Source organism: Schistocerca serialis, chromosome 5 (assembly GCF_023864345.2).
Source record: "Schistocerca serialis cubense isolate TAMUIC-IGC-003099 chromosome 5, iqSchSeri2.2, whole genome shotgun sequence".
In the NCBI taxonomy this organism is placed as follows: Eukaryota; Metazoa; Arthropoda; class Insecta; order Orthoptera; family Acrididae; genus Schistocerca; species Schistocerca serialis.
Window position 1 is genome coordinate 426262145 of NC_064642.1, and position 72089 is coordinate 426334233.

A 72089-nucleotide genomic window follows, 5' to 3' on the forward strand; every position below is an offset into this window, starting at 1 on the left:
ACAACGAGTGTGTAACAGTGTGGTAGATTGAGCGCAGTATCTCATCGACTTCAGCGACGGCTATTTTCAGCATTTACGTGTTGTTCATTAACGAGTGTCGTTCCCTCTTCAGTTTCCTTGTAAATACTTTCCGGGCCTGTTTTATTTTACCCACTCCATACTAGCTGCAGTCGTTCAAAATTTCCTAACACTGCAGTTGTGGAGGACAGCAAAGGCGCGTTATTTATAGCTCATCCTCATCAGATCAGATCTTCAAGTTCATGTAGTTTGGGTGTGGGATTTATCGCCTCCCAGGATGTTGAGATCTTTAATTAAACGAATAACTGAAAATTGCCGTCTAAAATGGTTTCATAAACATTTTCGTTCATTATTATGGAAGGACACACTAACAATATTAAGAAACGACCGTCCACACCAAAATAGAATCTGCACCTTGTATCACAATTGCAAAACATCTTGGTCAGTACGTCTCATTCGGTTTCATTCACTAGGAAACGCGTATTGGGGTAAGGAGCAGCGTGGAAGCATATTCGTCGGAACACGTGAAATTTTTCCGTGGGGGCCATCCAATTCGTGCGCCAATAATGTCTCGCCTTGTCTTCAGCTGTTTTACAAGAGCTCTACGTTTGACGATCCCACCACGAATATTTTCATACATATTTTTGACACAGAAATACTGCAGTATTGTCAATATTTTGGCATATTTTTGAACATGTTGGTATGTTTCAGATCATTCAGATACTTTTCAACGTAGTGTCTTACTGGCTAGTAGCAGAAGTGAGATAGTTCCGCCATTTTGGAAGTTTTTTGTATACTGATCTTTTAAAATTATTTACAGTTCTTTTTTTCTAGCACAAATGTGTTTGTTGTGCCATCCTGCATTTTTAAATTTCCCACCTCTGCTATATGGATGATGTCATGAAGTCAATGTCGCAGGTCATCAGTGACATCATGCATTTGCCCCAGGGATCAATTTTGTATCTCGTTAAGACTGCAGCTATTAAAAACGTCGTCTGGGCATCTGGATTTAAGATTTTCCCTAAATAATTTAAGGAAAGTGCTGGTATGTTTCCTATGTAAGATCACAGACAATTCCCTTCCTCGTCTTTCCCCAATTGTAAGTAGTGCTCAATCTCTAATGACTTCATTGTCATCAGGATATATAACTCTTACCTTCTTTGTGTGGCTATAGTAGGCAAACCATCCTGCAAGATACTTTCATCATGAGTACTCATCGACGTGAAGACGAGAACACGTGATTTGGAGTCTTGATGGATAGATTGTGTGCCAATGTAATTGCGTTAAGTATCAAATCCGCCTACTGTGGTGTGTCACGCTGTTGACGGTGATTCGACCACCAGACAGGGACGTCTGCTTAGGTGGACCTTTCTTCCTTTCTTTAGAGCATCAGTCGAAGTGCCGGTATTGAGTTTCTCAATTTCACTTCTCTCTCCCATCATCTTCAACAACACTACACTCATCACAGTCACGCACTAATGCTTAACTGTTACAGTAGAGGCGGAAGAGCTGCAGTACACAGGGGAAAAGTGGACAACGAATACTCAGCAGGAAGCAGAATACCCAAAGAACTTCCTTGTCAACTGTGCCATTTCACTAACAGACAACTAAAGTGGCATTATGGACACAGAATGGTTAAATATGAACAGTTCAAGAGCACTATGGGACTTAAAATCTGAGGTCATCAGGCCCCTAGAACTTAGAACTACTTAAACCTAATTAACCTAAGGACATCACACACATCCATAGCCGAGGCAGGATTCGAACCTGCGACCGTAGCAGTCGCGCGGTTCCGGACTGAAGCGCCTAGAACCGCGCGGCCACCGCAGCCGGCTATGAACAGTTGAGAACAGCTCAAAATGTATAAACTGTTTTATTAATAACGTGAGAACAACTTAGTTATGTTATAAATGTTGTAGTGAAACACTGTGATTTGAGCAAACAATCCTTTACGTACTTTAAAGTTTGTGGTCTTCATTTTACCTAACGATCTATCTTTAACATGGGTAAAGGTCTGAATATGAACGAATTCGCCTGAAACTAGTCAACATTATTTCAAATGTGAATGTCATTAAGACAGAAAAATTAAAAAAATGTAAAAATCCAAAAGATCTGATTTCTCAGGTTTTATCGGCATGCTTGATAAGTTTTGGACTTTCTGGAATGCAGCTTAGTTCTTGATTCCTCATATTGGCCAAATCTCCGGTATGGGGAAGTAGACCTTTACGGAGAAATTGTGTCCAGTGTATTTCGTCCCGAGCAACAAGGATAAAAAGTCTTCTGTGTAATGTTGAAGTCTACCTATTCTCCGAAAGCCGGGTGCGTACCGCATTCCTTGCGAATGAGGTGTGTCTCAGATCAGATCTCGGAATCTAAAGAAGACGATCACTGACATGTTGCGCACAAAAGCTGAATCAATAACTCATCTGTACACTCGGAAGCACGCCATTAATGTCGTACGAAGTTAACACATTTTCTGTTAGCTACGTATGGCGTAAAATCTTGTTATTATGTCCTTAGGCTGATGCATTCTTTGCCCATCAGTGTAAGAGTTCTAAAAGCTAAAGCCAGAAATCTTAAATACTGGCTTTAAACAGGAACGATGATTTCTAACTCCATGAATACTGCAGTAGAATGTGTTTAATGGCTGGTAACGCAGTTACTCCTGTCTCTCTTTAACACTGCGTGCTGATTAGTCTCTCGAAAAGTCACTGTGAATACTATGTTTCTAGTGACTGTAAGTAGGAATAAAAGCACGGTTACTTATGAATGAGGTTGATGAAGTAGTGTTCCTGTTGAGCGACATTACCTAACCAAAAGATTAGAAGACTCAGAGAGCCAGTTTGCCACGAGTTCGACAACTCTGCATTTCACTTGCGTTGTGGTTGGTTGATTCGGGGGATGGGACCAAACAGAGAGACCATCGGATTAGGGAAGGAAGCTGGCCGTCCCCTTTAACAGGAACCATCCCGGCATTTACCTGACGCGGTTTAGGGAAATCATGGAAAACCTAAATCAGGATGGCCGAGCGTAGGTTTGAACCCTCGTCCTCCCGAATGCGAGTCCAGTGTGCTAACCACTGTGCCACCTCGCTCGGTCACTTGCACAGTGTTTTCCGTCCAAGAACAGATATCTTCGAATGAAAAAAGTAGTATCTAGCAGACAAGTTATCTTATATCCATATAGACGTAACTTTGGTTAAGTAATTAATGAGAGAACTGCCCACAGGTGTCCGTGCTGACGTTATCTGCCGCTATCACGTCGTCGGTTCTGGTGACGGTGAAGATCACTTGAAGTCAACCACGTGATTGTGTCAGCAAGTTCGCCAGAGTACGTCCCCAAAAGTCTACTTAAAAATTCTTCAGTTGTATATCCCGTCATCATTTGTGATAATTAAAGAAATTCTTGATGATGTGAATACCCTGTTATTTTCGATATTTGTCTTTTCTTTTCTTCGCGAAATGCACACCAAGACCTCACTTCGACACAGGAACGCAGAGACAATCTGTTGCGAAGATATTGTGACATGTGTGTACATGGAACATGTAGGTTAGCTGAGTCGGGATGGTGTTTCAAAACTGGGAAAGGTTCAGTATTTGTTTTCACAGTTTGTGCTTGGAGAGACATTTAAAAGAAACACAACAAACAAAAGAATGCCCCACAAGCAAGTCGTCTCGTATTTGGCTGGGCTCTGTAATGTGTCTAATGTCCAGCACTCCGCTCTACCCTTCTGACTAAAGAATGAAACGCCTATTTTTTTCATTAAAAAAGAAAGGAAATGAAATGAAAAAGCATAAACTCTTCTTGGTGTGATGGAAAGCTACTGACAGGAGATATATTTCTATCATATACTGATTTATTTGTGAATGGTGTTCTGAAATGAATGACGCTGTTGAATTTTCTGATATTGAGGACCATCTGTTCATAAAAAGAAGGTCTCTTCACACGCAAGGCGACTCAGCTATTTAATGCATCAAAAACAAATATTTGCGGAATGTCATAGCTGTATTAGATATAGAGATATCAACATGAAGTGGGCTTTTGTTTCAAAATAAATTCTGTTAATTTCTGCTTCCAGAACAGTCGGTCCGAAAGAAATAAAAACCGACGGTGAATACCTCTCCGAAATAAAAAAATTCAGACGAATTTCAATATATATCTGAGGGACTTCATGTTTTAAAATTTAGTCATTACAAAGGGATGAAGTCAGTGAACAACGTAATACAGTTTGAGACCATATCTTCACATCTTCCAAAGAAATAACGTTCATTATGAATACTGAATTTTTTAAGCATTATTCACACGTGTTATGTTGTATACACACCGCTGCCATAAAGTTAATTTCACGTTTTTGCTAAACGTAATATCAAGACAGCACTACACAAATCACAAGATATCTTTGCATCTGCTTTTCGGCCTTCGTCTGAGTATATGTACTGGAGACAGGTGGACAACCTGCGTGGACGTTTGGAATGTTTGTACACCAGCTCTGGAACAACAAATTCTACATGATACACAGGTCGCCCACAATAGCAGCTCTAGGCAGGTGGTCTACCAGCATGAAGTAAGTAAACATACGGTGTCATGTAACCATCCCTATTGCCAAAAATTAGCGCAAGCACTGTCTTCCGCGGATTTTTCTCCACGAGAGTTCATTACAACAGGCCATCAACATTATGGAATTTTTATCGTTTCTACGTTTCAATGATGGAGTGACTTTGGTGAACTTCAGAAATTTCTTCAGGGAACGATTTAATCATAGCATCAGGAACGATTAAGCAACAGTATTTGTGAAGGGATTATTGGTAACCCCGTATCTCGATTTCTGGGAATTCCTGTAGAACAATCTACCTCTTTTGTGGAGAATGTGCATTTATCAATAGACAGGTAATACAGGGTGCGGCCCTTAAATCCGGACAAATTTCTGTTTGAGATTCCCGCTATATGGTAGTCCCGCCGGAGGTCGCGATTGGAGTTCTTGAAAACCAAAGACATCTATTAAACACTCAGAATCTCAAAATGGCCGAGATGTTACGGACAAGTGCGGATTACAACCGAAGAACCGTGATTATCGAAAGTATTCGAGCTGGGCAACAGCCCACTGAAATAGTTCGATTCTTCGGGCACCCGATATCAACTATTTACGATGCTGTGGCCAAGTATAATGCTTCGGAGAAGTCTGGGGAAGGTTCTGCTAAGTCGGTGAGGAGACCTTATTCGAGGAAACGCATGTCACGAACTGCGGTAGTCACCGAAAAGGCTCATGTGCTGATTTCGGAGGACCCTGGGTGGGGAAATCTCTGAGGCAATTCTGGATCTACATCTACATACATACTCCGCAATCCACCATACGGTGCGTGGCGGAGGTACCTCGTACCACAACTAGCATCTTCTCTCCCTGTTCCATTCCCAAACAGAACTAGGGAAAAGTGACTGCCTATATGCGTCTGTACGAGCCCTAATCTCTCTTGTCTTATCTTTGTGGTCTTTCCGCGAAATATAAGTTGGCGGCAGTAAAATTGTACCGCATTCAGCCTCAAATGATGACTCTCTAAATTTCTTCAATAGCGATTCACGAAAAGAGCGCCTCCTTTTCTCCAGAGACTTCCACTCGAGTTCCTGAAGCTTTTCTGTATCACTGGAGTGATGATCAAACCTACCAGTAACAAATTTAGCAGCCCGCCTCTGAATTGCTTCTATGTCCTCCCTCAATCCGACCTGATAGGGATCCCAAACGCTCTAGCAGTACTCAAGAATAGATCGTATTAGTTTTTTATAAGCGGTCTCCTTTACAGATGACCCACATCTTCCCAAAATTCTACCAATGAACCGAAGACGACTACCAGCCTTCCCCACAACTGCCATTACATGCTTGTCCTACTTCATATCGCTCTGCAATGTTACGCCTAAATATTTAATCGACGTGACCGTGTCAAGCGCTACACTACTAATGGAGTATTCAAACATTACGGGATTCTTTTTCCTATTCATCTGCATTAATTTACATTTATCTATGTTTAGAGTTAGCTGCCATTATTTACACCAGTCACAAATCCTGTCCAAGTCATCTTGTATCCTCCTACAGTCACTCAGCGACGACACCTTCCCGTACACCACAGCATCATCAGCAAACAGCCGCACATTGCTATCCACCCTATCCAAAAGATAATTTATGTAGATAGAAAACAACAGCGAACCTACCACACTTCCCTGGAGCACTCCAGATGATACCCTCACCTCCGCTGAACACTCATCATCTAGGACAACGTACTGGGTTCTATTACTTAAGAAGTCTTCGAGCCACTCACATACTTAGGAACCAATCCCATATTCTCGTACCTTAGTTAGGAGTCTGCCGTGGGGCACCGAGTCAAACGCTTTCCGGAAGTCAAGGAATATGGCATCCGTCTGATATCCTTCATCCATGGTTCGCAAGATGTCATGTCGTCAGTATCGAATGTCAGCGAGCGAACAATGGGTCAGACGGCAGAGGAGGAGCCCATTTGAGCCGTTTAGTTGAGAACTGGCTCTCGGGTAACGTTGGCAAGTTCTGGTCAAAGGAGTTCTAGCCCCCGAATAGCTCGAATTTGAACCCCCTCGACTATTGTGTTTGGAGTGTAGTCGAGAGCGACCAATAAGACGAGGCACCCTAATGTCGCATTCCTGTGCACCGCTATCCAAGCTGCATTAGCGATTGTGGACAGCGTTGTTCAAAAGAGTCCGTGCGATCACTTCAGATCAAGATTGCAGGCGGTCATTGTGGGTGAAGGGGTTTATATCGAGTAATACTACTCTTGAAAGATACCACTACTTATATGTAAAAGAATTTTCATTTTCATTTGTATTTTGGTGTAATAAATTTTCTTTAAAAAAAGTTTCATTTGTCCGGATTCGAGCTCCGCCCCTGAAAGCAGATGTATGGTGGAGCATCAGCCCACTCCTGCAATATTGTTCATCAGCATCTCTGCAATCTCTGCGTCATCTTCTCAAGGAGATGGATAGCTCAAGGAGGTGCTTATGCCGGATGACCCCGATCACCGGACCTAAACCTGTTTAATTTGCCTTGTGCGGGCATCTGAAATCTGAAAAGTGTTATGTATACTGAACCAATTGCTGATGCGCCAGATCACTGAACAGGTTGTCCATGTAGCCTGTAACACCATTCGTCTAACGCCGGAACATTCATGTATGAACACATAGGAGCAATCGAAATCATGCCTCGAAAGCCCCAGTGCGATTTCTTATGTACCAGCTGAAAAATGTCGGTAATAAAATTTCTTCCCGTGCATATTTTCAGTAGAAAGTGGATTGTCAAAGAAATGTAACTTAACAACACTTTAACCACACATATGACAATTATCTTTGTCAATGCTATGAAACTAAGCTACCCAGTTAGGGCGGTCGGCAAAGTTTTGTGCAGTCTACTGGCGGTCACTGTCAGGGTCGGACGTGCGACGCTCTCGAGCCATCTGGATATAAACAACGCTCGGCCACAGTTTACCGCAGATCGCGTTCAGACTTATTCCATCTTCAGATGTAACCAACACCACATGCGAACAGACACCAGGAAATACAAGGTCAGATTCGCATTACGGTACGGGCAGGAGTCTCCCCCCCATCGATACCATTGACTGCTGGTGTGAGTACACGAGTAGTTGCTTGGATGGCGCTGCTGATTTTCGTGCTTCCACGGAAGAGACCTATAAAGGATGTGTGACATACACCGGTATGGGGCTGCACACCATAAAGATATACAGCTTGCCTTGTGGGACATCCTATGAGTCTACAAAACTGAATACCGTAACACCTACAACCATCAAAAAGAAACGCGAAGTATATCTATTTAAAAAAGCTGATAAAAATGCTCTTAACGCCTTTTTAAAAGACCGTCTTCACTCCTTCCGATCTGATCATGTAAGTGTAGGAAAGTTGTGGAATGTTTTCAAAGAGATAGTATCGACAGCAATTGAGAAATATATATAGCACATAAATTAATAATTGATGGTACTGATCCACCACGGTACACAAAACGGGTCACAAGGCTGTTTTAAGAGCAGCGAAAAAAGCATGCCACATTTGAAAGAACACAAGATCCCCCAATATTGGCAAAGTTTTACTGAAGTTCGAAATATGCCGCGTAATTCAATGCGAGATGCTCTTAATAATTTCCACAACGAAATTCTGTCTCGAAATCTGGCAGAAAACCCAAAGAGATTCTGGGCATACATAAAGCACACCAGTGGCAAGACGCAATCAATACCTTCACTGCGCGATAACAACGGTGAAGTCACTGATGACAGTGTCACTAAAGCAGAGTTATTAAACACGGTTTTCCAAAACTCCTTCACCAAAGAAGAAAAAGTAAATATTCCTGAATTCCAATCAAGAACAACTGTCAAGATGAGAAACATAGACGTAGATATCCTAGGTGTAACAAAGCAGCTTAAATCACATAATAAAGGCAAGGCCTCCGGTCCAGATTGTCTACCAGTCAGGTTCCTCTCAGAGTATGGTGATAAATAGCTTCATATTTAGCAATTATATTCAACCACTCGCTCACAGAAAGATCCGTACCTAAAGACTGGAAAATTGCTCAAGTCACACCAATACCCAAAAAGGGAAGTAGGAGTAATCCGCTGAATTACAGGCCTATATCACTAACGTCGATCTGCAGTAGGGTTTTGGAACATAAACTGTATTCGAACATTATGAAGTAACTCGAAGAAAACGATTTATTGGCACATAGTCAGCACGGTTTCAGGAAATATCGTTCTTGTGAAACACAACTAGCTCTTTATACTCATAAAGTAATAAGTTCTATCGACAGGGGATATCAAATTGATTCCATATTTTTAGATTTCCAGAAGGCTTTCGACACCGTTCCTCACAAGCATCTTCTAACCAAACTGCGTGCCTACGGAGTATCGCCTCAGTTGTGCGACTAGATTCGTGATTTCCTGTCAGAAATGTCACAGTTCGTAGTAATAGACGGAAATTCATCGAGTAAAACAGAAGTAATATGCGACGTTCCCCAAGTAAGTGTTATAGGACCTCTATTGTTCCTGATCTATATTAACGACATAGGGGACAATCTGAGTATCCGTCTTAGATTGTTTGCAGATGATGCTGTCATTTACCGTCTTGTAAAGTCATCAGATGATCAAGAAGACTTGCAAAATGATTTAGATAAGATATCTGTGTGGCGCGAAAAGTGGCAATTGGCCCTAAATAAGGAAAAGTGTGAAGTTATTCACGTGAGTACTAAAAGAAATCAGCTAAATTTCGATTACGCGATAAGTCACACAAATCTGAGGGCTGTAAATTCAACTAAATACTTAGGAATTACAATTACAGATAACCTAAAATGGAACGATCAAATACATAATGTTGTGGGTAGAGCAAATCAAAGACTGCGATTCATTGGCAGAACATTTAGAAGGTGCAACAGGTCTACTAAAGAGACTGCTTACACCACGCTAGTCCGCCCTATTCTGGAGTATTGCTGTGTGGTGTGGGATCCGCATCAGGTGGGACTGACGGATGACATCGGAAAGTACAAAGAAGGGCAGCTTGTTTTGTATTATCGCGAAATAGGGAAGATAGTGTCACAGACATGGTACGTGAATTGGAGTGACGAACATTAAAACAAAGGCGTTTTTCGTTGCGACGGGATCTTCTCATTAGATTTGAAGGAGCGTATTCCCTCTTATTTGATGGCACAAGATCGTAGCGCCCTGATTACACACGAGGATCACCCCTGCACCTTTGTGGTGTGCGGCAACCTACGAGCCTATTGCCCGGTTACTGCAGCAGCTATACAAGCAGCCAACTCTCGTGAGAGCCTACAAAATCAAACTTTGCAGAGAGACTACTCCTATGCAACGAACTTGATTAATAGCCGACTGTACCGTCAGAGACGGTTGCCTCACAGCAGTGAAATGCATCCATGACAATATGACCTGCCGCCGAGTCAACAGCCTCGCTGCCGCAGCAGCCAGTTCGCCCTCGAGTAGCTCGACGACCATCGCCACTTCTCCTCCACGTCCAGGCACCTTGCAGGAGAAAAGAGAGAGCCAAAATATACATTCCTCTAGATAATCGAACTTCTTCCGAGGGAAACTCCCCATCGCATCCCCCTCAGATTTAGAGGTAAAATGGCCCAATGGATAGCCCGTCAGAAACTGAACACAGATCAAGGATTAAAAATTGAAGAACGTGTACCAAACTACGAAAACAGAAGCAAAATAGAAACATTGAACTCTCCAATCTCAACACGTGCAACAACGACCGAGGTGGAATGGCGACGGCATTGTGATTATGTGGCTACAGTCCTGCGCTGCGAACGGGGAGATTCGTGTTCAAACCAACATCCTGCCCCACCTTTCTTTTTCCACAAATTTATGAACTGTGCGACCACCGATCATTGACGTGGCTGTTCACCGTATTCAAATTTGTGTCTGTGCCGTGGTGTAGTCCGTTTGCAACAGCGAGTTGCAACCAAGGAACTACCAAGTGTACGCGCCTCCTATTTGTTCTATACAAGTAGCATATGTTACGACTCTTTTGTTCCGTTTTGGAAGTTTTGACTCTTGAATTCCTTTGTTGTAGCACAGTTCACACTCGTTTATTTGTTGTTTTCATTTCTGTGACAGGTCTATACGGCATCTCTCCTGCTCTCACTGTTCATCACATTTACTATCGACTGTAATATATTCTTACCGCATGATTCATATTCTGTAACCAGTGTGCAGTATGACAGTTGCCAAGACTAAGAAGGAGAAGACACGGCAGTGACGAGACGGACAGTTCCTAATTTATGAAAAAGAAGAAATGGGGCACAAGGGAAGCTTGAACACGGATCTCCGCCTTGTCAGTCTAGTACTTTACCCACACAACCACGACGCCGTGATTCTTGTGATAAGCACAGTGTTGCACGTCTTATGTTTGGATCGTTCACTGTTTCTATTTTGTCTTCTTTTTAACAGTTCAGTACACCTTCTTCATGTTCTCATGCCCGATCTGGGTTCAGTTTTTTACGGGCTATCCACTGGGCCATTTTACCACTAAATCTGAGGGGGATGCGATGGGATGTTTCATTTGTTAGAACTTAATCCTGCGGAAATCAAACGTCCTCACAAACGCAGCCCTCTACATTACTCCCTTTCTGAAGTTCTCAAACGAAAAAATTGATCCCGAAACATCGGAGGAAAATCGGCCTAAACAGGCAAAGCGGGATGTGGATGTCACAGGTCACCGACACAGAAGAACTAAAGGAAATTCTAACAAAACAGTCACAATGATGAGGATTACGTCACTGTGTCCTCCACATCGATGCAACTGACACACCACTAGTAGAGCGACAAAAACGCCAGAGCGTTTTGGTAGTGCGGGTTGTCTACATCAAGGACACTTCCCTCCCCCTCGCTGCTACAGGTACACTTTCAAAAATGGTTCAAATGACTCTGAGCACTATGGGACTCAACTTCTGAGGTCATCAGTCCCCTAGAACTTAGAACTACTTAAACCTAACTAACCTAAGGACATCACATACATCTATGCCCGAGGCAGGATTCGAACCTGTGACCGTAGCGGTCGCGCGGTTCCCGACTGAAGTGCCTAGAACAGCTCGGCCACACTGGCCGGCAGTGGCTTTTCAACTAGCAAAAAACCTGTATAACAAGAAATGTACTTCCACAAATGCAGAACTTTGGCACGACAACACTGTCATCAAACAAGAATGCCTTTTTGCATCAGAATAACTTTCGTTAAAACACAGCCAAACAATCAGGTGAAACAGAAAAAATGAAAAGGAAAATAATGAGGAAAATCTTGGGACCAAACTATGAGAATGGGAAATGAAAATTAAGAAGTAATAAAAAATATACGAAATTAAACACAATGAGGCAGAGGAGAGTTACATTCTATGGACACCTAATAAGGCTAGATGAAAACAGGACAAAAAAAAAAATTTTTAACTTCATGAGAGGAACATGAAAACATCAGCCACATGTATAAAAGCAGTTAAAGCAGACCTGAGGGAAATGAAATTAATGGAGGAAAATAAGAAGAAAGAGGAAGGGCAGAGCAAAATCAAAGGCTTTCAAGGGCTTCCAGGAGAAAACAAAGAAAAAAAAGGAGCAATATGGATAGAAGAGAGAAGAGCATAACATAGAGAAAGAATGAAAAATTACTGGAAAGAAAGAAAGGAAAAAAGAAAGAACATATAAGTTAATTCATGTAGTCCTTAGTCGGTCAAACTAGACAAAAAAATATTAGAAAAAAATATATCATTGTCAAGGATGTTTAAGATTTTTTTTCATTTGAAGAAAAATTAGGCATTCACGAAAATGATTATAAAGAATAAAAAGAAGTAAAAATAATTTATTAAGAGTGGCTTTTGTAATTTATGTCAATTTCGGATCTTTATTAAAAAGACTACAATTTGTGAAGCAAATCCTGATAAATCTTAGACTAATACATATCAAAAACACGTACAATTCCTTCTAGTTATTATACTTTCTTACCTCAGTAATGGTTCTGTACAAGAATCTAGAGAAATTAAAGCGTTATACCAACAAAATGTTCCAATAGTAACGAATAAAGAAGAAAAAATAAATATTAAATTCTAAAAAATGTTTTTCTGTGAATAAAAATTTACTGTTAGAGGAAAAAGGTAAGAGACCATTGTCATTTTATGTGAATATTTTGAAGGGCCACCTATTAAGATTGTAGTATTAATTACAAAAATCCTTCTTTTCTTCCAGTTTATATTCACAGTTTAACAAATTATTATGTTAATTTGTTTGTTATCGAGTTAGAGATAGATAATAAAGACTTTAACACTATTACAAATAAGAAAGAAAACTATATTTCATTTATTAAAGTACTTGAAAATGGATTAACTTTAAGTTTCTTAGATACTTCTAGTTTATATCATTAAGTATTGAAAAATAATATTCTAATCTTAAAAAAGAACCACTTAGAGGAAGTGCAAACATATTTTGAAGGTAGAAAATTAGTTTTAATGATTAAAAATGTGTTTATCATTAAGAATATTTGGATTGTGACAAAAAATTAAAAGAAAAAATTACCTAAATGAGAACATTTTTATTTGAGACTTCGTAAACGTCATGTAAAATGAAGACTACCAATGTACAAAATAAGTTTCGATAAAATTATATATTAAAAATTTAGAAGAATATACAAAATTATTTAATAGATCTGATTTTTTAATATTATCAGATATTTTTGAAAATTCCTTCTTGGTATTTCACTGTTCCTTGTGATTTTAATGTTGGGAGGTATTTCCCAAAGAAATAAACGATGTTTTAAAGCTAATAAGAAATATATAAAATATTTTAATTCACAAAAATGTTGAATTATTTAGCATATTTAGATATGAATAATGTGTGTGGTTGGGCTGTGCCTCAGTTTTTACCATTTAAGGATTACAAGTGGTCAGATTAAAAATATTTTTTCTTTAAAAAAAGTTGAGACTCTGTATAATGACAAATATGAATATATTGTCGAAGCTGATTTAGAATATCCTAAAGATTTACATGGTTTACAAAAGGATTTACCTTTAGTACCAGAAGGAGGAAATAAATTATCAACAACATTAAATAAAAATAAAAACATGTTTCATGATACAGAAATCTTAAACAAAGCCCTAATCATAGACAAAAATTAACAAAAATCCCAAGAATCTTAACATTAGAACAAGCAGAATGGTTAAAAAAATCGTTTGATTTCAGTACATAAAAGAGAAAAAAGATGAAAACATTAGGAAAAAAGATTTTTATAAATTAATGATTAATTCTGTTTTTGGTATAATGAAGCAAAATATTACAAATAGTCAAAATATTACACTAATATCAAATCTCAGAAAATATGCAAAATATGTTTCAAAACTGAATTATGAATATACAACATTTTCAGAAAATTTAGTAACAACCCACAGGAAAAAAGTAATAATTGTTAACCCAATTTATATTGGGATGAGAATTTTAGATATTTAGTGGATAAAACGATTTTCATTATAATTTTATGAAACCAAAATCTAGAGAAAATGTTGATTGATAGGATAGGAGTGCTGATTCATCTATATACTTGTATGATATTACAACCAAAAATTTTTATCAGAAGAAGAAATCGATGATAAACTAATTTGATACAAGTTATTATCCAAAAGATATTATTTATGGATTACTACAAGTAAACAAAAGGTATTAGGAAAATTATGTTATAACACATTAGTTTAAAATCGGAAATGTATAGAGCAGAGGATAAAGAATATAAAAAATATAAATGGGTTAAAAAGTACGTTGAAATGTTTAAATGATAAATTAAAATCGAATAGAAAAATGAAATTAACTAGATTTCATGTACATGACATATATGGTGCTGAATGCAATAAAATCGTTTTATTCTTTATAACGGTTATTGCTTCAATTTAAACATTCTTCGTCTTTTGGTGGACTATAAATACATTTATGAATACAATAATAACAGATTTATTGCAGCCATACTGGCCATTTAGTAAGTGAAGCATAGAAATTATTCTCTATTCAGTATTATTATTGTTAGTCGCTACAGAATTTCGTCAGCAACTCTGTTCTCATCCAAAAAATTTACACATGATATCTCTCACATTGATCACTGCACCTCGCACATAAACTCATATAGCTCATGCTGGGCTCATGAAAACTGTGGGTGTTGCACAGTTTTTGATGAACTCCATGCACGGAGAGTCTTGTCACTACGTGGCGGAGTTCGTATCCTCCCTGCATCCATTCATGGTTTGTCATGGCTTCTGTTACATAGAAATCCTTCCATATCTTGCGTTCCTTCTCATGTAAGGCCATCAAAAAGTCCTGGTAGGCAGTTGTCAGTGATAGTAAGTGCTTCAGTCGCAGCTCTTCTATGAAGAAGGGATCTCTGGCCAATTCATACACAAGCAGTGAGAGTGTGTATTTGGAGAGACATTGCACCCTTTTTAAGTAAGTAGCCTTCAGCTTCTGTATTTTTTGAAATCTGTCTTCTTCAGAGGAATTCATACCTTTTCCAATACATAAATTGCAACAGGTTCAACTTTAAGTTCAAACAGTCATAGGCCAGTTTCCAGGGAGAGTTTGCCTATCGACTTGATATCACTCATGACTCTCATTGTGGTGCTGGATCTGTAGTTTATGTGACGTGTGAATACTGTTCCCTGTGACAGAAGGGTAGCTCCTAGATACGTAAATCTGGTGACTGTCTTTGGCAGTGTCTCCCCAATGTAGAAACTGCCAGGTCTTCCTCCTCTTCTGAATGACATCGAGACTCTCTTCTCTTCATTCAAGGATAGGTCGTTTTTTCGTGCCCAGTGCTATAACTAGTTGAAGGTTTTCTGCAGATCATCCTAAGAAACTGAGCTTAATGCCATGTCATCTCCATATATGAGTAGATTTACAGTCTGGTTACCTCTTTTTTAGTTTTTTTTTCAAATTGTTAATGAGCTCGTTTACATGTTCTAACCTATTTTTCTATATACTGAAAGGTGGCTACACTGAGCCACAGCGCCAGAGATTGCGCCAAAGAGTATTATTCACTGCCTACACTGGCAGTTCTTGTTGAGAAGTCGTAGTGGAGAGTGCTTATTGTGAAGTAGCAGTAAGCAGTGCTTGTTGAGATGTAGCAGTGGTGAGTCGTTTTTGAGAAGTTCCCATGGAGAGTGCTTGTTCAGATGTTGTCATATTGTTTTGATGGGCTAGACACCAGATATTGTTGGATTGGGGATGCTGTAATGATCAGAATGTGCTTTTTGTCAATATATATGAAGGTAAAAAGTTCCTTTTTTTTCATTATTTCATAACAATAATGCCTCTTGGTCACAGGTTCAGTCAACAAAGCATCTGGCTCGTGTTCTTGTATTAGACTGTATTTCTGATTTCTATGTGCAATTATAGTATTTCTGTTTATTTTTTTAAATTACTTCAGTGTAAATGGTGTTTAAAATATCTGGTCTTATTGAGGAAGAACCGTGCCAGATGTGTACGTTGAATCACACTTCCACACACAGAACAGCTACACTTGTGTTTTGTTGTTTCGTAGGTTTTATAGTTGCTGGGGACTTAATTAATTAATTGTGTTAACGGAAGTTTTCTTTCATTCTTTGTTGTTATTCTATACAGTCAGATTGCGTACTAATACTAGTCAGGGCCAACCGGTTACGAGACAGCGTAACCGAACAGACAGCTACTAAAAATATTTGCATTTTATTTAATTAAGCCCCCATGCACGTGGCGACCCTGCCAGGATCGTCCCTTGGAATCTTCTGATTGTAAAAATAGCAGACAGTAGTATTGTTGTAGTAATTTGTAGTTTAGTAATTGTAGTCTACATTGCATGTGTAGATTTGGTAATTGTCATTCTTCTAATGGTATTTTTGCAGAATTTAATTTTTGATGTCTTGTATACAGGTCTGACAATTTTGTGCAATTGTGAAGGTTCTAATTGTTCGTTAGGCGTGTTTGTTGGGAAACATTTTGTGTGAATGGTATTGTTGGAGATAAAGTCTCATTGTGTGTAATTTTCGTATATTGACGAGTTTTGTATGTATTGTAAATAAATTACGCGATCGATGAAAAAGGCAAAAGTGATGAATAGGGAGAATGACGAAAATGTTAACACGGCGAACTCGCCAACACAGGAGAACAGTATGATGAATAATGAAGTAGAAAACAATTTAGTAAGTTGGGAAAATAGGCCGGAACCAGTTCAAAATTTTTCACAATCAAAAAACTTTCAGAATGCGAGATTAACGACAGAAGATTCTGGAATAGTATCGAATACAGATAGCTTTACAGCTATGTCGAAGGAAGTTAGTTTTACGGGAAATGTTAGGGGCGAAAAGAATTTTGGACCAGTTAATATGGAGCAGTTGATGGGTGCTATATTAAATTTGGGATCACAAATAGAAACAATTGAAACAGATATAGGAACAATTAAAACCAAGATGAAAGCAATGACAACACTGTTAGACTCACGAATAAGGACATGTTTCAAAAACATGAAAGATGAATCAAAGAAAGAAATTAGAGAAGAAGTACAACCGATTTTAAATTCTCACAATAATAGATTATTTGCAGTAGAGATTAGACAAAAGGAACAGGATAGAGAACAGGAAGAAAGAGATCGCGTGATAGTACAACAATTTTCAGAGTTAAATTTACAACGTGCACACGATAAGGAAGAGATATTTGAGAGAATCGAGGAATCCGTACCAAATGACAGAATAAATAACCTAACACAACAATATGAACAGTTAACTACTAAGTGTGTCAATACTGAAACCCGAGTCGCGACACTTACGGAAGACATAAATAAACAGAAAGAACAAATAGGTGACTTATCTTAAAGAGTTGATGAGATTGCGGATAAATTGACAAGTCTTAGTTTAAATGGGGACAGAGATTCAGATGATACAGCTCCATTGCCATTTGCAGAAACCGAAGAGTACCAGAACATAAATAAGCATGTTGAAAATCAGGGAAAATTTAATGAACGCGTCAAAAGGGAATTTGAGGCATTACGAAAGCAAGTCAAACAAATTGAAGGCGAAATCGTAGGAAAAGACAGCAGAAGAAATTTAGAATCACAGATAGCAGAGGGGTTTGAAGAAAATAATTTGTTTCATTTACGAGATGCAACAAGAGAGCGCCAGGCGCGCGAACTTGACAATAATCGACATTGGGACAGGGACAGACGCGGTAGGTCTTTGTCACCACGAGGAGAAAACTTTGACTATAAATGCTTCTTAACTGTTCGGAAGTTTAAGATCTTTCGCAATTCTAAGAACGACATACATCCATGTTCATGGTTAGATCAATTTATGTACGCACTTCCACTAAATTGGCCAATAAGTCACAAACTGGAATTTATGTGCGGCTATTAAGGTCCTCAGGGGATTCACTACACTAAGTGAATATGTGCCGCAGCGTGCACAGAGCCCCGAGCTGTAGTGATGCTATTTCCCTTTTAGTTTTCTGCATCGCTGCCTACTCTTCTACTATTCTTTGTATCTATCAAAATAACTCTTCAACTATGAATCTATCTAGAGAATCGGTAAAAAATAACCGGATATGACTATTTTACCCAAAAGTGATTTCGGAAATTACCGTCTGGACTTACTGTATCTTCAGCAGCATTCATTCGTAGTTTAAACGAAATTTTACCTGTTTATCTTCGTGACAATACTACTTCATATGTTGACGATATTCTTATTGCTAAACGTTCTTGGAGTGAGCACTACAAAATTTTGGATTCATTATTACGTAATTTTGCAAGAGTGGACTTGGAAAAATCTGAAATTGGTCGTTCTGAGGTGAAATTTCTTGGTCATATTATTTCTACAGAAGGTATTCTTCCTGATCCAGAGAAACTAGACGCTATTCGTAATTATGCTGTTCCTACCACAAAACGTGATGTTCGTAGTTTCCTTGGTGTTTGTAATTTTCTTAGACGGTTAGTTAAATTGGACGATTTGGCCATACCTCGTTTTTGCGAACTATCTGGAAAGTTTTTTTTAAACGAAAATCGGTTGACAACTCTGTTTGGTTAGTTTGCATTCCTGATGAGTGGGTTAATAAATTGATTTGGTACACACATTTCAGTTATGCACACTTTGGTCCCAGAAAATGCTTTCATAAATTACGAGAAAATTGCTACTTCAGTAATATGGAAAAACGTATTCGATCTGTTCTTGGCAAATGCAAATTATGTCAAAAGGCCAAGCCGCCAACTATTTCTCACAGAGCACCGTTGTTTCCCATCATTCCAGCGAAATTAAAGGACATGGCTGCAGGCGATTTGTTCGGTCCAGTGGTTCGTTCTACTAATGGTTTTGCGTACATTTTGGTAGCTGTGGAACTGACATCAAAATATGTGTGTTTTACACCTTTACGCAAAGCAACAGCTCGTTCAGTATCTAACGCTTTCATCAAACATTTTCTTAAAGAAGTTGGTCATGTTGATAAGGTTATATCAGATAATGGATCACAGTTTCGCTCTAAAATTTGGCTTCGTACTCTACGGCTTCGGAAGATTAAACCAATTTTCATTTCACTTTTTCACCCTCAATCTAACGCTTCAGAGAGATGGATGAAGGAAATCAATAAATTGTGTCGACTTTATTGTCATCAGAATCACAGAACTTGGGATCAGTATCTTCATACTTTTCAAAACATTCTGAATGAACTCGCTAATGATTCAACTTCTTTACCGCCTATATTGATATTAAAAAATAAAGCACCGACAAATCGCATTTCTGAAATCGTTCCTTTTCCGCCCACACGGAAACTGCGGCATTTTGAAGTTGTCAACCTGGCTCTACGAAATATTGCATCTGCGGCTGCTAGAAGAGATAAATCAGCTAAACGTCCAGGTCGTTTAAAAACTTTGTCAGTTGGTCAAAAGGTGTTAATTAAGTCTCATCGTTTGTCTCACAAAGGAAAAGGCTTGTGTCGCAAATTTTTTCTGCTTTACAACTGTCCATGTAGGGTTCGCAAAATCATTCATGATAACACTGTCGAAGTAGAAACTCTTAAATCTCGGCGCTCTAAGGGAATACATCATACATCGAACGTTAAAATTTTTGTGGAATGACATACTTTTGAGAAACTAACAGCTACACGTAAACATGCAGAGAATACAAGGATAGCGCGCCGTGTTTTGGCGGCGGCACATACTCAAAGCAACAGTCAAGTCTGCGCGCCGCACAAGGCAGTCGTTGACCGCAAACAATCACTTCCTACGTCACGCGCCTACAGCTGATCGAGCGCTCAGTGCGAATGCACTGACAGCCGTAAACAAATACACAGTCTAATTTCTCCGATTAAATTCAGTATAAAGCTATAGTGACTTGATAAATTATGTTATTAACGTTTAGTATTTTTCAGGATACGGTTGTATAAAATATTTAAGACCTTCTGGTAAATTCTGTGCTTGTCCGACGTTAAGAGGACTTACTATAGAGAAAATTTCACGAAGAATGTAATTTCGAAGAAGAAACTAATAAACTAAAAAAGGTAACTATTAATTGAGTTTATTTTTCAGGTAACATATTTCCACTTGGTATGTACTTTAGATGTAATTTGCTGCTCGCAATTACGTGATTCATACTTCGTGTTAACTGATTTTGACAATGATTGATTAATGAACAGGGTTGTTACTTGTGCATATTATGCATCGCGTGGCTGCACTGCTTTTTCACTGATGTCATATTTTTTTTATTATGTGCCTGCTGTGCTTATTTATTTAAATTTTAATTGTCAACTGATTAATTGTGCTGATTTGGTTATGTATGTAGGTTATACTTTGTGATTTATCTGCTTGTGCCTTCATGTTTACTTATTAAGATTACATATGAACATTTATTTGCTTATGCTGATATGATGCTAATGACCTGTTTATTATGTAAGATATATATTTGCTGCTTTGCGTATGGATTACACATTTAAACATTTCTGTTTTGTTGTCATAACTACTCTTTAATTTGGTATATAGAAATGCTGATATACGGAGTACGAACATGGAGTTTAGGTGACACTATGGTATTAATTATAGATTGTTCGCTTGGCAGAGCCTCGTGGTAGGAATTGTGCTGCATCAACTTGTTGACGTTCTGTTCTCTACTGGTATATTGACTCGCTATTGCATGTTTTGCTTACGCTCAGTGCCTTATATTCTTAAGATAAGAAAATGAACTACTATAATTCTACGAACGACGTTGCTACAAGAATCTTCATTAAAGTCACATGAGCTGGAGGTTTTATGGAAGCTGTATAAATTTATGTTACTACGAAGGAAGCTAACGACATGACATACTAACACTAGGTTTAGACCATTGACAGTCATTCTTCGTGAGCAATTGAAATAGCAAGTGACACTTGACACAAGAAATACTCCACATGTTTGCTTCTGTTTTGCCATGATTCTTGAAGTGGTGTACACACTGTGAAATATTACGATAATTCACACTCTGTACTCGTACTTACTTACTGAAAGTTATTCAAACTGAAGGCTGTTAGAGGTCATGTGTGCATTTCTTTTAATTAATGATGGACAAAATGTATCTTATAATTCATAATGAGTAGAAGATTTGGGTCAGATGTATTACACAGAGGTTGTGTGTGGACATTGTGTCTTCTGATTGCATGGGATGATGAATTGAAGTTTGCACTAGGATTTTATCTGTACTTGTTCGAGGAGACTGACTAGAGGAAAGAGTTGTTATGGAAGTGAAATGGTATTGACGATAGGGTTTATATGTATCGACGTATTGAAGAAGTATTATTGAGGTATTGAGATTATGTGAGGATGATGATTATTGGAGTTTTGGTGGACAAGAGGTAAGGTAAATGATATTGATGATAAGGTTTATATGTATCGACGTAAGAGGTATTATCGAAGTATTAAGATTATGTGATGATAATGATTATTGGAGTTTTGGTGGATAAGAGGTAAAGTAAGTGAGGAGCATATTTTTTGTTGGTTTATATGGAACAAGGAGGATGAAGTTGGCAGACTAGAACACTCAAGTAGAAGGAAGATAGTCTACACACACACTTTGTTAAATCACTAAGCAGTATATACCTTTTTCTGGAGAGTGGAAGTATTTGCATATCTTGGCACACTGACAGTTGTTCAGCAACCGTACATTTGATTTGGCTTGGCAAACATTGCTCTTGACATGATGAGTATGACGTTGACTAACTATTATTGACTGTTATACATTGCTGCCACTACTACTTGATACACATGTCGAACATCAAATCTTTGACAGAATTGCATTTACACAGTTAACACTATTCAATTACACAGTAGCACTTAATGTGGATGAAAGATGAGTGAGTGTGTTTTGTGTGTTTTCCTTTCCTAATCCCAAATAATTGGTACCGACCTATCTCCTAAATATTATTTTACTTGTTTGTTGTGGCTTGCACTGACACCCATAAATATTATAGATTTACTGATATTTGTGTATTTGTAATAGTTAATATGACAATTATCTGATATCATTTGTATGTTTATTATAATTTGTATATTTAGTGTAAGAGCATTGATAATAATTTTGTAAAAGCAATTGTGTGTGCCTTCAAACTGTTGTTCGTGCTTGCACGTATTCAACATTGCTGGGTGCCACTTGGAAATGTTTAATTTCTGCTGATAAACTCTGATGAACTGTCTGATTAGTGATAGTGAATATTATGGACTGTTACTTGCACCTGTTCCACAATGCTGGGTGCCACTGATGGAACTGCTTCTACTGAAATGCCACTTGTTGGTGTCTGCACCTGTTCCACAATGCTGGGTGCCACTGATGGAACTGCTTCTACTGAAATGATGTCACTTGTTGGTGTCTGCACCTGCTCAACATTACTGGGTGCCACTGATGGACTGCATCTATTGAAATAAAGTCACTTGTTGGTGTCTGCACCTCTTCAACATTGCTGGGTGCCACTGATGGACTGCTTCTACTGAAATGATGTCACTTGTTGCTGTCTGCACCTGCTCAACATTGCTGGGTGCCACTGTTGGAACTGCTCAACCAGTGATGAGATGTCACTTGTTGCTATCTGCACCTGTCAACATTACTGGGTGTCACTAATGGAACTGCTTCTACTGAAATGATGCCACTTGTTGGTGTCTGCACCTGCTCAACATTACTGGGTGCCATTGATGGACTGCTTCTGCTGAAATGATGTCACTTGTTGGTGTCTGCACCTGTTCAACATTGCTGTGTGCCACTGATGGACTGCTTCTACTGAAATGATGTCACTTGTTGGTGTCTGCACCTGTTCAACATTACTGGGTGCCACTGATGGACTGCATCTATTGAAATGATGTCACTTGTTGATGTTTGCACCTTTCAACATTACTGGGTGCCACTATTGGAACTGTTTCTACTAAAATGATGTTACTTCTTGCTGTCTGCACCTGTTTAACATTGCTGGGTGCCACTGATGGAACTGTTTCTACTGAAATAATGTCACTCGTTGGTGTCTGCATCTGTTGACCATTGCTGGGTGCTACTGCTGGAACTGTCAACTACTTGTTTATTGATATATTGACAAGATTTTATGTGAATATTTGTATAAACTGATTTTTTGTGTATTTACTGTTTATGAAATGTTATGAGACTCTTACTTACACATATTTGACATTGCTGGTGTCATTGATTGAATGATACTTGTGTAAACCATTATGTAAAATCACATGTATGAAAGCATTAGTATTCCTTACTGTATCTTATATATTAGGTTATTGAAGGGTCAGTGCAAAGCCAAAATTTATTTAGTTACGTAATATTTACTTATTGATATTACTTTTTAATTTTTGTGTGTATATTTTGGACGAATTTGGTGGTATTTTCACCACCAATGCTGGCAAAAATACCATCAAATTCTGGCCCGTGAAGGAGGGGCATATGAAAGATGGGTACACTGAGCCACAGCGCCAGAGATTGCGCCAAAGAGTATTATTCAGCCGCCTCCACTGGCAGTTCTTCTCGAGAAGTCGTGGTGGAGAATGTTTATTGTGAAGTAGCAGTAGGCAGTGCTTGTTGAGATGTAGCAGTGGTGAGTCGTCGTTGAGAAGTTCCCATGGAGAGTGCTTGTTCAGATGTTGTCATATTGTTTTGATGGGCTAGACACCAGATATTGTTGGATTGGGGATGCTGTAACGATCAGAGTGTGCTTTTCGTCAATATATATGAAGGTAAAAAATTCCTTTTTTTCATTATTTCAATGTCTTAAACAATAATGCCTCTTGGTCACAGGTTCAGTCTACAAAGCATCTGGCTCGTGTTCTTGTATTCCACTGTATTTCTGATTTCTATGTGCAATTATAGTATTTCTGTTTATTTTTTTTAATTACTTCAGTATAAATGGTGTTTAAAATATCTGGTCTTATTGAGGAAGAACCATGCCAGATGTGTACGTTGAATCACACTTCCACACACAGAACAGCTACACTTGTGTTTTGTTGTTTCGTAGGTTTTATAGTTGCTGGGGACTTAATTAATTAATTGTGTTAACGGAAGTTTTCTTTCATTCTTTGTTGTTATTCTATGCAGTCAGATTGCGTACTAATACTAGTCAGGGCCAACCGGTTATGAGACAGCGTAACTGAACAGACAGCTATTAAAAATATTTGCATTTTGTTTAATTAAGCCCCCATGCAATACATTTCATTTCTTTCATATAGAAACAATAAAGCCCTTTTCGAGGGTCATTTCTTTTTGTGACTTTTTTTCTTTATTAATTTCTTTTTCATTTTAGCAGAGGGAAGAGTCGCTTTCAGTGGACTCTTCATTTATATATAAAAAAACTTAAAAATGAAAAAAAATTGAAATTCCCATTAAAATGTTTATTTAATAAATGATTCATGCATGGATCTTATCAGTAACAAACTTAAATATAATGATAAACAAGTTTCAATAATTATTGATGAAAAAACAGTTCTTTGGTATACGCAATTCAGGTTGATTACATTTTACAATAAGAATGTCTTTGAGATGCTATAAAACTTCATGTTAAATAGAAATAGTATAACACATATGAGAATTCCAATACTGATAAAACACTGATATCTAAAATATTCATCCACAAACAAAACTTATCCATGAACTGGGGACTTTTTCATGAGTTATGAGTTTCAAAATGTCGTTTGCTAAAAATTTTCTATATTGGGTTTATTAATAAATTGTACCTTCAATTTGTAAACAGCATAAACATAAAATAAGAAAAGAAATTGTTAATTGTAAAAATGAAATAAATCATTTACAGAATTTAAGTGGAAATCATGATATATGTGTTGATCACGATATTATTAATATTTTAACATGGGCTTCATATTTAGTGAGTTTACTGTTCCACCAACTGAAAATCAGCACTTAGGGCCAAAGTTTCATCCTTTAAAATTATTTGATAACAGTTTTACCTGTAATTGTTATGGTATTTGAACACAAGCTAAGAATCTTAAAAAAAAATAAATGCCTTTACAAATTGACATCCAACTTGTGAAGTGAGGCTCATACTTAATTAGGAAGCTAATTCGATAAACTTATACCAAAGAATGAAAGTAAGATTGAATGTTATTAGTTGTCACAATTAATTCAGTATTTTGGATAACTACAGAAAAGAGCAATTGGTTAACGATATAATTAGGATTCATTAACAAAACTGAAAATTCAACTACGTTTTTCATAATTAAATTCTAATATAACACTGGTAACAATTTTTAGATTCATTTAATAAACAAAATGTACCAAAGGCATTTGATTCAGTCAACTCATGTTTAAAATTATCAAATAATTCCGATCAAATATCAAATTAACTTTTATTTTAATATAAAAATATGAACTGCCTTCCTTAATAAAACGATTAACAAAACGAATATTACGAACTACCCCAAATTATCAATAATTACTTCGATTTAGGTATACAAAAAATTTATACAATAATTTTAATTTTATCCAGCCAACTGTTATATGAATTATCACATCATAACCATTTAAGTAAGGGAAGCTTATCGCCTTTCTCCCTTAGCACCTGTTCAACAAGATACACATTAGGATATTTTGAAGTTCTTGTTCACAAAAATTTCCTGTTAAATTTACACAAATGCTGGCATATGATTTGATTAAAATTTTGTATTCACTGCCACTTTTAAAACAGTTCATTTTAGCCAAGATATCTTACCACTTCTTTGGGAATATTTCCTCGGAATGAATCAAACACAAGCTTTTAATCAGTGTTCTAATAATAAGATAACCAATGAGTGACTACTGTATCAGAAATATGGAAATTACATGTTGCTGATTCATTTCCTCTAGGACAAAACTTGATAAATGTTAATTATATTTTCTAATTATTTTTGATGATATTTTTGTCTTCACTCCAGTGCCAGTTGCAGAAATCTCCTCCATTCCTAAAATATGTCTTTTTGATGCTTATAATTCTATACAATCTTTTTTCCTTGTCTTTGCCTGCTAATGGACCCAGAAAAGCTAAGTATGGTAATGCTGCCAAACATAGTGGAAGAATTCCTCCATTGTGGTTTTTGATCCACAACCTTCTTTCTTTTTTGTTGGCTTTCTGATAATTTTTTCACAGTAGGTATAACTAGTAACTGATTACTAATGAGTTTAATTTTAATTGCCTTTTGTTTAGTCTTGCCACTAGACAGCGAAGTCTAATCAATGCTGATGTTATTATTTATACAGATAAAGAATTTTATAAAGATTAATATTTCTATAGTCTCAAACCATCACCATCAACATCTAAACCCATATTGATTTTCTATTTCCTTACATTATTTCTCTAGCTGCTGTAGCACCTAATTTCTCTCCAGTTGATGCACCAGAAGCACAAATTCTTATTTTTGCAGCTAGTTGAAGTTCTTTATTTGCCTCATGATTTTCTCTAAATGTTTATTATCTCTATATACAAAATAAAGTTTTTGTAAGCTTCTTCTATTGGATTTATTCCTTGGTCGCTCTAATTAATCTTTCTTCTAATTTTGTTCCTGGGCCACAATAATTATAACCATGGACATGTGTTTTGAATGGTAATTTATTATTTAAAGTGCTAACTAATCCTTTTCCATGTTTTTGATTTTTGTAAAACGAGTGTGGCGAGATATTCAAAAATCTAATCAGGTACGGTTTATTTGGATTGTTGATAATGAAACCACTAAATTTGTTTTATGCTGATATCTGTACAGATACCTTTGGTGATCTTGAAGCTCTCAAAGAATGAAATTACAAACTATTATGGGAATTGGTAGAGTGACTGGTGCTAGTAATGAGAATAGTGGGCAGGGGCACTACAAATGTAGTGTGTGGACAATAAGTTAAAAGTGTGGGTCTCACTTTGAGTGTGCCAGAGATAAGTCCCTGCAATTGCACTATCCTGCGTCCTCGATGGCTCAGTCAGATAGAGGGTCTGCCATGTAAGTAGGAGGTCCTGGATTTGAATCCTAGTCAGGGCACACATTTTTCAACTGTCCATGTTGATATTTATCAATGCCCGTAAGCAGCTAAAGGTCTGGATTTTATCATAATTTCACTAAATTTATTTGTTAACATTTGTGTTATTCCCACTTATGACAATTTTTATATCCAACTAATTTTTCTCCATGAATAACTGCTAAATTGTCGATTAAATCTCTGACATCATTCATCCTAATATATTCAGTTGCTTTTTCTGTATGGCTTCTTGTTAAACCTTCACCTTTTTTCTCATCCTCACTTTGCAGTGAATCCTTTCGATTTCTTTGTCTCAATGCTGGAAAAAGTCAGCTACAGTTTTATTTTATTAAATGTTTATATTTATTATCCTTACAAGACTTTATTTTGTCATTGATAGAAAAATGTTCTTTGGGTAAGAGATTCATTAATCCATCTGATCCTTCTTATGTCCATTCTCTAACAGTTCATTTACTTACATAAAACTTTGCTGGTAATTAAATAATGAATTTAAATGTACCAAGAGGTTTTTATACAAAACCTGTATCTTCACTGTGTTTATGCATTCTAACGTTCTTTTACTTATGTTTATTTTGTTAGTGGGCTGCTTCTCCCTATTTTTAACCACTTCATCATAGTTCTTCGATGACTCTTGTATTTTTGATTCACTCAATGTATAATACTGTACATCACTTCCATATTGCTTATTCCAGGTATGTCATTAAATTCCTCATGATATTACTAAGGAACCATCTGTTACACATTTGTTATAAATTCCAAGTATTTTGGTTGATCAAAGCTTTTAGAATAAACACATAAATGATTTATTGTATTCCAGTTCAGCCATTCTGGAGGTCAAATGTAACTACGAATTATTAATGTAGGTTATCCACTTCCACTTGGTTCTATCACTCCACATTGAATTAAGTAAAGCAGGATTTTGCCTTGCTTATTCTTTGGTTTCTTTCCTGATTTTTTATTTTTCGATCACATTCAATTTATTCATTTAATTATACAATTTTTCATTAATATATATGAGTCACCTGAGCTATCTGTTCTAAAATTACAGTACCTATAAAACAGCTATAGTAATGTGTCACTAGTCGATTTTCATGCAACTTTTTTTAGTTCAAAATGTTAAATCAAAAAATTATATATTATATTGTGATATTGAAACGATAGATATTCCTGTTGGACAATATTGATTGGAAACTTTAGAAAAATTTATTCATACAATACAGCCTAATACTTGCATTAAAGCAGATGATATTTTAAATAGAGTTATCTTTGAAAGCAATGTTAAATGATGTATGGACATTAAGGATAGCGTTGGAAGTATAGTAGGATTTAATAGCCACACTATTGAAGCCAATGAAAAAACTATTTGTAATGAAGTGCCTAAAATTATTCCATTCATATGAATCAACATTAATTTTAATTTGACTGATGGAATGTGGTTAAAGTATGGTGACCACTTTCATAGAGAAACTAATATTAATACTTCATTCAAACCCAAAGCAGAGTTTAGTGCTCCGTTAATTTGTGAACTACATTATCCTTGTATATATTCCAATTTTTGATACTATACAGGATTTAGGAATAACTGTAACTGATGAACATAATAATTTGATTGAGTTCAGTGGTGTTTTATTAGAGTTGTCATTAAATGTCTTAATAAATTTCATCCTTATTAAATGAATAAGATTGAGAGATAGCAGTTTTACTCATTCCCTTACATAAGAAGACTAAAATTAATTTAAATATTCCTAATAAGGAGAGAGAGCTTAACACTTATATTGATGATGGGTGGAATCATACTAATCATGCATGCCTGCATATGATCTTCAGTGTTATTGGAACTGATGGCACAGATTATCCAATCCAATAAGAAATTGTTTTACAACTGTCTCGAAAAGCTGTTGGACGTCAAAGAAAGGAAACAATATTTTGTCTAAGATTGAGTACCCTTTCATTTCTCCATCTCTTCTTATGCAATTGACTTTGTAGCCAATGAGTTACTATGGAAGGTCATATCTTAAATAATGGATAGATAAAAAGTAAGTGAAATTATCTTTTCTTTTCACTAGATCTGTTTCTACAGGTTTGTGATGTACACTTCCTATACTCTATGATAAACAGTCATATCATCAACAAATTCAAATTTCACATCAATGATTAAATTTAGATAAGGTAATGTCTTTTGAGGATTTATGCAAATTTCTCACACAAACACATAGTTTTATCAATACAGTAATTAGCTGAGGTGTCACTCAATGTAGCAGCTAGCAGTTGAGCTCCTTGTCTCCTCTATAGCTAACCACAGTTATTCAATCAATGGAAACACACTTTGTGGCCAATGACATTGGCCACTATTGGTCTGTGGCAGGATGTGTGTTCACTAGATATACTGAGTATGTATCTGGAATGGCTACCGCTGCACTGCCTTGTGTGAGTCTAATCCATAATTAGTGACTGATATAATCACATTTGCACATAAGTCTTGACTCTAGAAAGACAGTGATCAGTCGCCAAGATGCCTCACCATCATGCACATCATGTACATCACTGGTATCCTACCTTATACAAAACTGTTCTCGATGCTGAAAGTAATCACAGTATGAATATGGACACACTGAAAGTTATCAATGCTCTTCATAGGCCTGCTGTTTTTCATGATGGCCAAGTGGAATTTGCACTGACAAATGTTTGAGAAGTAGTGGGCCAAGACTGCAGGCTTTGATATACCTTAACTTTACTTAGGTTGTTTTTCACATTAATCGAAAAAATAATCAGCTGATTGATTCTTCTTTATTCAGTCATGTTGAATTACATAACATATATAAAAGAATCATAGAAGTGAAGTTTGTCCTCAAGAAATTTTGGAATCTAGGTCTACCAACTTACTTTTGGAAGACTTATGATGGTTTCTGAGATTTTTAGCTGGTCACACAATCAAACAGTGATGTCAATGTAAACCCATTCAGTGTTATTGAAAATTATCTAATTTTTGTTATAAATGTCTAGAAGAATGAATATGTTAGCTACACAGAAAACTATGAAATTGTGTGCTATGTTTAATCTAACAGCATACTTGCTGACATAATTATGTGTTGTAAAAAGAAATTAACTTATGATGTACAGCACCAAATATTAGCTGAGAATTTTTGAACTAAAATAACTAATATCTTACTTGTTAAATGTTATTACATCTTATTTGTTATCATGTCTTTGGATAGGTCTTTTTAAGCAGTTTATTCTAATATTTTTAATTTTTAAAATTGGTTAATATTTGAGTGAGAAATAAAGAAAGAATATTTTGCCCATTGCCCCTGCGAGCTATGCAGCCAAACTTGCTTCTGTGTACTGTGGGTAGTCATAGGCTCTGTCGAAAATTGGAATATTCAATTATCTCTTTAAAAAAAGGTTACCACAAAAATATACATTTGAGGCAAGTGTCATGTGTCAAACAGTACACTTGATTCATCTTACATTTGCTAAACTGTATGGTTGATGCATATTATGTGTGAAACTGTACATACAGCAGTGCCATCTATGTTCTCAGTGCTCATTCATGAAACCGCTAACTGATGGAACCACATGTAGAAATTGTTCTCAAATCAACTATGTCACTCGATTACCAACTACAAATACAGTTTGTGAGCGCAGCTTCCTTGCCCTGCAGGGCAATGCTGAATGCTATAACAATTGGGTGGCCAGCCAGTTCTACTATATTTGCTGTCCATCCACTGCTGCAGTCAATCAAGGAAACTCTGCCATCCACACCCAGATGTAAATGCAAAGATATAGCCAACAAGAAGATGGGTGGATGGACATAACAACCAAAGTCGCAGACCAACAACGATACACAAAAGAAAAAAAATTGGGGAAAGATGAAATGAAGAGGGTACCAACAAAGAAACGCACTGGGTTTCTCCTGCCACCAAGGTTTTACACATTTTGAGAATGAATTTACTTTTTAATCTTATTAAAAATTTTCTCCACCTCATGGTTGAAGCGATTTTGAAATATTTAAACAGCAATACAGATTTTCATATATAAATAAATCAAAAAAAACCATGAGCAATAATATTGAACTACTTTGAAATGAGCTTAGTAGTTTCAATAATGGTTCTACAGAAAGTTTTTCTAAATTAATAGGTTAAAAATATAAATATTATTATATTTCGAAAGCTTGACTTTTACCTATTAAATTTGGTCAGAAAGTTACATTAATTTTAAGTTCAAAAGATGGTTCAAATGGCTCTTAGCACTATGGGGCTTAACTTCTAAGGTCATCAGTCCCCTAGAACTTAGAACTACTTAAACCTAACTAACATATGGACATCACACACACATCCATGCCCAAGGCAGGATTCGAACCTGCGACCGTAGCGGTCGCGCGGTTCCCGACTGTAGCGCCTAGAACCGCTCGGCCACTCTGGCCGGCTAATTTTAAGTGATAAATATAAAATTATTCTTTCAGATCATTATACAAAAATCATTTTGGATGATGAAGAAAAACTAGAGAATCATGTTGACATAAAATTTTTATATTGAGGTAAAAAAAAAGAAATTAAAAATTATTCTGCTCATTTTATCGATGTTGACAAATACATTGTAATTTGTTGTAGGCCAAATTTCAATAAATATTCTTGCCAGCGAATCTATGGGGTTGGAAACCCAGAATAAATTTAATAAATGTAATTTACTTTATCAGTTTTTATCATTTGGTATCCCTTAATTGTAAAGCTAAAAATTGTGGTTTTTATGTCATGGGAAAAATTAAATTAACTTTTGTTTCCTGGTCTAGAAACATTGGATTAAAATTAAATAACTTTTCGTTTCCTACCCTAGAACTCTCGGTTGATAACTCAGATGATGATTTCATTATCCTTTGTTGCCTGTGCTAGAAACCCCAGGGAAGAAGCAAACCTAAAATTCGACTAGGTTCCACAGCTTACAAACCCACGCATAAAATCAGTAGCAGTATGTGAAATTACTTGATTATGACGATATATGGACCTACTGATCGAAGATTCGGACACAAGACAGAAATATGAGCTGTGTCCAATAGTAAATATCCTAATAGGCAAAGTAAACGTAGAAGCTTTCTCGGGTAATGGAAGCGAGCTATGGGCTATTTCTCAACTATTATACAAAACAAGTGTGAAGTTTGTCAATGGACAAAAGTGTGCAAAGACACAAAAAAAAGGTACAAGGAGCAATGTTGGGGAAAAGGATCGACATAAAAGGCAAATCAGGCTGTAATTTATGTGTCAAGGACACAAACGTGTTGGAGATAGGCTTTTGGTGCCTAACTTAGTGACCCGGATTATTCTTTGAGTGGATTTTCTAAGTGAAAAGAATGCCATATTGGACGTGGATCTTGGCTTAGTAACGCTAGGTGGAAATGGAGAAATCGATATCAGATTTGATGAGGAAGCTGCGAAGGGACAGATACCTTCTAGCTGCCTAAAGCTTCTGGTGAAAACTGCAGGAGATGATTTTTATAGAACAACACTCAGGGTACAATGGAGAGAGCAACAACAATGTGAGGAACGCATTAACAATGGCTAAGTCCATCAGTCTATTGAAGTGAAATTAACAGAAATCGACGATGTAGATAAAGCAGAACTAGAAAGGACATTGAGGTGGTATGCCAAAGTGTTCCTGCCAAAACCTGCATCAGTAAAGGATTCCAGTGCTGATTCCAAATCAAATCACACAAGCAGTTCTGTGTTCCACCCTACGCTATCCGTTGTTCTTACAGCTGCAAAAGAAGATGGACGATGGGGCGACTGAACAAGCATCCTCCATTTATAACAGTCCGTTACGGATTGTAGACAGACGGGACGCGAGTACCGCCTAGTCCTCATTGTAGAAGTGAGGGGCCATCCAGAGAAATTAGAAGAAGTGTTACAGAAATTCCATGGAGTTTCCGTGTTTACATTAATACTCCCACTACTACAATGTGTACCATGACAAGGACAAGACGCCAGTTCTGTGGGATGACACTGCAGACAGAGAGTCCCATGGCTTGAAGGTGGTTCCAGTGTCAGTCCTAATCCTATCACATCCAAATTTGAGCAAGGACTTCTCCATGGCCACAGGTAAGTCTGAAACAGGACTTGGCGTGCTATTCTTCCAGGAGTATGAAGAAAGTGAGAAGATGACATACAAAACAATTGCTTTCTGAAGCCATGTGCTCCTGAAGTGGAACTGCAGCTATTTGGTTACTGAAATGGAGACCCTAGTAGTCATCTTGGGATTTCAGAAATTCTGGTATTTTGTCTATGTGAAATAAACCAGAGTCTGTACTGACCACAAGCCGTTGAAATTCTTAATGACCACGAAACTCATGAGTGAGAGACTGGAGCATTGGATTTCTATTCTCCAAGAGTATGCTTTTACAGCAGTTTACGTCCAAGGCCTAACAATTGTTAATACAGATGCACTGTCTTGGTCACCTATCGGAACAACGAACCAAAGGGAGAAGCCATTTAAGATGAGCCTTTCTCAATTTATTACATTAAAAATGTGGCTTTTGAAAACTTCAACATGGCATCGATGAAGAACACACGTGTGGAACAGGTTAAAGACCCGCATTTCCTCAACATAAAGACAAAGTACAAAGATAAGACCCAGACACAAATCATGAAGCGCAGTTTGTTATGTAAAGGTATACTATTCTTCAGTAAAAATGTCGACAGCACCCTCTGGGTAGTGTGTGTGCCAGAGGGGCTGAGCAACAAAGTTATTTTGTATAAACACCTCAGAAGCGTACACCTTGGTGCCAAGGAGTGCTTCCTTAAGGTAAAAGGTCTGTATCATTTTCATAATATGGAAAGGTGAGTGCGGAAGGTGCTGGTAGTATGTAAATATTGTCGAAAGTCTAACACCATAACAGCCTAAACACCGGCACCGATGCATCCCATTGTGCCTTCCAAATTAAAGGAAACAGCAGCATCCGATCTCATAGGTCCCCTACCCCACACCTCACGTATGTTTACATACACTATGGTGGTAGTCGAATTGATATCAAAATACGTAATGCTCACACCACTCAAAAGGCAGCTGGCTCTTCCATAAGCAAGGCCTCGTGCAAGGACTTTCTTTGGCAAGTGGGACGTGTAGATTATATTCTGTCTGCCAAGATGCACAGTGAAACTTCCTAGCAGATTAAAACTGTGTCCCGGACAGAGACTCGAACTCGAGTCCGGCACACAGTTTTAATCTGCCAGGAAGTTTCATATCAGCGCACACTCCGCTGCAGAGTGAAAATCTCATTCTGGAAACATCCCCCAGGCTGTGGCCAAGCCACGTCTCGGCAATATCCTTTCGTCCAGGAGTACTAGTTCTGCAAGGTTCTCAGAAGGGTTTCCGTGGTGTTTGGAAGATAGGAGACGAGGTACTGGCACAATTGAAGCTGCGAGGACGGGTCGTGAGTCGTGCTTGAGTAGCTCCAATGGTAGAGCACTTGCCTGCGAAAGACGAAAAGACCCGAGTTCGAGTCTCGGTCCGGCACACAGTTTTAATCTGCCAGGAAGTTTCATTTCAACGAACACTCCGCTGCAGAGTGAAAATCTCATTCTGAAGATGCACAGTATCGTTCAGAAAAGTGGCAGGACACATTGAGGAAACATAACATCAAGTCTGTACGCTTCAGTAGGTGCCACGTCAGTTCCCATCCTCACAAAAGCATTATGGAGGACTTAGGGAACTTTGTAGGATATACTGCACCAAGAAGCATGCGAACCGGGTCGTGTACTCGTACTTGTGAGATTTTCAGGAATCCATAAATGAGCTGCTCCACAGCAATACACGTTTCCCACCATCGATAGTATTAAAAAGTAAACATCCACCTCAACTGATACGAAAGGTGGTGGACTTTCCTCCAAGCTTACGACTATGACATGCTGAAATCCACAATCTAAATAAAGCGAGCAAAAAGGAACGAAAGAGCAATTACGAGACAGTTTAACATAATCAGAAAGTCCTGGTAAAATCGCATCGTGTCCAGGCAAAATCGAAGAGAGTATGCAACAAATTCTTTTCTGCTTACTGTGGTCCAGTACGGGTGTGACACATTGCCCAGAATAACTCGGTGGAGTTAGAAAGTATCAAATCAAGTGAGTGCTTAGGAGTACACCATGTATGCCACCTAAAGGCATTCTTAGAATAATGTGTGTAGAAGTAAGAAATAGTAAAAATAGTCTAGAGTTTGTAAATATTAGAATAGAGCAGAATGTAATTTGCAAATTCACAAAGAAAAAAAGGAAAGCTTAGTGTCAAAGCAATTTTTCAATTAATCTCTTTCAAGAAAGCACTGGAATAAGCAAAGGGTTCGTTTGTAGCAAAACATATCTGAGAACGAAGCGGGAATGTCCTGTACAAGAAGCGGAAACAGAAGCCGAAAATTAAGGAGTGGACACGTTTTCATCGTCATGATAATCAGGCTCATAACTTACACTGCCAAGAAAATGTTTGGTGGATTAACTGGAGCAATGTACGACGCATTAGACATCAGGTAGGATGGTGTGTAACAGCGCCACATGTTAAAGAGAAAGATTCATAATAAATCTTCGTTGTGACAATGTCTTCAAAGAGAGGTGTCGGGATGCATTGTGCACCTGAAAATTCTGTGTTTGCAACGGAGGGAAATGTTTGTGCAACTTAATGGTTGACAAATTGTGGGTTTGGTGTTTTGTGGCCATGTCAGTCCGACTTGTTTATTTTTCTGGTTCTTTCGCCCTGTCAGGCTAACATAGAAGGCCAAATTATGTAGATGAAGAGGGCCCATTACAGGCGTAAGATCAATATTTTGTGTTATTTGTAGAGAGGCTCGGCACATTATGAGCGCTCAAGCAGAGGCTATTCAAGGGATGGGACGATCGTCAAATGGAGCTGGAGAGTGTTTAGAGCTGGAGAATGTTTATTGAAGTTGCAAACTGACAAGGTGTACTGGTTGGAGATATTCGTGCAGGGCTTTGTCGCAGTTGTTTTAAGAAAAATAAGTGTCCTACCACTAATGATCGGCCAAATACCATCAGATGTACAAAAGTAAAATGCAAAAAAGTTGCAGAGGAATAAGAAATAATAATGAAAAACAGATGATGGCGACAGCCAACTGAGGACATCGAGTGCAGCAGCTTCCTCAAAATCAGCAGCGGACATTAATAAAAGGGAGTTAGATAACGTATCTTAGAAATTTCAACTAACTGAAGAGGTGTGGATAGTAGGACGTATACACTACTAAACTAGTAAAACACATAGTAACTATTCATCTGCATGTTTGCTGTCCAAGCACTAAAAGCACTAAACCACAGTAACACTAACCAGTGTGAAAGTCATGTTGCAAAAAAATATTCAGTTAAATATTTTTAAAACTTATGGTTAAAACATTATAAGAACATTAACGTTTTTTTTCTTTTTATTATTACAAAGGATTTTTAATTCAAATTCATAAACGAGAAACAACCTTAAATCAAAGTTTACGTCGTTCGTTTTTATTACAACGAATTTCAGTTTTAATTCAAAATTAGATTTTATTTTTCAGTTGTAAATGTGATTTATGTAAATCTAGTAGAAGATGTTGTAACATGCTCACAAATTGTAGATTAAGACTCGATGAACAGTTTGTGCAGATAACTGTCGTGGGGATGCTGAGCGCCGACAGGGCGCAGCAGAGCAGCGAAGGTTTCGTCACATGGAGGACTTGGGGAGAGGCAACCGCGTGGGCCAATGTCATGCTGTCGCTAACAGGAAGCCGGGCAAGCAGCTGGGCCCAGGTTCAGACAAAAGCAGAGGCGGAGGAGGCAGCAGAAGAGCAGCCTTCAACAGATGCTGCGGGAACGGCTGACAGCGGTGGCAGCACGGTAAGGGTGAGCAAGCGGACGCCTGCGGGAGGTCGACAAACCGGCCGGGGGAGACGCCTCGCCACGTGGGGAATCGACACTGCGGTATGCAGGGGGAGAGATGCACTGCTCTCGGTGCTAATCTGCAAGTAACATGGTACCCTCTTCCAGGCACTCAAATGTGATTTGTAGAGTATTCATGTAGATGTAGATGCACAAGTCTTACTTCTCCTCCTACCACACTACCCAGGGCAGCCACCCACTTGTCGTCTGCACCAGCCACGTCAGGAGGGGTTATCAGTTCATTAATCGTACTGGTTGATATTGGACAGCTTCACACTAACAACTGTAGAGCTGCATCATTTATGAAAGTAATTTCTGCACTGGCTAGGGTAGTGAACGAGGCTAAGGAAGCGATGGAGTTGAGGCAGGTTAGGGCGAGCATGGAGATCTGCTCAGAGCCTGAAGGGCAGAACTTTTACAGCCCGTCACTAAGTCGTCCTTTGGAGCAGTCTAGCGGACGCTGGCTTCTGTTATTAGGGCAGCGGGCGAAAGTTAAAAGGAGGCAGTAAAGAGCAATCTAACAATAATCGCCTACAGTGTTTTCCACCCTATCGGAATGTGTCTCCTGTCACCACACAGACGCACGAGAGGGGCAATGGTTAAGAATGCTTCCTATGCAGAACGCGGGTGCCTGTTTCGCGGTGGCCCTTTGATTTACTAAGCCCTTTGGGCGGACGTTGTTTGAAACAGTTCGCGAAGCTTCTAGAACATTTTTGTATGAACTGCTCAGGTTTGCCAGCGCTTTCTTGTCTATAAAGAGCGGGAGGAAATGAATTTGTAACGAATCCTGTCATTGGCTGAGCCAGGTTTGCTACTATCGAGGCAGAAGACGTCGAGGACCATCTGGTGGTTGCCCAGCAGACACACACCGGTGGAGAGCGTGTTATTCGTTTGGCACATTGCTGTAAACGCGTTCAATGATCACTCTCAAACTTAATCTGATAGATTCTGATACTTGAAGTAGAATCGTTTTGTTTCTCTGTGAGCTGAGGGGCTAATCTGTGCTTCTCCGTGAAGCCTTAGGCATTCTGAAGCACGCACTTAGGACTACTCACTCGAGTGAATCTTGACTCGTGGACTCTGTACGCGGTTTGACGCGCCATGCCACGCCACGGTTCATGCGGCTCCCCCCGCCCCCCTCGGAGGTTCGTGTGCTCCCTCGGGCATGGGTGTGTGTGTTTTCCTTAGCGTAAGTTAGTTGTTAAACGTAGCTTGATCTCCACGCTGGCCGCAGATCGACGCAGCAGATCCCTTAAAGAATAGATAACCGTAATGATAAACGTGTTCAGTTCCACTAGATTGTTCTCTGAGCTCTCTGTTGTCAGCGCCAGTGAAGGTCGATGTCTTTGCTAACAAACAGGCTGGACAGTATCACACATTTAAATGTTCCCGTCCATCTGAGGGGCCAGATTTTTGTATTCTGATGGTTCAAATGGTTCAAATGGCTCTGAGCACTATGGGACTTAACATCTATGGTCATCAGTCATCTAGAACTTAGAACTACTTAAACCTAACTAAACTAAGGACATCACACAACACCCAGTCATCACGAGGCAGAGAAAATTCCTGACCCCTCCGGCAATCGAACCCAGGAACCCGGGCGCAGGAAGCGAGAACGCTACCGCACGACCACGAGCTGCGGACTTGTATTCTGAAGCGCGATTTTTGGATAGAAGGTAAGTTTTGAGCTAATCTTTTAAAAGTAGCCTTACCTGTAGATTTAATTCAATTTTGTAATTTTACCGATTCTGTTTTGCAATTTCCTTGATTCTTTGTAATAAATATCTTTATAAGTTTATGCAATTCTTACTTAGTTAGAATTTGTCTTTACCTCACTAATCCTAAATAGGTTATTTAAAAACATTAATCAATTAGAGTCAGTTAAATAATTTTTGTGTTAACGTCTGAAGTAGGTCAACTATAGCAGGGTTAGCCAGACACATCAAAATAACCACGACCCAACCAGTCTTACACAGCAAATATACACATTTCAGTATATGCCTAAAATAAGAAACCATCAAAAATGTAACTATGTCCTCATGCTAACACAGAGCCATACAGGTGTGTCACATCAAAAAGTGTCACATATTTCTGAGTTGGCTACCGGCTACATACTGCCTAATATCATTTCCGCTAATAGTGTAACTAACCTGTTTCTACGGGTTATTACGTTATTATTGGGAATGTAAATACTTATTGCTTGGGAAGTTAACGTGAGAAGATTAGGGTCGCCACCGACTCTAACCATACAACTAATCGAAGGTTTGGTCGAGTCGGAAAATAAATTAATTTGATCACAGACCAAAAACTCACAAACATGCATACGTTGTGATGTCGCTCATAGCGGATACAATGTAATTAATAGTATTGCCCGCGCACTGTTCACGACAATCAAACATTTAAAATAAAATAGAAAATGCATGAACACTGCATAAGATCAGCTCCCAGAACACACCTGAAAATAAGACTTAATCTAAAGCACTTGTTTTAAAATAAGAAAAGGAAACTAACCACTGGACCTGTGCGTAAGGAAACGCGTTGGATGTGCTAACGGGAAAGCTATGAGGTGAGTGGCTTAGGTGCAAAAACGGAACCTCGGAACACAAGAGAAAATTGTGGATAAAATCATTTATTCCTAAGACATTAAGGAAAAGCATCGATACATTCACCGTTATAATCTACTCCCAAAATCATTGGTGTGAATCATTCATACCACTGCTGTTGCCTTATTGCAATAACTCGTAAAGCGGTACACGTTTCGCGGTACACGCGCGTGCCCACTTGGTTTGTGGAGACGCACTTCGTAGGTATCGTGCCCAAGTTGCAACAATATCACATCACACAATCATGAGCGGTTAAAGTTCTTTAAAACAAGCGTGAGACCGGACAGTAAGTGATGACGGTAGCCCAACAAAACTTTAATGTTCAACCACGTGGTCGGCTCCCCACGGACGAAAGATACATTAAGCAAGGAAAATTTACGAGAAGGCAAAGCTATTAATATTTAGAAAAATGAAAGCTTATACAGGCACAGCTGTAGTCAAACAGACATTCATACAGAAGCGAGTGCTCACTTCTTATCGACACCTTTGTGTGGCGCTCTTCCGGTGGATCCAAGTCTGCTATAGAAATTTACTAAATGAAACATCTGCCAAAGTTTTGCATTCCTTGCTGCGACAAGGCAAAGCAATTTTTCAGAGTTGAAAAGCGAGACCAAAAGCTAACAGCTCTCCCCTCGCCAAGTAACAACGCGCCACGCGGTCAGTCAAACTCACCCTTTTTCGACTGGAACACAGCTGTGGACGCTTCCCGTACCGGCGGCAGACTGCCTTCCGCTTCTTCTCCAGCCTCTTCCACGCTCCGCGTGGCCCGGAAAACCCAAAGATGCCATTTCCGCCACCAACATAAAGCAGGTGGATTTCTCACAAGTAGCGAAAACCTCTTTGCCTACTTGACCACTACGAGAGTTGGCTATTCTGTACCACTGCTGCTGAATCTGTACGACTATCGCAGACTTTCTTCAGCAGACTACGCCACCGTCTAGCAACGTGACACACAACCACATTCATTCAATCACACCACTATGATAATTATGGGAAAAGAGAAACAAGGAAGGAAAGAGAAATACTAGAGAAAATGGGCTACAGGACTAATGAAAGGTGGCTACAGGACCCTTTCAATAGAGTAATACAGAGGAGTGTCACCAGATGGCAGTAGTCCCATGAATAACAATAAATTTGGGTTTTTAACAATGTGTACGTACATTTAACAGTATATAAGAGAAAATAAAGAAATGGTTCAAATGGCTCTGAGCACTATGGGACTTAACTTCTGAGGTCATCAGTCCCCTAGAACTTAAAACTACTTAAACCTAACTACCCTAAGGACATAACACACATCCATGCCCGAGGCAGGATTCGAACCTGCGACCGTAGTGGCTGCGCGGTTCCAGACTGTAGTGCCTAGAACCGCTCGACCACCCAGGCCGGCAGAGAAAATAAGATGTATCATTTATATGAAATGGAAAGTATAATAGGTAACAAAATTTCGTCAGCTTTTAAGACCGGAAACCTTTTTTTTCAAATAAGGCAATTTACATTAAATATTTGTTAAAGTTTGAATGAACGACATCAAGTGGGACACAATATAGATAAAATTAAAAACTATAAGAATCGTTCACTTTATAGGACAGGTATAATTCAGTGAGTGTAGGTTTGCGGTAGACACTGTCCCTAGATGTGCCATCAGCCTTCCTCTTGACTAATACATCCAGGAACGGCAATTATCCATCCTTCTCCAGTTCTATTGTGAATGTTATATACGAGTATCGTGAATTCAGATGTTCCAGAAAAATCATCTAGCTTCTCCCTGCCATGGGACCAAATGACAAAGGTATCAACCACATCTGCAAGCCAACAGCTGCCATCATCTGGCACAGATGAATGGAGTGCTCAAGACTCTAGTCCACAGAGCACTTACTCTGTCAGACCCCGACAGTTTGGCGATGGAACTAGAACCCTTACAGTCGGTGTTAAGCAAGAATGTATTCTCATCTAGAGACATTCAGAAGGCACTTCGACCTGCCAGTCAGTCATAGGATCCAGAAGAAGAACCAGAAGAGGCGAAGAGGCTGGCATACTTGCCATATGCTGGACTGAACTCTGCTAAGATCAGCAAAGTCCTCATGAAACATGACATCAAGAGACATCAAGAGCGTATTTTGCCCACCTTCTAAGATTGGGACAATGTTGGGGAATGTAAAAGATGACCTGGGGTTACACAAGCCAGGAATTTACAATATACCATCACAGTGTGGGATGTCATACATCGGCCAGACCACCAGGACTATGGACATCAGGTGTAAAGAACACCAGAGGCACACCAGACTCAGACAGGCAACCGAATCAGCCATAGCAGAACGCTATCTACAGCTCATTCACTTGATGAACTACAATGACACCAAGACTGTCACAGAGACCCATAGATATTGGGACAGTGTCATAAGAGAATCCATCGAGATCAAGATCACGGAGAATCTCATCATCCGTGACACCGGATACCAGCTCAGCAAGGCCAGGAATCCGGCTTTTGAACTTCTGAAAACTCAATGCAAAACAAATCGAGGTTTCAAGAGAAACAGGAGTGGGCACCGAGAAAACAGCCGCGAGACAGAACACCAGACACTGCGGATTTGTCCTGATACTCCTGAGATGACAACCATGACCCTAGAGGCCGGCCAAATCGGGCGCGGACGTCGGTCGGAAAACCAACGATCAGAGGGAACCATGGGAGACGTTCATGGCCGGCGCCGATCGTGAACGAAACTTTCGATGCTGTGCGGACCAGTTACGAAACGCACAGCAAGAAACAGAAGTGGAGATCAAGGAAACAGCCATGACACAGAGCACCAGACACTACAGATGACGACCGTGACCCCAGAGAGCGGCTAAGCCGCGCGCGAACGGCAGTCGGAACACCAGCGACCAGAGCCATGGGAGCCGCGTCTGGCGGGCGCGGATCGCGGAGGGAACACCCGATGCGGCGCGGACCGACTACGGAGCGCCCAGCATATTATATGCATAAAAACTGGACTCGATCCACCCAAGGACCATTCTCGGGTAGCACCTGAAGAAGACAGCGAGTTACACCTTCGAAATATAGTGCGATAACGACGCGAACATCCGGCAGAAGTCCCGTTTTTTTTTTTTTTCAAATGTCAACATATCGCCGGGAAAGCCTGAAGAATTACAGGAGTATAGCTGATAGATTTATGGAAAGTAGAAGAGTGGCCAAAGTGAAGAATTCTAAAAAGAGGAAACGGCACTACCGCAGCTCAAGGCCCTGTAATCACCAACTGTATACCCACAAACTATTAGTGAGTCGTTTGAGGTTCATTAATGTCGACTACTGGACTCATGGCTTTCGCCATGGTTTATGTCATATTGCTTTTCACCATTACCTGCATTAGTGTTTGTCACGTGATTTTTCACGGGGTATATTTTGTGTTCAGCACAGCCCCTTAATATGACTGTTTCTTGATCGTCAACACTTGTCTCACATCTTTTCTTTTCTAACGCTGATCTTATGACCTGAATTACACAATGCAATATCTCTGTACTCTCCTCAATCAGTGTCATGTTATATTAGATTGGACATTCCTGCTTCACTTTCTTTGTATTCTCTATATTCTTGCCCTTGTATACATTGTTACCCTCATTATTTTCGAATGTACTTAGGTTTAAAAATTCATCGTTCCAGGGCTCTACCCTTGGATTGCCAAACCGATCAAGGTGTGTGCATTGAGGACTACTACTCTGGAGTGCAAGACGTTGCCCCTTTCAGAATTTATAGGGGTTCCACTCTTATTCTGATCAACCCAGGGTCCTTTATTCATCCTTCTTATCTGTACTTACAGCTCGTAGGTCGCCGTCTAGCGTCTTTGATTAGTTGTCAAAACGTCCTCGGCCCAAGGCTATGATTTTGAAAATGCAATGGCGGGCGAAGACTTCCGGCATAAGGAGTCACCCTCATTCTGCCTACGGCCTTGCTCAATAGGGTGGAGCAGTGGACAGAGGTTCAGCGAACTCTCTTGCTTCTAGGGTGGGAAACCCCCCATAAAATTCGGAATAATCAGCAATGGTCAACGGCATGAAGTTGCAGAAACTAATGAAAACCACTGCGTTACAGACACATAGCGTGTATCCACAGGGCATGAGGCCTGTAATTGAAAAAGTGTCTTGATCTCTCCATTGACATAACATTCTGGACTAGTCCTCCACTCTGATCTCCGGGAGGGGACTGCCAATGGGGCAATGACCATGAGAAAAACATTGAATAACCTGCGAAAGGACAACGTTCCACGGGTCAGAAGTTTGAATATGGTAGGAAAGCTAAAAAATCTGAAAAGGGAAATGCTAAGGCTCAATCCAGATATAGTGGGTGTCAATGAAGTGAAATGGAAAGAAGACAATGATCTCTAGGGTCAGACGAGTATAGGGTAATATCAACAGTAGTGAAAAATGGTATAACGGGAGTAGGATTCGTTACGAATAGGAAGGTTGGACGGAGAGTGAGTTACTGTGAACAGTTCAGTGAGAGTGTTGTTCACATCAGAATCGACAGCAAACCAACACCGATAACAATAGTTCGGATGTATGTGCCAACGTGGCAAGCAGAAGATGTAGAGACAGAGAAAGTTTATGAGGATACTGAAGCGGTAATTCAATACGTAAAGGGATATGAAAATCTAATAGTCATGCGGGATTGGAATGCAGTTGTACAGGAAGGAGTTGGGAAAAGGATTATGGGAGAACATTGGCCTGGTATTAGAAATGAGAGAGCAGAAAGACTAACTGAATTGTGAAGTAAATTTCAGATGGTTGTAGCGAATACAGTGTTCAAGTATCACAAGAGGAGGAGGGATACTTCGAAACTGCCGCCCAGTCTGAGATTCCGAATCAGATATTGGATTGTGAGGCATACCGGGGGGCAGATATACTCTCACATCACAATTCAGTAATGGTGAAGAGTAGGCTGAAATTTAGCAGACTAATCAAGAAGAATCAATGTGCAAAGAAGTGGGATACGAAAGTACTAAGGAAAGAAGAGGTACGTTTGAAGTTCTCTCAGGCTATAGATACTGTAATAATGATTAGCGCAGCAGGCAGTTCAGTTGAAGAGGAATGACATATCTAAAATGGGCAATCTCGAAAGCTGGAGAGAGAAACGAGGAAAGATGCTACGAAGACGTAATGGGTAAAAGAAGAAGTACTTCAGTTAATTGACAAAAGAACGAAGTACAGAAATGTTCTGGGAAATTCAGGAATACACACTTAAGAATGAAATAGATAGGAAGTGCAAGGAAGCTAAGGCGAAATGACTGCATGAAAACTGTGGATAAATGGAAAAAGAAATGTTATCGTAAGGACTGACCCAGCAAATAGAAAATTCAAAACAACTTTTGGTGAAATTAAAAGCAAGAGCGGTAACATTAAGAGAGGAGTGGGAATTCCACGGTTAAATGCAGAGGAGAGAGCGGGTAGGTGGAAGGAGTACACTGACGACCTCTATGAAAGGGAGGACTTGCCTGATGACGTAATGAAGAAGAAACAGGAGTCGATATGGAAGAGATAGGGGATCTAGTGTTACAATCAGAATTTACAAGAGCGATGGTAGAGTAAAAACCAAATAAGGCAGAAGGAATATATAACTTTCCATCGGAATTTTTTAAATTATTGGGGACCATATGATACTGTCGGTATACCATCACACTTTCGCAAAAACAACGTCCACAAGATTCCCAAAGCCGCAAGGGAGACAAGTGCGAGGGTTAGCGCTCAATCAGCTTAACAGTTCATGCATCAAAGTTACTGACAAAAATGGTATACAGAAGAACGGAAAATAAAATTTAAGATCTGTGAGGTAACGATCAGTATGGCGTTAGGAAAAGTAAGGACACCAGAGTGGCAGTTCTGACATTGCAGTTGACAATGCAATCAATGAAGAAAAATGAAGTTACTTTCACAGGATTTATCAACTGGAGATAGCGTTCGAATATGTCAAATTGTGCAACATGTTCGAAACCCTTAGAAACATATGGGTAAGTTATAGGGAAAGACGGGTAATACACAGTATGTGTAATAACCAAGAGGGAACAATGAGAGTGGAAGACCAAGAACGAAGAGCAGGGATTAAAAAGTATGTGAGACAAGGATGAAGTCTTTCTCCCCTATGATTCAGTTGATATGCCGAAGAAGCAACGACAGAAGTAAAAGAGAGATTCAAGAGTGGTGTTAAAATTCAAGGTGAAAGGACATTGATGTTGAGATTCGATGATGACATTACTATCCTCAGTGAAAGTTACGAAGAATTACAGAATATCTGTTTAATAGAGTGTGTAGTGTAATGTGTACAGAATATGGTTTGAGAGTAAGGGGACGAAAGTAATGAGAAGTAACAGAAATAAGAACAGCGAGAAACTATTTGCTGTATTTGGTGATCACGAAGTAGATGCAGTTAAGGAATTCTGCTACCTAGACAGCAAAATAACTCATGATAGATGGAGTAGGGAAGACATAAAAAGCAGACTAGCATCGCAAAAAAGAAGTCTATTAATATCAAACATAGGTGTTAAATTGAGGAGGAAATTTCTGAGAATGTGCGTTTGGAGCACAACATAGTACGACGGTGAGGCATGGACTTTGGGAAAACCACAACAGAAGAGACACGAAGCATTTGAGATTTGGTGCTACAGAACAATGTTTAAAATTAGGTGGACTGCTAAAGTAAGCACTGAGGAGTTTCTCTGTAGAATAGGCGAGGAAAGTAGTATATGGAAAACACTGAGAAAAAGAAGGGACAAGATGATAGGATATCTGTTAGGATATCAAAAAATAATTTCCATTGTAGAAGAGGAAGCTGCACAGGGTAAAAACTGTAGAAGAAGACTGAGATATGGATACATCTAGCAAACAATTGAGTATGTAGGCTCAAGTGCTCCTCTGAGGTAAAAAGGTTGGCACAAGAGAGGAATTCGTCGTGGGTCCCATCAAAACAGCCAGAAGGCTAATGACTAAAAAAAAAGCAGTCTGTGCCAACAACTACGATACGTTTTTAAATCGATAACATTATATAACCCCTTGCTCTGTTTTGTTCTTGGTGTAGCCACTTCTCTTGCATTAGGATGAGCAATATCAATTACTTTAAATGGACCCTGACATACTTGGCAAAATGTTTTAATCTCTACATTGTTCTTCGATAACTTGCATCAACTTTTAACTAGCACCAAACGAAATGAAACCTGTCTTTTTTCTTTGTGATTCCTTAATTTACTCTTTCCTGCCTCGGCTTTTATGCGCTGTAATACCAAAGCTCTTATTTAATTTATTGTTGAATTCTGATATAGTGGAAAGAATAATGACTCAATTCTGTTGTTTCTTGGCTGCTTACCTGTTAACAGTCCCGCAGGGGATATTCCTGTTGTTAAGTACGGTAATTCATTCATTATCTCTTTGATATTGTTATTGTGATTCTTTGAACAATATGTTCGGCGTAGCCTGTTTACCTCCCTCATTATTGTTCCTGAAGGTTTCAAGGACGGGTGGCCTTGCGAAATGTAGATAAGTATTTGGTCCTGATTCTCCAATGTCGCTTTCCATCTTTGACAGTGAAATTGTGATACGTTACCTCTTATGAAGTACTTTCGTTTACATACATTGTTCGAAGAGTTATTCCTATTCTTGTTTGCTAACACTCTCCCAGAGATTGTCCTTCAGGGATGTAATTTCACAAGTTTAGAACAAATCTAGAATTCTCCAAATATATATACATATTCCCCTTGTGTCTCCGGCAGTGACCTGTTTAACTCCGTTCAGAATACAGGATAAATACCTCCTTTTTGATTGTAGCATCATGCGTCTGTAGGTGAGCTAATCGGTCAGCCAGTATTGGTAAGAGTTGAATTTGTTGTACGGCTGAAAGCTAGGAGGAGCAGCTAGTTGACCATTTCCGGCCAGCCAGGTGCAGGTGCGTCGCTAGAAATGGAGAAATCCCGGGGATGGGAATTTGGACGGCTGATGCTAGCATTACCTTTGTGCAGAATATGCTCCAGGAAACGGCGTAGTGTCAGATAATCTTAAAGAACGCCAAGTTACAGCTCTTTGACATTAGACAACAATTCACATCAGATATTGATGCAAATCTGAATACATTTGCGATTTCAGAAAAATGAGTTGCATCCAGTGATGCAACAACATTCCAATATCCATAAAACAACATGAGTGAAAATTTCACAGTGTATATACATTTACACAATGAATCTCTGTATTAATAATTTTTAAATGGTTCATGCCTTTTCAACAAGTCATATTTCTGGCGATACAACTGCACTACAGCTATCATCTCTGAAAGTTATGTAATTGTATTTTATTTGTTTATTTACAGTTTATTATATATCTCTTTCACTATGCAAATGTCTGTCAGAACATCGCACTCTTCACATTTACACAGCAAATGAATGCAGCATGAATTACTCATATTTTGTCACACTTAAGTTTTTAGATAGTGAATAGTTTGCTATTTTGTCAGTAACTTTATATAAATGTTGACTGCAACTGATATTAAAAAACTGTGCTAATTTAAAAGAAGTTAACTGCCTGTGTTAGTGGACACCATCTTTGTAAAATAATGCCAAAAGGCACTTCTGACAAGCACAACTAAATAATTATTTAAACTATACTTAACGACAATTCGTTGTTATTTAACGAGAGCACACATGTGCAACAATGCTGACTTATTTATTTATAAACCAACTATCACTTATATTTACTGTAAATTTTCTGAATGTAATCGAATATTTAAAACAGTTATTTTATTTAAATATTTTTTTAATTTAGAGCGGGGAAGTGGTCATGCTGAGTCAAATCATGTCTTTAGAGCCTGAGAACGATGTATTTTTGGTGGGGATGGCCTTCACCTAATGATAATTGGACAGTGGGGAAGACTATTGAAGTCAAGTGGAGACTGGGACTCTTGGAGCGAAAAGCTCAAGGAAGTGAATCGGAACACGTTTATGGGAGTTCTGGAAGGAGGCAGGCCTCTCAGCAGTAACATGCGTGATTCGGTCGTCTAGGTGATTGATTCTGGGCGGTGAACGGCCGCTACCATACTTTAACTTCAGAGAGGACTTTGTATTTCGAAAGGTCTGAATGTGCCCCAGAGTAAAACTCTTTTTCCGTTTGAATTACGGAACTGAGGATAGAAGAGTATGAGCTACTATTCTTTGTATCGCGTTTGATAATTTGTAAAACACCATGTTGAAGTCTGAAGTGTTTTCAGCTGGAGAATATTACGTGTGTTGTGATTGCGAAATGGCTTCAGCTTTAGCATATCCCTGAAGCTACCATTCTCGTAATGGTCTCCACGTAACTTTCCTCCATTTGACAAGGATATTTTAATTGACCATCGTAGGTTTCACTTCCCATTTATTTAAGATGTCCTTTCTTAAATAAATATTATTTATCACGTTTCTCTGTATCTACATCAGTTACACACATTAGAATAGAACCTTTTTATTAAATTATTGATTTATCTTTTATATTTCTGTGCATTTTATTAATTCGCAACTCTACCCAATGCATAGACTATCTGACTGCAGGGTCACAGCTACAGGTTGTTATTTGCAGTGAATTCGCTGCGGGGTCTAAAAGCAGACGTGCACAGTTCGACCCTATGACTGCATCGAAACGTGAATAACCCATCTACCTACGAGCAACACCAGGCAAAGTCGCAGCTGGTTTCCTCGTATAAGATGCTGTTCAAAAGAGCAACCACTTGGCTGTTACCATTAGGCACCATCGCAGGGTACATATTTCACTGCATAGTGTTTGAAATTTTTCACATCCTTCAATAATCATCTTACTTTCCACAGTGTTAAAGAATGCAAGCCTCCCTGACCTCTTCTATACCTTTCTTTACACTGAAATATCCATAACTAAAACTTATCTTTAAAATTTAGTTGTCTTCTCCCTTGTCTGGCCAGCAAACTTTCCAATTACTTGAGGCAGTATCTGTCCACAGAATAAAATGCCCTTATGTACTAAATAATATTATCTTAGTGTAATTCCTTCCTGTCCTCCCAATGTTGTTTCACAATTCTTAATGTTTCGACAGCATTTTGCTCACTAGGCATATTCTGATTGATCTTTTTGATGTGGTCCTCATATTTAAGTCCTTTCACGTATTTCATGTCTTCTTCGGGTCTTGTTCTTTCTTATTGTTTATATTAATATCATATAATTCCACTGGTGGACTGTGCAAGACGTCAGCTACAAGATCTTCCTCCTGTGGTACTTAAATCATTTCGAAATCATATTCTTGAATCACTAGTGCCCATCTTGTCGATGGTCTAGGTGTTACCTTACAGTCTGTCTAGAAGGCCAGTGCCCTACGTTCTGTATACATGTACATTTTTCGTCCCACAAGATAGTACATAAATTGAGCAGATGTCCATACTATTGCCATAGCTTCGTTTTTCATTACTGAGTATTTCTTTCTCATTTGTTAGGGATCCTGTTCACAAAGGTATTGCTTTTGATTTCATTATAATGTGGAATAAACTGACACCAATTTTATAGTAACATGCATCTGTCCCTAAACAAAAACTGTGGTAGTTCAGAGTTTGATAATGTCATGTTCCTTGTTGTTGTTGTTGTTGTGGTCTTCAGTCCTGAGACTGGTTTGATGCAGCTCTCCATGCTATTCTATCCTGTGCAAGCTTCTTCATCTCCCAGTACCTACTGCAACCTACATCCTTCTGAATCTGCTTAGTATATTCATCTCTTGGTCTCCCCCTACGATTTTTACCCTCCACGCTGCCCTCCAATACTAAATTGGTGATCCCTTGATGCCTCAGAACCTGTCCTACCAACCGATCCCTTCTTCTGGTCAAGTTGTGCCACAAACTCCTCTTCTCCCCAATCCTATTCAGTACCTCCTCATTAGTTATGTGATCTACCCATCTAATCTTCAGCATTGTTCTGTAGCACCACATTTCGAAAGCTTCTATTCTCTTCTTGTCCAAACTATTTACCGTCCATGTTTCACTTCCATACATGGCTACACTCCATACAAATACTTTCAGAAATGACTTCCTCACACTTAAATCTATACTCGATGTTAACAAATTTCTCTTCTTCAGAAACGCTTTCCTTGCCATTGCCAGTCTACATTTTATATCCTATCTACTTCGACCATCATCAGTTATTTTGCTCCCCAAATAGCAAAACTCCTTTACTACTTTAAGTGTCTCATTTCCTAATCTAATACCCTCAACATCACCCGACTTAATTCGACTACATTCCATTATCCTCGTTTTGCCTTTGTTGATGTTCCTCTTATATCCTCCCTTCAAGACACCATCCATTCCGTTCAACTGCTCTTCCAAGTCCTTTGCTGTCTCTGACAGAATTACAATGTCATCGGCGAACCTCAAAGTTTTTATTTCTTCTCCATGGATTTTAATACCTACTCCGAATTTTTCTTATGTTTCCTTTACTGCTTGCTCAATATACAGATTGAATAACATTGGGGAGAGGCTACAACCCTGTCTTACTCCCTTCCCAACCACTGCTTCCCTTTCATGTCCCTCGACTCTTATAACTGCCATCTGGTTTCTGTACAAATTGTAAATAGCCTTTCGCTCCCTGTATTTTACCCCTGCCACCTTTAGAATTTGAAAGAGAGTATTCCAGTCAACATTGTCAAAAGCTTTCTCTAAGTCTACAAATGCTAGAAACGTAGGTTTGCCTTTCCTTAATCTTTCTTCTAAGATAAGTCGTAAGGTCAGTATTGCCTCACGTGTTCCAGTATTTCTACGGAATCCAAACTGATCTTCCCCGAGGTCGGCTTCTACTAGTTTTTCCATTCGTCTGTAAAGAATTCGTGTTAGTATTTTGCAGCTGTGGCTTATTAAACTGATTGTTCGGTAATTCTCATATCTGTCAACACCTGCTTTCTTTGGGATTGGAATTATTATATTCTTATTGAAGTCTGAGGGAATTTCGCCTGTTTCATACATCTTGCTCACCAGATGGTAGAGTTTTGTCAGGACTGGCTCTCCCAAGGCCGTCAGTAGTTCCAATGGAATGTTGTCTACTCCGGGGGCCTTGTTTCGATCAGGTCTTTCAGTGCTCTGTCAAACTCTTCATGCAGTATCATATCTCCCATTTCATCTTCATCTACATCCTCTTCCATTTCCATAATATTGTCCTCAAGTACATCGCCCTTGTATAGACCCTCTATATACTCCTTCCACCTTTCTGCTTTCCCTTCTTTGCTTAGAACTGGGTTTCCATCAGAGCTCTTGATGTTCATACAAGTGGTTCTCTTATCTCCAAAGGTCTCTTTAATTTTCCTGTAGGCAGTATCTATCTTACCCCTAGTGAGATAAGCCTCTACATCCTTACATTTGTCCTCTAGCCATCCCTGCTTAGCCATTTTGCACTTCCTGTCAATCTCATTTTTGAGACGTTTGTATTCCTTTTTGCCTGCTTCATTTACTGCATTTTTATATTTTCTCCTTTCATCAATTAAATTCAATATTTCTTCTGTTACCCAAGGATTTCTGCTAGCCCTCGTCTTTTTACCTACTTGATCCTCTGCTGCCTTCACTACTTCATCCCTCAAAGCTACCCATTCTTCTTCTACTGTATTTCTTTCCCCCATTCCTGTCAATTGTTCCCTTATGCTCTCCCTGAAACTCTGTACAACCTCTGGTTCTTTCAGTTTATCCAGGTCCCATCTCCTTAAATTCCCACCTTTTTGCAGTTTCTTCAGTTTTAATCTACAGTTCATAACCAATAGATTGTGGTCAGAGTCCGCATCTGCCCCTGGAAATGTCTTACAATTTAAAACCTGGTTCCTAAATCTCTGTCTTACCATTATATAATCTATCTGATACCTTTTAGTATCTCCAGGGTTCTTCCATGTATACAACCTTCTATCATGATTCTTAAACCAAGTGTTAGCTATGATTAAGTTGTGCTCTGTGCAAAATTCTACCAGACGGCTACCTCTTTCATTTCTTAGCCCCAATCCATATTCACCTACTACATTTCCTTCTCTCCCTTTTCCTACACTCGAATTCCAGTCACCCATGACTATTAAATTTTCGTCTCCCTTCACTATCTGAATAATTTCTTTTATTTCATCATACATTTCTTCAATTTCTTCGTCATCTGCAGAGCTAGTTGGCATATAAACTTGTACTACTGTAGTAGGTGTGGGCTTCGTATCTATCTTGGCCACAATAATGTGCTCACTAAGCTGTTTGTAGTAGCTTACCCGCGTTCCTATTTTCCTATTCATTATTAAACCTACTCCTGCATTACCCCTATTTGACTTTGTGTTTATAACCCTGTAGTCACCTGACCAGAAGTCTTGTTCCTCCTGCCACTGAACCTCACTAATTCCCACTATATCTAACTTTAACCTATCCATTTCCCTTTTCAAATTTTCTAACCTACCTGCCCGATTAAGGGACCTGACGTTCCACGCTCCGATCCGTAGAACGCCAGTTTTCTTTCTCCTGATAACGACATCCTCTTGAGTAGTCCCTGCCCGGAGATCCGAATGGGGGACTATTTTACCTCCGGAATATTTTACCCAAGAGGACGCCATCATCATTTAATCATACAGTAAAGCTGCATGCCCTCGGGCCTTGTTAGGCCTTCCTTAATTTCCTGAAATTCTTTTGTACATTCGTCAGTCCACACCCAAACCACATTTTTCCTGGTTAATTCTAATAGTGTATTCGCATTTAATGGTTTATCTTTCTAAGATTCCACATAGGCCAAAGAAACCCTTTAGTTGTATTGTCTCAGGGAAGTCCCAAATGGAGTCCATTTTCTTCAGCTCTAAGTCTTATCTGTAATGCTGTTATGTCCTAGGAATTTAATTTCTTGTTTGTCAGTCTTCGACGTCTTAAAATTTGCTGTACTCCCTTTTTTGTGTATGTTGATAATACTTCATCTATGACTTGGCTCTATTGGCTCAAGCTCTTTGTAGGAGTTAGTATATTGTCTATGTGCCTTTTCCAACAATTTTTCATCTAACATTTTGTCTAGCATGCAAATAAAAGATGAAGTTGATGTCGTAGGCCAAATACTAATACCTCGAATTGCTATCCTCTCCCTTGGTATTTAGAGGAAGGGCTTGTACCTTGAGCATGTTTCATTTTAGATCATCATAGCTGACTCAATAATTTGGTTTTTGATGAGTTTATTTAACCATTTCTTTACTTGTCTTATTTCCTGTCGAATGAATCATAACACAAAATCAATTTACTTTGTTGTAAAAAAATAGGCCTGAAATTCATATAAATAAATATTTAAAAGCAAGAAATTACTTTTATTGTTTTACGCCCCTATAGCATTTCTGTATTGTTAATCTCTATTGCCATATCGCTAATGTCGGTTACGAAGTTTTGTTCATTTCTGATTGAGTGACTGACGTTGTAGTCATGAAAATAAAGTGGAAATCTTAATTTACCATTCACTCTAATGCTGGTTTTGGAAGTAATCTGAATATGCTCTTATGAAATTTCAACTAAATCATTTGCTAAAGGTGATACAAATGTTTCACTTACTCTTCCCTTTTACAGAAATTTCTCAGTTGAGCCCACATATGTATTTTTTTCATATTTCACCAAAACCCATGGTCCAGAATATAATGTTTTAATGCTTCATGAGAGTCTGTGCCTACTTCAAATGAAATATCATCAGCTTCACTTTCTTCTGCCTATATTTTCAATATGAAGATATTTCAGACTCATGTCACTGTCACTAAAATCACACAAATCAATTAAACTAGATTCACTGTCTGATGTACAGTCATCTATAATTTGCCCCTTAGTATTCCTTCTTGCTGCTGTTAAAGCTACTTTGTCTAATATTGGTTTCAAATTGTTGAAGGACATTGCGACATTCTGGCTATTAAAACTTGTTGAACGAGCTTGGCTCATTGCTTGAGGTATCTTAGGCTTAAACCCTCGTGGGATCCTATGAAGTCTACATAGCATTATTTCTAATCTCTCCATTTTTTCTCAAGACAGAAGTATGTTTTATTCTGCGACATACAAAAGCGAACTTCCATGTTTCTTAACTCAGATTGAGACAATCCACAATGCATTCTGGAGGCTTTTATGAGTTAGTCAGCCAATTCATTTTCTTTCCTAAGACTAAATATCCATTTAACTACAGAATTTTTGTGAGAAGTATAATATTAGAAATTTCTTCATTATGATTGTAGAGTGGTCCTTGAAAGCTCGAAGTCTTTCACTGTATTTCTCACTGCTAGTCCGGCTTCCAAAACAGCTGCAGCTTCTGTAGGAGCTTACAAAGAAATTGGTGGTATTGCTTTACCCCTCTTGGTCCTTGACATTTATCGAAATCAACACTGCATTTATTGTAAGAACTATGTATCTAATAATGAATTGTACCTTTCGCCATGATCACAGTGCAGTACCACCAATTGCCTCAAGGTACAATTTAGCTCCCACTTTAATAAGAGATAAACATAACATAAATTAATAAAATGGTGGGAAAATTCACAGCATGGCTGTTAAGATAAATGTCTATTGTCATTATTTACCACATAGGTTCAATTTTATTTCTGCATATACAGCTCGAATAATACTGACTCAAAGCAGAAAACTTGCTTTGGTGACATAAACAACGATATGTGTAGGAAATTTGAATAGCTATCCCTTGCTCCTGTAACACTTGTATCACAATAGGAACCCTTTGGTGTGCAAAAGACTTAAGGTGGAGCTTCAAATCCAGAGACACAAGATTTACAGTACTATCGTATTTCTCTGCCGATACTGGGCAATCGACTTTCACGTACAGCATCTGATCTGTACAGGAGTATACGTAATGGATGTGGGAGTACGGGTCGTAGGCACATGGTTGACGCCAAATTGAGGTTTGAGTCTGGCCATGAGTCGTGCACGGATAGCCAAATCGTAAAGATACCGTTCGTGATAAGCGGGAAATCCGGGTTCAAGTCACGGTCCGGCACAAATTTTCATCGTCGTCATTTCATCCTACAGCTGATGGTTGTTATTCGCAATTGCGAATTCATGTAATGTATTTCAAAACGGCTGTGGTCGCCGCAGTGCTTGTTCCTTTGGACATACATGCTTGTCCAAAAGGACTTTGTGTCGAATCAGAATAACACAGACACTGCAATATCGTAGTACTTCTTTGTCTACCAACAGTATATTTTTCAGAACTGTTACATAGTTGTAACAGTTGGTGGCTACCTTAAATCTTTTTATAACCTTACTCAACTGGTCTTCATTATTTACTGTTGATATACCTGTTCAAATGGTAACACATTAGTGGGTTTTAAAAAAGACATTTCTTTGCCTGTTTCTTTTGCATCCCATTACCTCCACGACAGTGTTTCCCTCTGCTCTGTCTCCATCTGTGGATACTGTGCTTGGTCTAACATGTACTACCTCTGTTTCCAGGACTAGTCAATATACAGGTTGTTTCAAAATGAATATACCGCTTTTAATACTTTGTAGCATTTATTATATTCAACTTACAATTATAAATAGTACATCAAATGAAAGAGCAACTCAAACAGTTTTTCTTACAACACTTCAATGTGAGCATTATTCGTCACACAGCACACAACGAGCTGATAGGCGAGTTCTTCCCAAACCTTGATGGGTGTGCCTGGGGCTGGTACTGCAACTGCTTCACTCCTGTTTCTGAAGTCAGGAGCTCCAGCTTGTAGCGGAGGTGCATACATATCATCCTTTATGAACTCCAAATGTAAAAGTCGTTTGACACAGATCATGTGACCGTGGAGGCCATGGGAAACAAGCTCTCTCATCCCGCCCTTGCAGCCTTTAACCAGTTGTCAGTGTGTCATGCCAGTGAGATGGCGCGCCATCTTGCTACCAAATAAAATTCTGTGGTTCCGCTTCTTCCAGTATAAGGAAAGAGACATAGGTCTAACGCATCAACATAAGAAGCACCAGCTACAGATGCTGCACAGCAAAAGGAAGGATCCTAAACTCTCCGCTGGGATATGACATAAGAAACATTTAATTTAGGGGAGTCTCGTTGCAACTGTACCACCTTTTGGTGATTTGGTGACCCCCAGATACACACATTATGTGTGTGTTCACATTTCCACTTAGGTGAAATGTCGAGTCATCACTGAAGAGGACACGATCTAGAAAAACTTCATCGCCATGCATCAACGTTTTGTTTGCAAAGTTCGTATGTGAACAGTAGTCTATAGGCTTTGTAGCTTGTAACCGGTTTACAAATAAAAGTATCTGAGCTGCTCTTTCATTTGATATAATATTTATAATTGTAAGCTGAATATAATAAATGCTACAAAGTATTAAAACCGGTATATTCAATTTGAAACACCCTTTTATTAGTTGTGTTAGTCTCCAAGTCAACACACACCTCTTGACACCTTTGTGCATCTATATTTTCCCTGTTGACTAAGATCTCATCATGAATTATGTTTTCTTCCTCGTTCCTTATTTCACTGTGCTTACAAAAAAAATGGTTCAAATGGCTCTGAGCACTATGGGACCTAACTTCTGAGGTCATCAGTCCCTTAGAACTTAGAACTACTTAAACCTAAGTAACCTAAGGACATTACACACATCCATGCTCGAGGCAGAATTCGAACCTGCGACAGTAGCAGTTGCGCGGTTCCAGACTGTAGCGCCTAGAACCGCTCGGCCACCCCGGCCGGCACTGTGCTTACGTTTTGATTTACTACTTACTGTTTCAGAGGTTACTTACTGGTTTACCATCGTTACCTGACAACTAGTCTCAGTACTCTTATTCTGTACCACATTCTGGCTCATCACTCTATCAATCTTTTCCCTTTCTGCAGTAGCAGTTTGTTTTGTTTGGGCTAATTAGCTGACAACTATGCTCTTTGTTCTCATTATATACTACATCATAGCTTATCAGTGTGTCAGAATTTTTAATCTCATCTACAATCTCATCTACATTTACCACCTGAGATCTATACTCTCTGTTATCAGAGCTTGGCTGGTCACTACCCTCAAGATTATTCCTGTTCCCTAGCTTCTCAGTAAAATCAATAATATTCCTCTTCATCTCTCCCTGTTCTTTAATACTCTCATTTTCTCATTTAAAGTCCTTATCTAATACTTCCCTAATCTCTTCATGACGCTCTTCAGTCCCATTAATAATAATAATAATACTTTCATCTTCCTCATTACAATCCTCATCTTCTAATTCCCTGTCCTATATATTATACTCTTCAATATCAATAATAACAATATTTTCTTCACTCCTACTAATAATATTATCTTCCCGCCCTTTATTACTCACATCTTGATTTTGATTACTCTGCTTAACCTGCCTTTTACAAGTAAGCACCCTTGCACTTTTTGTTCTAAGCTTCTTAAACAAATCACCTCCGATCTGTTTCATTTCTTTGTTAATCTCTCTATCTTACAGAGCATCCTCCAGTAACATCCTTAATTAACATACTAAAGCTCTGCCTCTGTCTGACAATCTCTTGCCTTAACTCAGCTTCTAGTCCTCACATATTTCCTTTAACTTCTAACATTATTTCAGCCTCAATTAACTTTGTATACATGCCTCGACTCATTATTAGCCACATTCCATGAGTGTGTCTGTCTGTGTGTGTGCGTGTGTGTGTGTGTGTGTGTGTGTGTGTGTGTGTGTGTGTGTGTGTGTGTATTTCTAAGGGACGAAACTGCTGACGTCATCGGTCCCTAGACTTACACACTACTTACGCTAACTTAAAACTAACGTATGCTAATAACAATACACACATCCACGCCTGAGGGAGGACTCGAACCTCCAGCGTGAGGGACTGCGCAATCCGTGACATGGCGCCCTAAACAACGCTGCCACTCCGCGTGGCATTCCATGAGAACGTTTCTGAAACCTATGTGAAGGCTGAGTGCCTTCCATTTGTGACTCAGCAGTGTTACTTACGGTGGCAGGAATATTTTGACTACCGTCGTTCTCCTCTAGCAGAGTCTCTCCAATATTTTCCTAATGTACTATATTTATTGTATTGGTTGGAATGTTTTCTGTGTCAACAAACATATTGACAAGGATACAGGATAGAAAGCATTGTAAATTAGACACTCTCGGGGTAGTGAACACATTCTTGTCGCTGTTTCCCCCTCGAGATAATTGTACATAAATTTAATTTGTGAACAATTAGCCATGCAGGCGGAGGAGAATAATCAAATTGTTGTAGCCACTCTCTTGGGTGAATCATGTTACCAACATTTCGGAAAATTTTAAACTTCCTAGCAGTAAGAAAATGCTTGTAAACAAGTCCATCATTCTTGTCTGTGCAGGAATTTCCCGTCGCACCAGAAGTTGCTTCTCAGCTGTTTCGTATCTGAAAAGTATTACATCAGTCAGTGAGTTTTCCCACAATCTATGAGTTTCCTTGTTCATCATAATGTCCCTCATTATCATGAGTCACCTGGTTGAATTTCTTTTCAGTATGAGAAAGCTGTTGGTGAAACTTCTTAACGTATTATTTATGGTGCTGGTTGACTGTCATTTGACCTTGTTTAAAACGTTGCAACTATTGAACTTCCTCACAATCGGTAAAATGAACTGAATGAATATCATCAGAATTTTCATAAGAATTGATGGACAGTTGTGCTATGCTTACAGTAAGTTCCTCTACTTGTGTTCTAACGAAGCTCAAATGTTTATTAGCGTTTGCAGACTCAGTTTTCGATTGAAGTTAGAATGTTTCTAATTCTTGCATACGTGCATTTTGCTGATTTCCTAGTTGCTTCAGCTACGAAATTTCAACTGTTTCTAGGTATTCAAGTCCAGACTCTATTTTATTTATCTCAGGCTTGAAATCGTCACGTGACCTCTTTACAAATCTGCTTTGATAACTCGTTAAAGTTAGCCAAAATTTGATCTCTAATTTTTTTATTATTCTCTTCTAATGTCCTATCATTATTCTCTTCTAACCTCTTAACAATGATCTCTTCGTGGGTTTTAAAATTATCTTTCTGGCTTCTAGCACAGTTTTCTTCAAACCTATTAAAATTCTCTTCCTGTTTTTTACTACTTTCTTCAACATCTTATTTAACCTCCTTTGTATTCTCTGCTTGCTTTTTGATGCTTTCATCCATTTTTATTCAATTCTGTGAATAAGCTTAGCTCATCATCCCTGCTCCCAGTTATAGGATCACTATTTAAAGAGGAAAGGTTACTTTATTACTAAAAGATGGAGAAGCTGTGTCAGTTTGCATTGTTGTCGTAATGCAATTCATAAATCTTCAATTGCTTGGCTAGAGTATTGTAACAGATTACATCCTACAGAATTATTCCCAAGTATAGAATCTCCTACGTCATTCTGATGTTCGTCTATAAATGCTGAAAGGTTGATCCTTTGATCATGCCTTCCTTCCTTGAATCACTAATCTGGGAAGGCCTCTATTCACTCATCTTTTCAATATATAATAATTCGTTGGAAGCAGCTTTCTCAATACCACCAAAACCTAATGTGGATCTAGTAGTTCTTGACATGTTAACACAAATGTATAAGAAACAACGAATAAAAAGCACAAATATTCTAACACAATCAGAGAATACCTTCTATACCAAATAACTACAGAAACCGCACAAAAATATGCAGCATGCAACACTTCTGTTACTAATAATGCATGAAAATAAGAAAAAAAAAGAACAAAGCGCGTCAATAATCTTTCATTGTGAATGCAGTTGCAGAGAGTGGCTTTTCATCTGATTACAGAAACAAGAGCTACCAATAAGAGAATAGAGGTCGACTGTTGGAAACTGAGTGTGACAAAGCCTCTCCCTTGCAAACTGAAAGCAAGTACTTCTGAATTCTGATCTAGAATAGCCTTAGGCACCCTGCTTTCGAACACTTAGTTAGCTATGTGAATTACTTTTCTAAATTGCAACTGTCTATCTCCAAATGAGACTGAATATAAAGAACCATTATCGGTAATGCTCAGAAAGGCTTTGACACAAAACAATCACACACAATGGTTAACTGTTACTTAATGAAAACTGTGCCCTGTAAAAATGCTAAAAATGCATCTGCTGAATTAATATGAAAACTTTGCAAATAAAAACTGTTCCTAAAGTCTTCTCAGATGTTCGATTAGGCCCTACCACAGACTCTTACCTTTGCAATGCATAAGTCGGTTCAACTCAGTCATACTGCAAGACTATGAAGTGGCGAACTGTGTGTACCTGAAATAAATCACTGTCCTGCAAACTGCCTTATCTTGCTTTATTTTAAGCTGCTTTAGTACATTAAACTTCTGTAAACTTTTTTATTTAATGCAGTTCACTGTCCACGCAATAGTGCGAGGAGTGACAGTGCAAATTTTACCATATTTAATTTTCATGTAAGAGGGAGGATTAGCTTCAGTGAAATATTTGTAAATGAATAAAAGGATATTTTCTAACTAGATTACATCATTTTAATGACATGAAAGTGACTCATACTAACATGAACCACAAATTTTCCTCAGCAGCATTGACATACACGATAAAAATTACTTTTACACACAATATTTAAATTACTTAAGATTTACTCTTTGCTTTCCTAATTAAATACTTTTAACCAACAGTGGGGGAGAAAGATAATTAGTATGCTGAACACGTGATTGACAATTCACTCTGGATACCAACACATACATATTATTAAACACAATGAAATTTTTACTCTTCAATAATCACTCGGGTAGTGCTTGTAGCAAATAACACTTAATGAAAATTATCTTTTTCCAAACTAGCAGTCTCTTTACAAAATTCTCTTACGAATGCTCTTTAATCCGCAATTACACATCAGGTGGCTTCTCAAATTAAATTCATTCTCTGTGCTATACACACGCCATCTCCTGCATTCGGGAGGAGGACGGTTCAAACCCGCGTCCGGCCGTCCTGATTTAGGTTTAATGTGATTTCCCTATATCGCTCTAGGCAAATGCCGGGATGGTTCCTTTGAAAGGGCACGGCCGATGTCCTTACCCAACCTCGACCTAATCCAACCATGTGGTCCGCTCTAGTGATCCCGATGTCGGCGCGACGTTCAACCCTATCATCCTTCCTTCTTTGAAGCTCGTCGCTTTGCCATGACTCAGTATTGTCTCTCCCTCTCTGTAACTGACTCAGACACACGCTCAAGTTCTACTCAATAATACAACTTCTGGTAGTCAAAGACTACATAACATTCATGTGTTCAGGCATGCAAACATGATTCTGTTTGCAAAACAGTCAAAGAACCCGCTATGATGCGCGACAGATACAGCTTTTAGGTTGGTTCGTATACGCAGTAACACCAAGCACCGGCCAGTAGGATACAGACTGGGTGGACTTGGTACGGATTTTTACGTTTGTGCCGAAAGCGGGACTACTGAAACTTTTTACTAACGGGCTGCAGTAGGACACGTCATATCCTTCTTCGTTTGTCGGACGTCGCATATAAAACTGAGAATTATAACCCTTCATGAAGGAGACAAAAGCGGAGAGAAGTCATCCATGTCCTCTGTGCGAAGCCCTACTACAGTACAGAAGCGCAGATCGACAGATGGAGGTTCAATGAAACATGAAGGCCCACTCGATGATTGCAAAGCATCGTCGGAATGGGCTACCTTCGAAGCTCATCATAGTGAAGACGATGTAATGACACGACCAGAACGTAAGGATCCACCAGCGCCGCCATACAGAGGACCACTGACAAGCTCTAGATCGTCAGTGCTGTAATCGGCTCCAATGAGTACTTCTGAAATGGTGGGTCGCTGTCTCTCCAGGAGTGGGAGAAATGTCGCGGCCTTTCACGAAGTTAAATATCTACATTTTCTTTACAAGTGACCTGTCGATATAAAAGTACAAAAATATCAAACGATGAGAAAATATTGCGGCAAGGTGTTGCATAGTATTCAGCGTCGCTGGTTGGAGTGCTGATGGTTACCAGTTCAAATCCGACGACCAGGCATTATTTAGTATTTACCATTTAACGATGTTTCTTGAAATATCTTACTTTGCTTATGTTTGTATATTGTGAAATTTTTAATGTTTGTATGAAAATCGGCGTTCTGGAATATTCGATGTTCGTATAAATAGCTACCCCCTCCATCCAGGAAGTAAGACCAGTTCTCACTGTGCGTTGGTGTTCGTAACAAACGTGCTTTCAGTTCTGACTGTACATCTTTGACGACCCTAGTTTCGAATTTGGACTTGAGTGTGGTAACAACGCATCGATATTTTAGTTAACTTTACACCACATTCTTACTGAACGCTTCAGTGGAATACTTTTTTTGTCAAAGTTGCATTGAGGCAGAAACTTTATTGAATAGGACAGTACTGAGAGGCAGTTTGCAACGTATCGTAACATTCCAAACCGCTGGTTAACACAATTAGGGAGTTTACTAACTACAATTGTATGATTGGCGACTCCATGGCGTGCTGTGTGCACCACGACCAAATAGTGGATAGAATTGGAAGGAAAATCATCATTGGCCGTATTCTGTTGTTTTATTGTCAGCAAAATCGATTTTCGGTCACTTAGTGACCATCCTCAACTTGTGATTTTCGGTTTTATGCTCTCTGATCGTTATGTGGAAATGTTTAACTACTAGCACTGAGAATGGTCACTAAGTGACCGAAAATCGATTTTGCTGACAATAAAACAACAAAATACGGCCAATGCTGATTTTCTTTCCAATTCTATGGCAATGCTTTTCGATGAAAATAATTCTTCATAGCCATGTTTAAAACACTTTTTAATTTACCTGTATAGTTATGAAACTAACACATTGTGTTCCAAGATAAGTTAATAATCTGTTTCATCACTCTAGGACCTATATCGCCAAAATCTTTGGATATTTCTCGTTACGAAGACAGTCGTCACTGACTGTTCGGTTTGGAGGAGCTAGCACCACTTCACATGGCTGACAGCGACTGCCAGCCACACCTCTCCGCTGGCAGGAGGAGAAGGCACAGCGCCATCACGAACAGACGCAGCGACATCAACGCCATTGCTCCTGTGGAACCCGTGGACTTGTCACGCAGCTCCAGTCCCTGAAATAATTTTTCGAAACTTGATTGGGTGCATCTTCAAATTCTCACTTGGTAGACAACAAAGCAGGTCATATAGCGAAACAAATGCAGCTGTTTTCACAAATTAACTCAAAACCAGAAAAATTTACTAATGAAAAAATATTGAATTTCACAATATTCACATAATTTGAAGAACACAGAAAAAGATCTAGATAAAGGGCGAACTCCAAGCTTCGACAAAACATAGTTGCGTTCACACTTGGGATATGTTTCCACTGAGAAACGCTTATCTGTCGGTTTGACACAGTGCAAATGGCAAATGCCATGAGGGAGTCTTATTAGTCTGCGCAGAGATCCAGACCATTTGGATATAGTGATGTGTGACATTAATTATGATGTCTGTGAGATATGCAAACGTTGAGTACTAATCTTCTTGCGAATGGTGTTTCCAAATCTCAACATGCATATCTCTATTACCACTGCATACCCCGCAGTTTTTAAATAATTCCCGAATAAAATGCTCAAGTCTACAACCACAACAGATACACTGCACAAGCCAATGAGCAGTGGTCGGCGTTAGGTACCCTTTTCTGCTCCTATTTATCGCATTTTTTGTCCCACGCGCAGGTGCAAAGAGGGGAAACGATAGCCTACATGCCCTTCTGCGAACTCAAGTCAACATTATTCTCTCCTTATGGTCCTTGCGCGACGTAAACTTTGAAAGCAGTGGAATCATACTATTGTATGGCTAATATATCGGTTCTTTAACCTTCCTCAACAGCCATGGAGGTATTTTCCGTCTTTGCAACTAACTGAAAGGCAGTTTGTATTTTGCAATATGCGTTTCACTTATTTTGTTTATGAAACATTTTCAGTGGCCTGTCATACATGTTTGTCTTATCTACAGGGTGTTCATTCATTTTGCTGAAGACATTGAAATATCTCGATAACTACTCTTTGTATAAAAATACACTACTGGTCATTAAAATTGCTACACCAAGAAGAAATGCAGATGATAAACGGGTATTCATTGGACAAATATATTATGCTAGAACTGACACGTCATTACATTTTCACGCAATTAGGGGGCATAGATCTTGAGCAATCAGTACCCAGAAAAACTACCTCTTGCCGTAATAACGACCTTGATACGCCTGGGCATTGGATAGGGTGTACAGGTACAGCTGCCCGTGCAGCTTCAACACGATACCACAATTCATCAAGAGTAGTGGCTGGCGTAATGTGACGAGCCAGTTGCTCGGCCACCATTGACCACACGTTTTCAATTGGTGCGAGATCTGGAAAATGTGCTGGCCAGGGCTGCAGTCGAACATTTTCTGTATCCAGAAAGGTCCGTGCAGGAACTGCAACATGCGGACGTGCATTATCCTGCTTAAATGTAGGGTTTCGCAGGGATCGAATGAAGAGTAGAGCAACGAGTCGTAACACATCTGAAATGTAACGTCTACTGTTCAAAGTGCCGTCAATCCGAACGAGAGGTGACCGATACGTGTAACCTATACGATCACGCCGGGCGATACGCCAGTATGGCGATGATGAATACAGGCTTCCAATGTGCGTTCACCGCGACGACGCTAAACACGGATGCGATCATCATGATGCTGTAAACACAACCTGGATTCATCTGAAAAATGACGTTTGGCAAAACGTGCAGCCAGGTTCGTCGTTGAGTACACCATTGCAGGCGCACCCGTCTGTAATGCAGCGTCAGGGGTAACCGCAGCCATGGTCTCCGAGCTGATAGTCCATGCTGCTGCAAAACGTCGTCGAACTGTTCGTGCAGATGGTTGTTGTCTTGCAAACGTCTCCAGCTGTTGACTCGGGGATCGAGACCTGGCTGCACGATCCGTTACAGCCATGCGGATGAGATGCCTGTCATCTCGACTGCTAGTGATACGAGGCCGTTGGGATGCAGTACGGCGTTCCGTATTACCCTCCTGAACCCACCGATTCCATAGTGTGCTAACAGTCATTGGATCTCGACCAACGCGAGCAGCAATGTCGCGATACGATAAACCGCGATCGCGATAGGCTACAATTCGACCTTTATCAAAGTCGGAAACGTGATGGTAGGCATTTCTCCTCCTTACACGATGCATCACAACAACGTTTCATCACGCAACGCCGGTCAAATGCTATTTGTGTATGAGAAATCGGCTGGAAATTTTCCTCATGTCAGCACGTTGTAGGTGTCGCCACCGGCGCCAACCTTGTGTGAATGCGTTGAAAAGCTAATCATTTGCATATCACAGCATCTTCTTTCTGTCGGTTAAATTTCGCGTCTGTAGCACGTCATCTTCGTGGTGCAGCCATTTTAATGGCCAGTAGTGTAATTATAATTCCAATTTGTTTGCGCCGGAGGGGGACATTCCATGATGCCACACTCAACCCGCCATCCACCCAGTGCGTTGGTTGGGGCGGCAAGGGGAAGGCAACTTCGAAATCCTCAATGGGAACCCCCGTTTTTTGTTGCAGATTACGATTCTACGGCAAAATCTAGATATTCTACGTTTCGTTTGAAGTATTTTCTTCGTTTCACCACAGATAGCGCTGTAATCGGAGGAATAGAAATTGGTACACAATCGCAATTTGCGACGTGCTACTCATCGAGCCTTGAGTATCCAATGACACGTGGGGACGCGCCTCCGCGCTGCGAGGGCAGCGCAGGCCGGTATTTCTTATTGTCAACGTTTTATCCCTCCGAAATATCGAACATTGGATTACACGACGCCCCACTATGGCCGTGTAACGAACTACGACGTATCGTAACAGACAGTATACTGCGATCGGAGCTCGTGAGTGGTTCAGACGTGGAGCAGATAGTGGCTCCAAACGTTACTATACTTGCGCTATGTTTATTGCCTACACACCTGCCTATCACTTGGAGAACAGACGTGGAAGTGTACGATGAATTTCGCAATCACGAAGAAACTGGGCGAATGTGTTAGCCTCAGGTAGGAGAGGAAAGTATATGGATAAAATTAGACGTCGAATTTCTTCCTCGACTACTCCCCCTCTCCTCTCATCCCCTCTCTATTAAACATGCCCTCCCTCTGCCTCAGCACTCTCTTTCTCTCCGCTATACCCTTCTCCCCATCCTCTCCTGTTCTACTTAGTGTCTGGGAAGCAGGCCAATTAGCGACATTCTAAGTCGACTCCTCTACAGTAAACACCCATGTTTACCTGTCTAGGTCACAGCTCAGTGCTTTACTTCCATATCAGGTCCTCCAGTCACAATTTTCAACTCCTCTCTAAGCTAAAGTTTTTCATTTAATTTCTTTGAAATAGACCAACTACAGAGGTTCCTTAGGCAAGGATGGATGGACATGACATCATTATCGTCCAACAGCCATGATATTTGTGGAATGTCTGCATGTCATCAGACATATTTGCACCTTCGCCAACAGTAATTTATTTTCTGTACCCTGAGGAGATTAAAATACTAAAACCTTATACCACCAGCAGTTTTAGAGGATATTGTTGTCTTACTTTTGATGATTTTTTTTGTTTTGCGTATAGCTATTGTGAGCTGTACGTACCTAGGCATATGTATATTAAACTTTCTGGCATCACAAACTGATAGTAGCTTCATTTTCTATTCTGATATTTAGGGTAATATAGCTTTGAAGTTACAGTCATTTCCTTAGCTAAATCAGTAATCTATTTTGGTTTGTTGAAAGTGATCATCATATTTGAAAGAAAGTCTAGGATATTTGTCAGTAAAATGTAAAACAGTTCGTTTAATTACTATATGCTACAATTTTGCGCTGTTAAGTCACTACATTCTAAGTAAAACATATTGAATTTTGATGACTGTGTTACCTGTGACTTGAAAGACATGTGTTAACGCATATAATGTACAAGGAACGGTTGGTACAGATATGGAACTCCCATGACCTGAAATTTTTAGTAGTTTTCCAAGAACGGTGCACACCATCAACTGTCATTTAAGGGGGCAGATGATAACACACAACGTTCTACACTAGAAAAACACAAATGGCGCTGCTGACTGGCTAATACGGCTTTTTTATTAGTTTACTTATTGGGTCTACTTGAGGAAATTTTCCCCTGGGATGGCTAAAATTTATTCTTATCTACGTGATGGACATAACTGAGTTGGCAAAAGAGGAAGAATGGCTGACATATTAACAATAGTAATAAGCAGGTGAATCACAGACCTATAAGTTATAGAAGATCACCCTCCTCTAACTACACAATACGAGTAACAGTTTGAAATTTCGCAAAAAGTGTAATTAATATCCGTTAGGCCCAAAGTACACTCAGTCGTTTGGTAACTTCCGTAATTGCAGCAGTGCATCCAGGTACACCACTTAATTTGTAAGTTGTCACAGCTTCTTATAAGAGGCAACTTATTTTAAATTTCAGCCCCCCGCTGTGGCCGAGCGGTTCTAGGCGCTTCAGTCCGGAACCGCGCGACTGCTGCGGTCGCAGATTCGAATCCTACCTCAGGCTTGGATGTGTGTGATGTCCTTAGGTTAGTTAGGTTTAAGTAGTTCTATGTTCTAGGGGACTGATGACCTCACGTGTTAAGTCCCATAGTGCTCAGAGCCATCTGAACCATTTATTTTAAATTTCCTCTGTGCTCTCTAGCTTATACTACTATATTTCGTGTGTGTTTGTGTACTCATCAGGCACTGTTCCGCGCTTTAATAACTATCTAGAGCATATTTCTGCCGTCTTTACTACCAATAAGAACTGAGATTGCTATGTTCAGTTGAAATTTGAGTTGGTGACCTTTCGCTCGCAGCTCCATGCAGTGCTGGCTTTGGTCATGCAGTTTGTGACTGTAGCCAATGGGCATCACTCTAGGGGACCAGATGTGGGAATCTGAGGGTCGTCCAGCACGTCCCATTTGTCCACCAATAGGTCCACTACTGTAGTCGCCCCAAGTACTGCCCAGACCAAGGATGACCGCTCATCAGTGGTCGAGTGGGAAGTCATTGCAAGGTAAGCAGCGAAAGACTTTCTGAGGGACCAATTGGAGGGCCTCCCTGGTTTATCTGATGAACAGGTGTCGGGCGCTGTCTGTGGCTGACCAATATAATAAGCCACGTGCAGTCGCTCGCCCTGTTCCAGAGGGAGCCTTTTGGCCCACAAGTTCTGGACACTCACTGAGGTTGGGATTACTGGTAACTGGGGGCTACAATGTTTGGTGCGTAATGAGGCCCCATAGGGATATGGATGACAAGAAGGGGAAGGAATGCAGTGTGCGCACTGTGTGCATGCCAGGAGGAGTCATTTCAGATGTGGAACGGGTGCGTCCTTTCTGCACAAACAGCATTGTGTGCAGCTCATGTTAATACTAACGATGTGTGCCACTTTGGATTGGAAGAGATTCCCTCTGGTTTTCGTTGGTTAGTTGAAGTGGTAAAGACCGCCAGTCTTGCTTGCGAGATGAAGGCCGAAAAATGGTTCAAATGGCTCTGAGCACTATGGGACTTAACTTCTAAGGTCATCAGTCCCCTAGAACTTAGAACTACTTAAACCTAACTAACCTAAAAACATCCCACACATCCATGCCCGAGGCAGGATGCGAACCTGCGACCGTAGCGGTCGCGCGGTTCCAGACTGTAGCGCCTAGAATCGCTCGGCCACCTCAGCCGGCGATGAAGGCAAAGCTCCCCATCTGTAGTATCATCGTTTAAGAACCGAGTGTAGGGTCTCAATCAGAGGCTCGGACGCTTCTGCGACAATGTAGGCTGCAGATTCCTCGACTTGTGCAGTAGGGTGGTGGTTTTTGTGTTCTGCTTAGTATGTCAAGAGTCCACTACACACGGTAAGTGCCTACATGGGTAGTGGAGGCAATATGGAGGGGACTGGGTGGCTATTTAGTTTAGACGGTCTTAGGAAACTACAGGAACGGTGTCAGTCTAAGAGAGTACGGGGCAAACACAGGACGAGGATAGACATAGGAACAATCGGTATTAGCTGTATTGGAAAGCAATCAGAGCTACAGGTGCTGATAGACAGCGCTGAAGGTCTAACTATTGTAAGTACAGAATGCTCGCTGAAGGCGGACATAAGTTCAGCCGAAATTCTTACCAAGAACCTAACGATGTTCGGAAAGGAAAGATTAAATACAGTTGGCGGTGGAGTGTTTGCTTCTGTCAGGAATAGTCCTTGTAGTGAAGTTTAAGTGGATTGTTTCTGTGAGTTACTCTGGGGAGGGGTTAACTTGACAACCGGAATAAATCAATAATTTGTTCCTTGTACTGATCCCCCATTCGGATGATACAGTTTCCTAACATTTCAAAGAAAACTTGAGTCTCGTTTCAAATAGGTACTCCACTCATACAATTACAGTCGGTGGTGAATTCAATCTACCCTCCATATGCTGGCGAAAATACATGGTGGTAGGCGTAAAACGTCGTTCGAAATCGTACTCAATGCTGTTTCAGAAAATTATTTTGAACAGTTAGTTCAGGAGCTCAATCGAAGTGTAAATCATTGCCAATACAAACTTGATCTTTAAGTAACAAATAATACTAAGCAAATAGGGGGCATCGTGATGGATACAGGGGGTTAGTGACCACAAGGTCCTTGCAGCAGGACTGGTGCTGTAACATCGAGACCCACAAAAGATAAACGCAAAATCTATTTTATCTATTTTAAAAAAATAGATAAAAGTTCGCTTGACGCCTTCCTAACGGACAGTGTCCACTCTTTCCAAACTAACTATAAAAGCACAGACTAGATGTGATTTGAATTCAAAGAAATAGTATCAGCAGCACTTGGGATATATATATCCCAAATAAATTAATAAGAGATGTCACTGACGCAGATGGTAAACAAAACAGGTCAGAACACTGTTGCAGAACCAACCAAAAAAATCCCAAATTTAAAAGAACACAAAATCTCCAAGACTGACGAAGTTTTACACAAGCTCGAAATTTAGCGCAGTCTTCAATACGAGATGATTTTCATAGTTTCCACAACGAACATCAGTTTCGAAATCTGACTGACAACCCAAAGAGGTTCTGTAAAGTACACAAGCGGCAAGACGCAGTCAATACCTTCACTTCGCGATAACAATGGTGATGTTATTCAAAAATGTCTCTGAGCACTATGGGACTTAACATCTGTGGTCATCAGTCCCCTAGAACGTAGAACTACTTAAACCTAACTAACCTAAGGACATCACACACATCCATGCCCGAGGCAGGATTCGAACCTGCGACCGTATCAGTTCCGCGATTCCGGACTGAGCGCCTAGAGCCGCTAGACCACCGCGGCCGGCGGTGATGTTATTGATGCCTGTGTCACTAAACCAGAGTTAATAAACACGGATTTCCGAAACTATTTCACGAAAGAAGACGAAGTAAGTATTCCAGTATTCGAATAAAGAACAACTAGCAACATGAGTAACTTAAAATTAGACCTCCTCGGTGTAGCAGAGCCACTTAAATCACTTAATAAAGGCAGACTGTATACCACTTAAGAGTCCTTTCAGTATATGCTGATACAATAGCTCCATACATAGTAGCCGTGTATAGCCGCTCGCTCGTCGATAGATCCGCATGTAAAGACTGAAAAGTTGCACAAGTCACAGCAATACCCAAGAGAGGAAATAGGAGTAATCCACTGAATTACAGACCCTTATCACTAACGTCGATGTGCATTACAATTTTGGAACATATACTGTGTTCGAACAGTATGAAGGACCGGGGATGTCAAACAGATGCCGTAGTTAGGTTTTTGATAACATTCCTCGCAAGTGACATGGAGTGTCTATGGAGTATCGTCATATCTGTGCGACTGGATTCGTGATTTCCTGTCAGAAAAGTCACACGTCGTAGTCAATGACGGAAAGTCATCGAGTAAAACAAAAGTAAGATCTGCGGTTCCCTCTGCTGTTCCTGATTTACATCAACGATTTAAGAGACAATCTGGCTAGCCTTTTAAAATTGTTTGCAGATGATGTTGTAAAGTCTTTAGATGAACAAAACCATTCCAAAATGACTTAAATAAGATATGAGTATGGTGCGAAAAGTGTCACTTGACTGTAAATAATGAAAAGTGTGAAGACATACACATGAATACTAAAAGGAATCCGCTACATTTCGGCTACATGAAAAATCTCACAAACATGAGGAATGTAAATTCAACTATATGTTTAAGGATCACAGTCGCCAATAACTTAAACTGGAACAATTACATAGATAATGTAATGGGAAAAGCAAACCAAAGACTGTTATTTATCGGTAGAACACCTAGAAAATGCAACAGGTCTCCGAAAGAAACTGCCTACCGTACACATCTCCATCCTTTCCTGGAATATTTCTGCGTGGTATGGGATCCGAATCAAATAGGATTCACGGAGGGCATCGGGAAAATCCAAAGAAGGGCAGCTCGTTTTCTGCTATCGCGAAACAGGGAAGAGAGTGCCACGGATACGATACGCGAAATGGGGTGAGGACTTGCCATGGAATATCAAACACCAACTTTCTCCTTGGAATGCGAAAATATGTAATTGGCGACCTCCTAAAC